General features: G+C 42.0%; 2 protein-coding genes across 3 annotated transcripts in view; both read right to left on the reverse strand.

Moving 5' to 3' along the window:
- Nucleotides 1–2,114: 2,114 nt before the first annotated feature.
- zmat2 (zinc finger, matrin-type 2) lies at nt 2,115–53,368 on the reverse strand. Of its 2 annotated transcripts, none has more exons than XM_073067418.1 (6): nt 53,262–53,368; nt 36,981–37,074; nt 27,091–27,214; nt 21,718–21,791; nt 11,884–12,029; nt 2,115–2,409 (listed from the first exon to the last, which is right to left on the reverse strand). In XM_073067418.1, the coding sequence occupies exons 1-6, from the start codon at nt 53,277–53,279 to the stop codon at nt 2,266–2,268; spliced, it is 600 nt and encodes a 199-aa protein (XP_072923519.1). In that variant the 5' UTR covers nt 53,280–53,368; the 3' UTR covers nt 2,115–2,265. The 2 variants fall into 2 exon arrangements, with proteins under 2 accessions (XP_072923519.1, XP_072923520.1); XM_073067419.1 differs by lacking the exon at nt 53,262–53,368 and adding an exon at nt 52,761–52,782.
- A 16,873-nt stretch (nt 53,369–70,241) lies between these two features.
- LOC140739584 (dead end protein homolog 1-like) overlaps nt 70,242–72,089 on the reverse strand; it is an 11,910-nt gene continuing 10,062 nt past the window's right edge. The window contains exon 3 of the mRNA XM_073067981.1: nt 70,242–70,787. Within this exon, the coding sequence (XP_072924082.1) occupies nt 70,303–70,787 (485 nt within the window). The 3' untranslated portion in view covers nt 70,242–70,302. The remainder of the gene's footprint in view (nt 70,788–72,089) is intronic.

Genomic DNA, 72,089 nt, shown 5'->3' on the forward strand with positions numbered 1-72,089 from the left:
CAAATCTCCCCTCAATCTCGTATGCGCCCAGGAATAAAGTTCTAACCTTTCCCTCAGGTTCTGGCAACATCCTTGGTCTGTTCTAATTGTTCTCTCACTCACTACTCCAAAAACAAACTATTTATTTAAAATAGTTTTAATGCTAGCAATTGTGATCTGGAATGTACTATGCACAAATATGGGCAAAGCACACAGAGAGGCAGATGAATATTTGAGAAGAAAAGCCTGCAGGTCCATGGACAGGAAGTGGGTAGAGATCCATTCACACTGTGGAGCAGGAACCCAGTCTGATTTCCTTCAGCACACACTTGAGGACTGGCCCACTCATTGGGAAGGCATTCATTACCGAGGACCCCCCACCCCCCACCACCCAGGCTAAGCTCCCTTCTCGTTGCTACTATCATGAAAGAGGTACAGGATTCTCTGATCCCACACCACCAAGTTCAGGAACAGATATTGCCCTTCACCACCAGGCTTTTGACCCAGTGTGGATAACTTCACCCACCTCAACACTGATTCCACAATCTATGGACTCCCTTTCAAAGACTCTACAACTCATGTTCTCAATATTATTTATTTACTTATTTATTGTTTGTATTATTGGTTGTTTGTCAGTCTTTGTGTATCTTTTCATTGATTCTATCGTATTACTTCATTCAATGAATGCCCACAAGAAAATGAAACTCAGGGTAGTATTTAGTGACATACGGTATACGTACTTTGATAATAAATATACTTTGAACTTTAAGTCAAAGTTCAGTATACAGATTGTGGAACCATTCATACACCCAGCGACTCACTGGGCCACAAGCAATATTCATTAAAGTAATGAGATGTATTAATTAAAGGCTTGTACATAAAAAGGCGAGAAATAAGTCAAGAGGCCCAAATAAATGCTTGCAGTTCAAAAGGACAATGTTGTGTGTAGTTCTGGCTGTTTAAACCCCTCAGTGACATGCACTCCCCCTCATGATGCACACAACACAGTTCTCAGTCAAAAGAATTTTTCAAGGGCCTGAATTGTCTTTGACAGTCAATCAAAAGATGCTTAATAAAGGATTTGTATTGTACATCTAGATCAGGACCAGAGAAAGTTTAACAAAAATCAAGTATGTGACCATTTTTTAAGCTCTTTATGGTTTACTGGCAGTGTACTGACTCCAGTGATGAGGAACACTCTAGAATCACAACTATTCGACATGCAACAGAACATACTCAGCTACAGGGACATCATGTTCCGCCATGGACAGTCCCCAGCCCGGCTGCGAGAGGAGGAGGGTTGGGCATAGGGCTAGCAACCCCACCCTATAAAAACCCACAGCTACAGAAACACCAACAGAAGCTCTGAAGACCTCATCCCTGGGAGACTGCCCAGAAGACATATGAAGTCATGATGAAAGCAGAAGCCACAGGCTCAGGGTAGAGGAATCTGGCAAGCTGATGTCAGCGACCTATGCCCCAGTAGGGGTGATGGACTTAAGATGACGACAGGGCCATCACAGCTGCTTCTAATACTTTGGACAACTTAAGCAAAAAATGCTACTTAATAAGTATTCATTGGAATCTGCCGTCCAGCATCCTCTTTCACAAAAGAAGCAGAGCCAATTGTAACAACCCCAAACTTGTGCTGATTTTGATCACCAATCCTGGTATGAGGCAGAAATTGAACCAGAGGGTTCCTTCCCTGTAGGCAACAGTTACCAGACTGTTAGGAGCAGAATTAGGCCATTGAGTCTTTTTCACAATTCCATCATGACTGATCTAATTATCCGTCTCAACTCCATTCTCCTTCTCCCCATAACCTTTGATGCCCTGACTAATCAGGAACATATCAATCTCCGTTTTAAATATACCCAAGGACTTGGCGGTCTGTGGCAATGAATTCCACAGATTCATTGCCCTCTGGTCACCATCTCACTTAGGAGAAGGAGAATGGGGAAAGCTGGGGAAACCATTGCAAACTACAGTACTTTAGCACAAAGGGAAAAACCTCCAGGTCAGCCGGGATCTAACTGAATGTTCAAAGAGACAGAAAGATCTCCCCCTGCTTGTGAATAAAACTAAGTGACTGAATCCAAAAGCATCTTTCATTGAAAGGCTGAGGAAGGGATAACTTTTCTTTTTTTAAAAAATCCTTTATTAATAAACACCTTCATTCACACTACACGCAACACCATTTTAAATGGGACTAAGGAGGCAAGGGAGAGAAAGAAAGGGAGGAGGAAAGTCACAGAAAGGATGTCCGATGTCCAAGTGGTGGCTCGGTCAGCTGCTCTTCTTCGATGATCCAAAGCCGGAGAATCCCATCACCGCTGCCATCTCATCATCCTCCTCGAACGTCAGCTCTTCTTCTGCTTTTCGTTTCTTCTCCTTCAGTTTCTCCTTCCTATATGCCTTTGCTTTTTCTTCCTGTAACAACAGAAAACACTTAGTTGCCACTTTATTAGGTATACCTGTACACCCACTCGTGAATGCAAATACAGAAAGGTACCAGAGAAAGGCCAGTAACATCATGTAAAATAGCATCCACCCTGCTCATGTCACACTCCCATCAAGGAGGAGGTTATGTGGCATCCATGCCTAGACCACCAGACTCAAAAGCAGTAGCAAGGCTGATCACCTCCTCTTCCCACTAACCCACTACTTTTTGTCATTTCCTGTCAGACTCACCTTATGTACAGACACTCCTGTGCCTAACGTCACTTTATGGACATACACCAAATCTACATACACAAGTTATCTTACGTATTTATATTTATTGTGTTTTTTAATTACTGTATTGTGTTATCAGGAGTGACACTTATTTTGTTCTCTTTACACTTGTGTACTGGAAATGACATTAAATAATCTGGAATATCTAATCAGCCAACCATGTGGCAGCAACCCAATGCATAAAATCATTCAGTCATGTTCAGACCAAACATCAGAATGGGGAACAAATGTGATCCAAGTGACTGGCTGTGGAATAATTGTTGGTGCCAGACAGGGTGGTTTGAGTATCTCAGAAACTGCTGATCTTATGGGATTTTTACACACAACAGTCTTTAGTGTTTACAGAGAATGGTGTTTAAAAAAAACACTTCTGTGGGGGAAAACATTTTGTTAATAAGAGAGCTCAGAGGAGAATGGCCAGACTGGTTCAAGCTGACAGAAAGGCAACAGGTATGCAGAAGAACATCTCTGAATGGATGTTCAAACATGTCAAACCTTGAACTGCATTTACTACAGCAGCAGAAACCAAGAACATACACTTTATTGGGTACAGGTGACTACTGAGTTTAGTTCCTTTAATGTAATATCCCCCATTCACCGGAGCAGAATTAAATAAAATTTTGACATTAAGGACACAGGAGGAGATATTAAAATCCTGGTTAGACCACATTTGGAATATTGTGTTCAGTTCTGGTTACCTCATTATAGGAAATATGTGGAAGCTTTAGAGAGAGTGCAGAGGAGATTTATCAGGATGCTGCCTGGATAAGAGAGCATATTTTTTGAGGACAGGATGAGAGAGCTAATAATTTTCTTTTTGGAGCGAAGAGGATGAGGTGACAAGAGGCATAGATCGAGTGGTCAGCCAGAGACATTTTCCCAGGGTGGAAATGGCTAATACCGGGGCAGCAATGTTAAGGTGATTAGAGCAAAGTATAGGGTGGATGTCAGAGGTAATATTTTTTAAAAACACTGGTGGATGTGTGGTAGCGGTAGATACATTAGAGACATTTAAGCGACTCTTAGATAGGCACACAGATGAAATGGAGGGTTATGTGGGAGATAAGGGTTAGATTGATCTTGCAGCTGGTGAAATGGTCGGCACAAGATCATGGGCTGAAGGGCCTTCACTATTCTATATTTATTGACTGCAGTATACCATGTTAAATGGAGGACCATCTCACGGTCTGTACTATGCCAGTGCCATAGCCTGGGTTGATTCAATAGCTTTTATGAGGCCTTCCACTGGTCATGGGTGACAATGGATGTTGCGTCCTAACTGTCTATATTATATGCAAGCCAGGGCAGTATGATATGGAGAGCAAGCCCATGCAGCAAGCTCCCCTCTCCACACAGCTGATGAATCCAAAGGAAAGGCAGAGACTGATGCCTTTCAGCATTTGAAGAGTTGCCAGTCAGAGTGAACTCAACATAGGACTGCCTTAGAGACTTCAGTTCTGGATTTTTCCCTTGGAGTTTACTCCCAAAGACTTCCCCATGAGTGGGTATAGCCGCAATCTAGCAGAAGCTTGAGATCAGAGTTTTCCTTCTCCTAGGTGAGCTGCCAACCACGGCTGACTTCCCCAATCTGCCCAAAGCGACTGATTTTAAGGCACCAGTAACCCTCTTTTGTCCCTTCTCCTGTCAGTAGAAACTGTTAGTAGCTAAGCCACACGTGAAGGCCAAGAACTGAACTGGGTTCTCAGAGGCTATTTGAGACACATGCCATTGGGAGCATTCGATAGGTAGTGGGAGCTTATCCCCACCCCCACCCATGGCTATGACAACCTTAAGGATTTAATAGATAATCAAAGCCTCCAACTGAGATGACAAATGAAATAAAAAATGTTTTTGTCTTTACTGAGACAATCACAGCAGCTTCTGTGGGATCAACCAGACGTCTTGGTCTTTTGTAGTAAACATTTTTTTTTACAAACGCAAGAACCTGCTAGACATTAAGCACTTAATGTAATGCAGGTCAACCCTATCAGTGGGTGGAGGAACTGAAGGAACTGGACTTTGTGTGGAACGTGCTACTGCCCACTTCAGAGAAGCATTAGTGTGCAAAGGTGCTGTGCACTCTAACAGCGAGTGATTGTCTTAGTCCCTTTTCTTGTGATCACAAAACCCTGTTGGACATTGTTAATATGGAATGCTGCAAGTCTGATTCACTGATTTATTGGCCGGCGGCAGTGGCCAACAGTGGGAGGAGCTGTGTGGCCTCGGGTACAACGAAGACTAGGCCTCAAGCCATGGTATCACCTGTTTATAGTTGCCCACAAGAGACATGTCGGAGTCTGTGCTGCCCTCCTCCAGTGTTCACTCAGCAGAAGTCAAGCAGACTGCTGTCATGGACTAAGGGTTTGGACTATATTTTTGTGTGACTGTATTTTACTGATATGAGCTTACTATCTTATGCATGCTATATGCGCCTGTGCTGTGTGTGTGTTGCAAATATGCTTTGCACCTTGGCCCTGGAGTAAAGCTGTTTCATTTGGCTGCATTCATGGGTATTAATGTCCAGTTCAATGACAATTAAACTTGAACTTAAACATCAGTGCCAAATAAATTCAGAGCACCATTGAACACACTTACAAGGAGCACAGGAAAGCTGCATCCATCAAGGACCCCCACCACTCAGGCCATGCTCTCTTCTTGCTGCTGCTATCAGGAAGAAGGCACAGGAGTCTCAGGACTCACCACCAGGTTCAGGAACAATTATTACCCCTCAAACATCAGGCTCCTGAACCAGCGGGGATAACTTCACTCAACCTCACTCACTCCATCACTGAACTGTTACCGCAACCCATGTGCTCATTTTCAAGGGCTCTTCATCTCATGTTCTTGATATTTATTGCTTATTTATCATTAATATCTTGTCTTTTTTTCTTTTTGTATTGGAACAGTTTGTCTTTTTGTACATTAGTTGTTTGTCCATCTTCTGTGGTTTTACATCGACCCTGTTGTGAATCTTGCCAGAAAATAAAACTCAGAGGTGATATATACTGTACGTACTTTGACAATAAATTTTATTTGGTACTTTTGAACCTCAGATGTCAGAGTTCACTCATTGATGTAGTGTTGCACATAGTACTCTTGAACCCAAACCCTTGGTACAGAACTGGTGCCAGGGAGTGAATGGAGTTTGTCTATTAGAGACTGAAAAGAATATAGTTCAGAGGAACTCAGGCTAAAGATTCACAATGAAATTGCACTGCACAAGTCTCCTCTCTTCCCATACGAGTATCTCTCGATTCCTATCTCCATCATAATTATTCAGATTTTTTTTCTTTAAAAGCATTTCAACCAATTGTCTCAAACAGTTCCTGAGGGAATGAGTCCCACTGATTCACTGCTCTGGGTAAAAAGATTCCTCCTGAATTCCCTGTTGGGTTTATTAGTGGCTGCCTTGCATTTGACGCCTAGCTTATGTTCCTGCAAGGATAAACTTGCAGTGGATTTTAAAAAAACGAAGGCAAAATTCCACAAGTCTGGAATAAATTCGGCTGGAAATATAGAATAGGTAAACAGAAATGAGAAAGAAAAGTAACTGCTTCACTGGGAATATTTACATATTTAATCGTATATATTTCTACTATATGTTACATATTTCTACTTATTTAATGTTTTTGTTTCTTATTATAACTTATAATTTTTATTAGGAATTGCCATGTACTACTGCCGTAAAACAACAAAAATCAGGACATATAATAAATCTGATTCAGATTCATATTCGGGGATTCTCCATTTGGACACATTAATCCAGCTTTTCTGCAGCAATGTTTGTACATTTTTTCCTCACCCATTTACAGTTTGAAATTTAAAGATTAGCTTTATTTGTCACAGGTACATCTAATCATCAAAACAGAGCGAAATGAGTCATTTGCATCATCGACGAAGACAGTCTGAGGATGTGCTAGAGGCAGCCCCTCCCCCCAAATGTCACTCTGCTTCTGGCGCCGATACAGCTTGCCCGCAGCTCACTAACACACTAACACATATATCTGTAGCATACAGGAAGAAACCACAGCATCCAGATGAAATCCAGGTGCTCACGGGAAGAACGTAAAAACTCCTTAAGAACATATACATAGAATTAGGCATTGAGCAGAATTAGGCCATTCAGCCCATCATGGTTGAGTTATTATCCCTCTGCACCCCATTCTCCTGCCTTCTCCCCAGAACCTTTGACACCCTGAATGATCAAGAAGCTATCAGCCTCTGCCTTAAGTATATACACAGATTTGGCTCCACAGCCACCTATGGCAATGAATTCCATAGATTCACACCACCCTCTGGCTAAAGAAATTCCTCATCTCTATTCTAAAGGGAAATCCTGATATTCTGTTTCTTTCCCTCCTAGTCCTAGACCCCCACCCCCCACCACTATAGGAAATATCCTCTCCACATCCACTCTTTCTAGGCCTTTCAATATTCAATAGGTTTCAATGAGATCCCCCCCCCCCCCATTCTTCTAAACTTCAGCAAGTACAGGCCCAGAGCCATCAGACGTTCCTTGTACGTTAAACCTTCTTTACCGAGAACACCGATCATGATCACAAGATCACTGGTACTTACTGGTATGCCACCATGTCGCCCTCAGAACTTCCGTATAATCGGTGGCAGGATTATTTCATTCAAGTGATGGCAAGCTACCTTCTTGAATGACCAGTGGGCACAGCCTCAAAATAGAGGGATGTCCATTTAGAACAGAGATAAAGAGGAACTTTTTTAGCAAGGGGATGGTGAATCTGTGGAAGCCAGGTCACTGGGTACATTTAAGGCAGGGGTTGATAGGTTCTTAGTTAGCCAGGGCGTGAAAGGTTACGGGGAGAAGGCAGGAAAATGGGTTGAGAGGGAAATGGATCAGCCATGATGAAATGGCGGAGCAGACTTGATGGGCTGAACGGCCTAATTCTGTTCCTATTTCTATGGACTCCAATGCTCTGGTGAAAGTGGTCCACAGGACTGTAGGGGAGTGAATTCCTCAATTTAAAAATCTGTGATGTAAAGAAATGGTAATACATTTCTAAAGCAGGATAATACACAATTTGAAACAGGAATCTGCAAAGGATGGTGTAAAATGCCCTTGTTATTCGAGTGATAAAAAAAACAACCTCAAGACACAAACTCAAACTACTAGGAACAGCTTCTTCCCCACCACCATCAGTTTTCTGAATGGACAATGAAGCAACCCATGAACACTACATCACTATTTTACTCTCTCTTTGCACTACTTACTGAATTGTCTATATTGCTTATCGTAAGTTATAGGTTTTTTATTTACTGCACTGTACTGCTGCTGCAAAAGAACAGATTTCATATAATTTTTTTATTTTTATTTAGAGATGCAGTGCAGAACAGGCCACCCCAGCCCAACAAGACACACACCTAGCAACCCACCAGTTTAACACTAGCTGAATCGCGGGACAATTTACTAAGAGCTATTAACCAGTATGTCTTTGGACTGTGGGAGAAAACTGGATCACTCAGAGGACACCCACATGGTTCACAGGCAGAACATACAAACTCCTTACAGACGGCACCAGAATTGAACTCCGAACCTCAGAATACCCAAAGCTGTAATAGCAACATGTGGCAGAGAATGACATATTTCAGTAATGTTAAACATGATTCTGACAGGGATTGTGGATTGAAGTAGAGTCTCCAAGTAAACGCGGTGCAGATTGTCACTGACTCACAATGCAATCATTGCATGCCAATGATGAAAAGTGGAGGTTTGTCACAGTGCATGGGTACCTATCAAGAGGATTACAGGCCCTCTCCAAGTTATGGCTGGCTTCCATTTCTAAGAATTCTTTGCAAGTTTGCAAGTCAGAAATGCGGCCATGATCCAATATCCCACACAGCAGAATGTGCCAAAAGCCCCACAACTATCCTGAAAATCCCACTCCACCGATTTCCTAAATACTTGCATTTACAGCTGTATGCCGGGCATTCGTAAACCTGAGAGGACCTCCATTTTTCTTTTTATCATGAGTTGCACTCCTTACTTAGAGGTGCAGCACAGTAACCAAACTGGCCCAACAACCAAACACCACCCAATTAACCTGTGACCAATTAACCTACTAACTGATACGTCCTTAGAATGTGGGAGAAAACCCATATGGCCACAATGGAGATGTACAAGGTGGTGGGAATTGAATCCAGGGTGCTGGCACTGTGAAGTGTTACACTAAGCACAAGGTTACCATGTCTCCTGTTCATCCCTCCCATGTTAGCATAGTTTAACACATTAAGCTCTGTAAATGACTATGTCTTCCTTGACTCCAGCATCATCCCAACCACAGATGTTAATCTGAAAGTCCAGTAGTTTTGTGTTTTTTTGCTTCCTACCCATCTTAGATAACAGGGTCACGTTAGCAGTTATTCAGACTGCTCACTCAGAACTTTTTCCAATACCCCATGCAAAAGGGATTGTTAAAGTTCTACCCTTCTATTTGAAACTAGCCCACTGTTGTAGAACATAGAAATCTACATAACATTATAGGCCCTTCAGCCCACAATGTTGTGCCGACCATGTAACCTACTCTAGAAACTGCCTAGAATTTTCCTAGCGCATAGTCCTCTATTTTTTTAAGCTCCGTGTACCTAGCTTAAGAGGCTCTTAAAAGACCCTATTGAATCCGCTTCCAGTACCACTGCCGGCAGTGCATTCCTCGCACCCACCACTCTCGTGTGGAAAAACTTATCCCAACATCTCCTCAGTACCTATTTCCAAGCACCTTAAAACTATGCCCCCTCATCTTAGCCAATTCAGTCCTGGAAAAAGCCTCTGGCTATCACACAATCAATGCCCCTCATCATCTTACACACCTCTATCAGGTCACCTCTCATCCTCTGTCACTCCGAGGAGAAAAGGCCAAGTTCACTCAACCTATTCTCATAAGGTGCACCCTCCAATCCAGGCAATAGCCTTGTAAATCTCCTCTGCACTCTCTCTATAGTATCCACATCCTTCCTGTCGTGAGGTGACTAGAACTGAGCATAGTACTCCAAATGGGATCTGACCAAGGTCTTGTATCGCTGTAACATTACCTCACGGCTCTTGAACTCAGTCCCACAGTTGATGAATGCCAACACACCATACACCTTCTTACAACACTATCAACCTGCACAGTTGCTTTGAGTGTCCTGTGGACTCGGAACCCAAGATCTCTCAGATCCTCCACACTGCCAAGAGTCGAACTATTAATATAATGTTCTGTCTTCAAATTTGACCTACCAAAATGAACCACTTCCCACTTATCTGGGTTGAAGTCCATCTGCCACTTCTCAGCCCAGTTTTGCATCCCATCAATGTCCCGCTGTAACCTCTGACAGCCCTCCACACTATCCACAACACCCCCAACCTTACTTGGGATATCTGCAGTGCCCTCCATTGAGAGAACTGCTGTAAAGAATTGGTTTCAAATTGCCTTCCAGTGCCTTCTTCCCCATTAATTCCCCAGCTTGCCTTTCCAGGTCTCGCACATTTAACATTATCTACTCTCTTTTTATTCACTGATGCCCCTGCTGTTCATTTTCATGTTACTTGCCAGCTAACTCTCGTAATCAGTTTTGTCCTTTTCAATTAGTTTTACAGTTTCCCACTGCTGTTTCCTGAAAAACTCACAGTCTTCTCAAAGCAGCAGCAGAAAATTGTGAACTTAGTCAGCTACATCATGGGCACTAGCCTCCAAAGTATCAAGGACATTTTCAAGGAGCAATGCCTCAAAAAAGTGGCATTCATCATTAAGGGCCCCCAGCCCTTAGGTCACTGTCTTGATCTCATTGGTACCATTAGGGAGTAGGTACAGAGAGTGAAGGCACACACTCAATAATTCAGGAACAACTTCTTCCCCACCACCATCTGATTTCTGAATGGACAATAAACACTACCTCACTACTTTTCTTATTTTAATCATTGCACTACTTTAACTATTACATACTGCATATAATATACATAATACATTTTAATTTTATATATATATATATACACACACACTTACTGTAATTCACATTTTTCTTTACTCTATTGTTATGTATTGCATTGTACTGCTGCCGTAAAGACAAATTTCATGACATATGTGAGAGGTGATAAACCTGATTTTGATATCAGTCTCTATTGTGGACTGACAGTGGGAAGGCGGAAGGGAGAGGGGAATCATGGTTGGAAAAAGGGGAAGGTAAGGAAACGGGAAGCACCAGAGAGACCTTCTCTAATGATCAATAAACCAATTGTTTGGAATCAGATGACCCTGCCTGGTGTCTCAGGGTTGGGTGTGCCTGCACCCGCACAAACCTCCCTCCCCTGGCACTCCACCCTTACCATTTTGCAACGTGCCCTACACCCCTCCCATGGTACTCCACCCTCACCATTGCCAACATCGTTTGTTCCCACCTGATTTTACAAATTCAGTCTCTGCTCCACATTGACAAATACAATTTTATGCAAAAGTCTTGCACAATACTGTATATAAAGAAAGGCGCTGGAAAGGGCCAGCAGCATCATAAAGGATCCACCCACCCTACTCATGTCCCACTCCCATCAGGGAGGAGGCTATGCAGCATCCACACCAGCACCACCAGACTGAAAAACAGTTACTTTCCCCAACAGTAAGGCTGATCAATACCTCCACCCACCAACCCACCCCTCCATACCCACAACCACCACTACTTTATCATTTTCACAGATTCACCACCCTCTAGCTAAAGAAATTCCTTATCATCACTAACATAAACACAAGAGATTCTGCAGATGCTGGAAATCCAGGGTAACACACACAAAATGCTGGAGAAACTCAGCAGGTCAGACAGCATCTATGGAAAGGAATAATCAGTCGAAGTCCTGATGAAGGGGCTGGAACAGAATCATCGACTCTTTCCCCTCTCCTCCACCATCTTATTCTTGCTATTGTCTCCTTCCTTTCTAATCTTGGTCTTGGTTCAAACATCTCTTTATTCCTTTCCACAGATGCTGCCTGACTTGATGACTTTCTCCAGCATTCCATCTCAGTTCTAAAGAGATGTCTTTGTATTCTGAAGCTTGTCCAGGCTTCCATGCTGTTAATACTACATGATATAAACACATTAGGAGCAAACATCGAATCCACACCAAATCAAGCACTCCTATCCCCAACGCCCGTAATTCCTTCTTCCGTAACTCACTTCTTCCCGCAGCTCCTTCATGCGTTCCTCAAAGTCATACTCCTTTTGTTTTTCCTCAATTTTCTTTTTATTGATTTCAAAGCGTTTCTTTACTTGGTCCAATGTTGAGCGCTCCACCTTCATGGACATACCCAGGTTCCTCTGGTCTGTCAAGCAAAACAGAAACATCATTACCCAACTTGTTGCAATAAGAGAATGCCTCTATAAATTGGCATTATTTTTAAAACAACTCATTTTCAAGAACATTGTAACTCGTGTTCTCATATTTATTGCCTATTTATCTTTTCTTTTTGTATTTGCACTGTTTGTAAATCTTTTGAATATTGGTTGTTTGTTTTGCTATGTGTGATCTTTTATTAATTCTATCGTTTCTTTGTATTTACTGTAAATGCCCACAAGAAAATGAATCACAGGATAGTTTACGGTGATAGATACAGTATGTACTTTGATAATAAATTTACTTCGAACCTTGATCATTTACAATCGCAACAAATAAATCATTGAACAGTGGGAAAGGAAGCAAAACAAGGACCCGTTTGACCAGAAGACATAGAATTAGGCCACTCAACCCACTGATTCTCTTCCTTCATTCATCATGGCTGATTTATTATCCCTCTGAACCCCATTCCCCTAGGATACAACTAGCCTCTAACCTGATGGTATGAACACCGATTTCTCTAACTTCTGGTAATCTCTCCCTCCTCCCCTTCTCCCTTTCCCCATACATCAGTCTGGCCACCCTCTCCTCTCCTCACCTGCACATCACATTCTTCTGGTTCTATTCCCACTTGCCTTGCTCTCGTAGTCCACTCTCCCCTCCTATCAGATTCCTCCTTCAGCCCTTCAACTCTTCCACCAATCACCTCCCAGCTTCTTACTTCATCCCTTCTCCCAACCCAACTCCCCCCACTCAGCTGGTCTCACCTATCACCTGGGGGGGAGATGGGGAATGAAGTGAGAAGCTGGCAGGTGATAGGTGGAAAAGTCCAAGGGCAGGATAACAAGAAATCCAGTGGGAGAGGAGAGTCGACCTAGGGAGAAAGTGAAGGGAAAAGGGCACCAGGGGTGGGTGACAGGGAGGTGACGTGATGAGGTAAGAGGTCGGAGTTAGGAATTGAAGAGGGAGGGAGAAGTGTTAAAAATTATCGGAAGTTGGAGAAATCGATGTTCATGCCATCAAGTTGGAGGCTACTGAGATGAAATATGAGGTGTTGCTCCTCCACCCTAAGAGTGGCCTCATCGTGGCAGAAAAGGAGGCCAAGGACCGACATGTTGAAATGGGAATGGGGATAGGAATTAAAACGGTTGGTAACCAGAAATGGAGCACAGGGAAGATCTCTGGAGTTCAGTAGGTTGTGGTGGGGATGGGGGTGGGGGGGAGAATCTCATTGAAAGCTACCCGATTCTGAAAGGCCTGGATACAGTAGAAGTGGAGAGGATATTTCCTTTAATAGAGATGTCTAGGATCTGAGCGTATGGCCTCAATATAAAGGGATCTCTTTTTGCAACTGAGATGAGGGGAAATTTCTTCAGAATACAGTGAACTTGTGGAATCTGTTACCACAAAGAAGGCTGTGTTGGATTAGACTTATTTTCAGTGCAGTTTAACAATTTATGCTTGCTCATGTTTTATATAACTACTTATATACATGTAGCTGTTTAGTATGTTTCCTAGTAGTCACAGTATGTATATGCAGTTGTTCATTGTGCCCACCAGTGGTTACAGTTCTTTGTTATGCTTCTGAAAGCTTCTACGGTGTTGTCTTATTTGAGAAGGGGCTCTCTGATTGGTTAACTTTTATCTACGAATTTGAATGAAATGGTTCTTATCTATGGTATAAAAAGAACTGAACACATAAGCTTACTTTCTTTATTCTTTTTTTTTTGGTCTTTATTTCTTTTTCCCTTCCCCTACCAAGACTACTTTTACTATATCCACTTCCAATTCTCTCTGTTCTATTAGCACTTAATAAAACAATCATGAAGCAATAAGTTTTATGCCTTGTTCTTGACTTCTGAAAGAGCCTTGGATTAAAAACATTAGAATCTGACAGCTGTGACTAAGTCACTTGGTATATTGATTGAATGATGGAGCACACTCCATGAGTCAAATGGCCTAAGCTGCATCTAAATATCAATACAGATGGCCAATAACAAAAACAGAAACTGAAAGAGATTAATCTTGTGGGAGGTTGTGTAAATATGGAGGCACAAAAGACAGCACAGGCTGGAATCAAGAGTAGCAAACAATCTGCTAGAGGAACTTAGCAGGTCGAACAACATCTGTGGGTGGAAAGAAGTTATCAATGTTTCGGGCTGAAACCCTGCATCAGGTACTGCACAAACACTGTATCTTTAACGCTGCATTCTGTTATTGCTTGTTCCTCTGTACTAGCTCAATGTACTACTGTAAAGGAATTATCTGTATGGATGGTATGTTTTTTCCATAGTATCTCAGTTATTACCCTTTAAATCTATATATTAATGCAACACTTATTACCCTTTAGCCATCAGGCTCCTGTACCAGTGTGGATAACTTCACTCACCCTGACACTAAACTGATTCCACTGCCTATAGACTCACTTTCAAAGACTCTACAGCTCTCATCCTAAGTACTATTTACATTTTTTTTATATTTGCACAGTTTGTCTTCTTTTGCACATTGGTTGTTTATCAGAATTTGTGGGTAGATTTTCATTGATTATATTGTATTTCTTTGTTCTACTGTGAATGTGGGTGGTGGGGTGGAGATACATCTCCACCAAAGCAGATGTAAGACACACCTTCCCTCCGCTAGCCTGCCAAGGTGGGCAAGGTGTAGCACCTACTTAGCCTCCCCCCACCCCCCTCCGATCAGGGTCACATGAAGCCATGGGAGTAAGTGGTGGATGGTCATACTGGTGCATATCCTAAGTCCTCGTTATGCAACCACTGACGTCAGGCAGACAGGCTCTGAGGTCACCCATCTTGTAAAGACACTGTCCAAAAGAAGGTAATGGCAAACTACTTCTGTAGAAAAATTTGCCAAGAGCCGTCATGGTCATGGAAAGACCATGATCACCCATGTCATACTACATGGCACATAACAAATGAACATCACAACAGTGGTGTGCAGATCATCTCAAGCCTTAAAGTGGATGGGCTACAGCAGCAGACAAAGTGGACACTGAGTGTATGTCAGTAATTATAAACATGATTCTGCTTTGTCCATCAGCACTAATGTTTGCAAATTGAAACTATTTCTTCAGTGTTTCCTCAGATTCAGTCAACTTATAAGAAAAACTACAGAAGAACAAAGATTTGTTCTTCTATTTAAAATTAAATGGAATATAAATCAGAGCCCAGAGTCTTCAGAACTCTTATTAATTCTTCCATAAATTTTACAAACCTTTTTTTTTAAAACATCTAAGAGCTGAAATGCATGCTGATGCCAGAATGGAAATTGAATTCTGACTAGATGACCTTCCCCTTAAGTTTGTGGTGGTGGGAGTGAATAGGAATTTTTATAAAACCCTTGGCAAAAGGAAATACCAATTATCTCCAAGATTATGATGGGCTTGGGTAGAGCAAATGTACAGAATATGCTTCCACTTGCAGACCAGAACCAAGAGGACCATAAATATTTGATAGTCACTAATAAATTCGATAGAGAATTCAGGGGAAAACCTGTTCTCCGCACTCTGGCCAAGAAAGAAACTCATTACCACATGGAGTCATTGAGGCAAAAAGCGTTGATGCACTTAAAGGAAGCAAGCTAAGCACACAAGGGATAACGGATTGTATATAACGGCTGCATGACTGAACTACTAACGCACAGACAACTTTAAATTCCAAGTGGGTCTATTAATGCAGTTAATTAAATAAAGTCATCACTTATGAGGCTATTAGTAATGGTGAATGCAAAAATACCTAGTTCCCGAAATTCTTAGAAAGAAAATCTACTGTCTATACTAAATCTGACTTTCAAAATTCCAATTATTTTATAGGCATTAGGCTAGCATTGGTGCTTTAGTGGGAGAATTCTCATCTACCACAAACCAGAGGCCGGTTTGATTCAAAATCTTAACAGGAGGCACGGTACTGTATCAGTTAGCACAACACTTTACAGCGCCAGCGACCTGGGTTCAATTCTTGCTGCTGTCTGTAAGGAATCTGTGCAGAAGGTTTTATCCCCATGATAATGTGGGCTTCCTCCAGCTGCTCCGCTTTCCTCCCACATTCTGAAATCGTAGCATTAGCAAATTTCCTCCCACATTCCAAAGGTTCAGGTTAGTAAGTTGCTGTCTTGCTAGGTTGGCTCTGGGAGCATGGTGACACTTGCAGGCTGCCTACAGCACATCGCAGACTGTGTTGGTCATTGACACAAAACAATACATATCATTTTGAGATACATCTGACAAATAAAGCCAATCTCTCAATTCAGAACAAACAGTAACTGAATGCCTTGCCTTGCCTGCATCCCAGAATGAATAAACAAGGTATATAGGAGGATATGTGTATGAAAGTGACGTCACAGGTAAATAGAGTCGTAAAGAAAGCTCTTGGCACAGTGGCCTTCGTAAATCAATGTATTGAGTATAAGAGTTAGGATGTTATGTTAAAATTGTATAAGATGTTGGTGAAGCCTAATTTGGAGTATTGTGTGCAGCTTTGGTCACCTCTCTACAGGAAAGATGCAAATAAAATTGAAAGAGTGCAGAAAAAATTTACAAGGATGTTGTTGGTACCTGAGGACCAGAATCATGAGGAACGGTCAGGACCTTATTCCTGAGAATATAGAAGATTGAGGGGAGATTCAAAATAGAGGTATACAAAATTATGAGGGGTATAGATAGGGTAAGTGCAAGCAGGCTTTTTCCACTGAGGTTGCCAAGTAGAACTAGAGATTAAGGATTAAAAGTGAAAGGTGAAATGTTTAAGGGGAGCATGAGACCAATGGGCCTATGGACATCCTGCTGCCTTACAATCACTCAGAGGGTGGTGAGAATGGAACAAGCTGCCCGCCCAAGTGGTGGATGTGGGTCCAATTTCAAAATTTAAGAGAAATTTGGTTAGGTACATGGATGGGAGAAGAATGGAGGGCTATGGTCCAGGTGCAGGGCGATGGGACTAGGCAGATTAATACATGGGCCGAAAGGCCTTTTTCTGTAATGTAGTATACTACAACTCTATTAGCACTTAACGTGTGATGAGACCTGGGTGATAGACAGGTGTTCAATAGGGCTACGACCTTGGGAGAAGAAGCTATTTCCCATCCTAACAGTTCTTGTCCTAATGCTTTGGTACCTCCTGCCAGATGGTAAGGGGTCAAATAGATTGCTGGACAGATGAAGAGAATGTACGAAGCTCTTACTAACAAGCAGTGGGAATTGAACCCCGATCACCAGCACTGTAAAGCGTTATGCTAATCACTGCAGTACCGTGCCACCTCATATCGCTCACTTTCTAAACTCGAGGTTTGGACACTTTTCTAGTTTTGTAACTATTTCACAAAAGATAATTCAACCCCCACCAACCTCAAACTCAAGAATCATTAACTCCTCAACTTCAAGTTTATTGTCACATGTATACAGCTAAACAAAACGAAGTTCCTGCTGGTTTGTAGACGATCATTTCCTAGCCTATTCTACCATTAATATTACTCACCAGCCGTGCCTGGGTCTTGCTGCATGCAGGGATGAACTGCTTCATTTAAAGTCAGATAAATACAGCACAGCAACTCACTAGAGTCGACTCCACAATGTGAATCATAAAGTGATTATAAGGCAGCAGGATGTCCATTGGCCCATTGGTCTCACGCTGGCTTCGCGTTAAGAGGAATCCAGTCAATATCATTTCCCAGATCCTTTCCGAAAGACTTGCAATTTGTTTTTCAGTATGTTAGGTTCAAAGTTCAAAGAAAAGTTACTATTAAAGTACATTGATGTCATCATACACAAACCCGTGATTCTTTTTTTAAAGGCAATCACACTAAGTACAGGAAACAATAGAATCAATGAAAGACCATGCCCAACAGGATGGACAACAGCCAATATGCAAAGAAAATAAATAATAATAAAAATAAATAAGCAATAAATACTGCAAATATGAGATGAAGAGTCCTTGAAAGTGAGTCCAGTTCAGTGATGGAACAAGTGAAGTTGAGTGAAGTTATCCCTCTGGTTCATGTGCCTGACAGCTGAGTGACAATAACTGTTCCTGAACCTGGTGGTGTGGGTCCTGAGGCTCCTGTACTTTCTTCCTGATGGCAGCAGCCAGAAGAGAGCATGGCCTGGATGGTGGGGCTCCTTAATGATGGATTCTGCTTTCTTGCGACAGAGCAATGTGAACCAGAAGGAATAACTTCAACTACCTAAAACTAAACTGATCCCACAACCTATGGACTCACTTTTAAGGACTCCGTAACACCTTGTGCAGCTGGATTCTAGACTTCCTATCAGATCACCGACAGGTGGTAAGGATAGGCTTCCTCACCTCTCTGCCTCTGACCCTCAACACAGGTACCACCCAGGGTTGTGTTCCGAGTCACCGACTCTACTCCCTTTACACTCACGACTGTGCTGCCACACACAGCTCCGATCTGATCAAATTCGCAAATGACATAACTTTGGCTGGCTTTTTTCTAGTGGTAATGAGACACCTACAGAAGAGAAGTTGACACCCCAACACAGTGGTGCCAAGATAACAACCTCTTCCTCAATGTCCAAAAAACAAAACAGCTGATTATGGATTACTGGAGGAATGGAGACAGGCTCGCCCCAATCAACATCAATGGGCCTGCAGTTGAGAGGGACAGTAGTTTCAAGTTCCTCGGTATACACATCACTGATGATCTCACCTGGACTGTACACACCGGCTTGGTGGTAATAAAAGCACAACAGCATCTCTTCCACATTAGGCAACCGAAGAAGTTTGGCTTGGACCCCCAAATCCTCAAGACTTTCTACAGGGGCACCATTGAGAACATACTGAAAGGCTGTATCAACACCAACCTTGATCACTCGGAAGAGTGGTATGGACAGCCCAACGCATCTGTGGACATAAACTTCCCTCCGTTGAGGACATTTGTAACAGTAGGTGCAGAAAGAAGGTCTGGAAGATCATTGGGGGGACACCAGTCACCCCAAGCATAAACTCTTTCATCTGCTTCCGTCTGGCAAACTGTATCTCCGCATTAAAGCCAGGCCCAACAGGCTACAGAACAGCTTCTTTCTACAAGCCATTACACTTACAAATTCATATGTCTGTATATTGCGACGGAGTCATAACGAAAAAAATTTTACTCCCTCACGTTGTGGGAAGGATGTAAGATTTAAATAAATTCAATTCTAATTCTACTTATTATTTATTATTACTACCATTTTTTGTTTATTTTCGCATTTGCACATTGGCTGTTTGTAATTGTTGCTGTGCAGTTATTCATTTAATCAATTGTATTTCCTGTGAATGCCAGCAAGAAAATGAATCTCAGGGTAGCGTACTGTGACCTAAATGTACTTTGATAATACATTTACTTTGAACTTTGAACAATAAATTCCCTTTTGAAAGCCATGATTGAATTCCCTTTCACTGTCCTTTCAGACAGCAGATTCCAGTTCATAGCTACCTGTTACGAAAAAAGTTTCATCTCATTCTTCTTATGGAGTCAAAGTTGGCCCATTGAGACTGTGCTGATCATCAAGCACTCATTTGTTCTGGTTCGTATTAGTCATTTCCACCTCGGGGAAATGTCTTTAGATGTCCTCTAGATCTATGCCTCTCATTATCTTGTACAGCTCTATTGAGTCACCTCTAGTTGATAGAGGCACAGAGGGATGGTCAAGGTGGATTTCTTCAACTGTCACTTTCCCCTCCATAGATGCTGCCTGACTCTCCAGCAGTTTTTGCTCCAGATTCCAGCATTCATTGTAGGATCTGATATTGAGTCTGGAAAGCTGCAAGTTGCCCAGATGGAATATTGGGTACAGTTCCTCACATTCACAATGGGCTAATACAGCCATAGTGATTGTCTATCATATCTGACAATGACAGGTAAAGCTGTGTGGCAGTTTTAAAAGTGTAAAAGCTGTTGCACTGGGGCAGCTCCACTCTCTGGACCTCGGAAGTCTAGGTCCAGGAATATGAGTAGTCTTCACAAACTGGGGTCTTCCTTGGCAGGACTGGAGGACCTTGACTTTGTCTGTGCCTTGTCACACCTTTCGCGCTCCACTGAGTGGCTAAACCTGGCCATTGGATCTCATCAGTGCAGCCACTGCAACTGACTTCACATGCCAAGACAGGCATGTCCCTAACTCAACAGGGTACGAGGCCAACTGGCTACTCTCACCCTCACCCGTCGAAGTGGTGTACCAGGGCCAACATCACATGCAAACAGCTACCTGGAGCCACAGGTGAGAGCTGAGTGTTTGTTGGGGACCAAAAGTGAATGGGCTCCCCCAGAATGGGCACAACATGCCCTTCGCCAGAGATGCTAACCCTTCCTACTCTTAATCCACTTCCACAAACATGTGCCAGTCAGTGTGCTCAAAGCAGTCTTGAAGAGCAGAGATGGCTCCTGCTGGCCAGGTTTTCACCTGCTTCTGAACTGGTCTGGAGTGCCTGACGAGCGGTCTGTATGCTGGGATTAGCATAACGGAGATGTGGTCTGAGTATCCGAGGTGGGGGCGGGGCTCCGTCCCGTACGCATCGGGGATGTTTGTGTAAACCAGGTGCAACGCATTTTCCTCCTTGTTGCAAACTCTCCCATCTCAGCCACTGAAGCTCGTAACTGCAGAGTTGATATAGTTCTCTTGGTGACCTTCCTCACAAGACCCCTTCTTGCACAGTCATTCAGTTTGAGGTCAGCCTGCTCTAGACAGATTCATAGCTGTGCCATATTATTTCCATTTCATGATGATTGACTTAACTTCTTCAAGGGATATTCAGTGACTTGGAAATTTTCTTGTATCCATCTCTTGACTTATGCTTTTCAATAACCTTTTTGTGGTGTTGCATGGTGCAGTTTTTGCCAGGATACTGACTCACCAGCAGCTGGATCTTCCAGACCTTAACTGCACACAAGTCTCCAAACACAGATCTCCATTTAACTAATTTTGTGACTTCTAAAACCAAATTGGTTGCACCAATGATGATTTAGTGTGTCATATTAAAGGGAGGGAGTGAATATTTATGTAATCAATTATTTTGTGTTTTATATTTGGAATTAATTTAGATCACTTTGTAGAAATACGTTTTCAATTTGACACAAGTCTTTTTCTGTTGATCAGTGTCAAAAAAGCCAAATTAAATCAATTGTGATTCAATGTTGTAAAACAATAAAACATGAATACTTCTTGGGGGGGGGGGGGGGTGGTGAATACTTTTTACAGGTACTACATAATCTAGTTGCATCCACGCCAGGACCACTAGACTCAAAAACAGTTTCTTTCCCCAACCAGTAAGGCTAATCAATACCTCCATGCATAGACCCACACCTCCACATCCCCCACCACCATTTCCTGTCAGTCACCTTATGCACAAACACTCCTGTACCTAGTGTCACTTTATGTATGTAATTACACTCAATCTCTGTATATAAGCTATCCTTTTTTTATTTTTTTTATCATATTGTGTTTTTTTGTATATTGTATATTTTTTGTCATATTGTATTTTTTTATCATATTGTGTTTTTTGTGCTGCATCAGATCTAGTTCTTCTTTGCAATTGTTTACTGGACTGACAATAAACAATCTTGAACAATTTTTTGTCCAACCGTGTAAGGGACAGGTTATACTGAACAGCATCTCACAGTTTTGTATGCATCCCTGCCACTTGCTATCCATTCTGGATACTTACGTTTTTTGCCATTTATATGATCCAGGAAATTGATGGAGTCCTTCACAACACAGTCACAAACATTGCAGTAATATCTGTCGAGAGAAATACAGACAAAGTAAGTCCACTATGATAGGGTTGATATTTTTTTGAATGGAGGAAGATGAGGGGATATTTAACCCAGGTGTCTAAAATTAAAAGCAATCTGGACAAAGTTCAATGTTCAAGATAAAGTTATTATCGAAGCACGTACCCAAATGCTACCCTTTCTTGCAGGCATTCAGTAGGCCACAAGACATAGGAACAGAATTAGGCCATTTGGCCCATCAAGTCTGCTCCGCCATTCAATTATGGCTGATCATTTTTTCCCCTCCTTAGCCCCACTCCCCAGCCTTCTCACCATAACCTTTGATGTTGTGGTCAATCAAGAACCGATCAATCTCCACTTTAAATACACCCAATGACCTGGGCTCCACAGCTGCCTGTGATAACCAATTCTACAATTCACCACCCTCTGGCTAAAAGAAATTGTCCACATCTCTATTTTAAATGGACACCCCTCTCTCCTGAGGCTGTGCTCTCTTGTCCTAGACTCCCCCAGCATGGGAAACATCCTTTTCACATCTACTCTGTCTAGGCCTCTCAACATTCAAGATTTCAATGAGATCCACTTACCCCATTCTAAATTCCAGTGAGTACAGGCCCAGAGCCCTCAATATTCCTCATATGATAAGCCTTTCATTCCCAGAATCGCCCTTGTGAACCGCCTCTGAACCCTCTCCAATGCCAGTACATCTTTTCTTAGATAATGAGCCCAAAACTGTTCACAATACTCAAGGTGAGGCCTCACCAGTGCCTTATAAAGTCACAGCATCACTTCCCTACTCTTGTATTCTAGGCCTCTTGAAAAGAATGCTATTACTGGATTTGCCTTCCTCACCACCGACTCTACCTACAAGTTAACTTTTAGGGTGGTCTGCACAATGACTGCTAAGTCCCTTTGCATTTCAGATATTTATATTTTCTCCCAAGTTAGAAAATAGTCTGCACATTTATTTCTTCTACTGAAGTGCATGACCATGCATTTTCCAACATTGTATTTCATTCATTCTCCTAAGTCCTGTCTAAGTCCTTCTGCAGCCTACCTGCTTCCTCAACACGACCTGCCCCTCCACCAATCTTTGTATCATCTGCAAACTTGGCGACAAAGCCACCTATTCCATCATCTAAATCATAGATATACAACATAAAAAGAAACGGTTCCAACACCCTGCTGAACACCATTAGTCACTGGCACAGAAATATAACAGAATCTACGAAAAACTATACACAAAGACTGACAAACAACCAATGTGTAAAAGACAACAACTGTGCAGATACAAGATAGATAATAGATAGGTAGAGGTAGATACAGGTAGAGAGATAAAACTGAGAATATGAGTTATAGAATCCCTGAAAGTAAGTCCGTATATTGTGGAATCAGTTCAACATTGAGATGAGTGAAGTTATCCATGCTAGTTGAGAAGCCTGATGTTTGAAAGGTAATAACCTGATGATTTAAGTCCTAATGTTCCTGTACCTTCTTCCCAATGGCAGAAGCAAGAAAAGAGCATGGCCTGGATGGTGGTGGTCTTTGATGATGGATGCAACTTTCTTGTGGCAGTACTCCTTGTAAATGTACTCAGGTGGGGAGGGCTTTTCCTGTGATGGACTGGGCCATACCTCTGTAGGCTGTTCAAGATAAACAGGATACAACAATTCCTCTAGTATACAGTCTAATGACTCAGAAACACGGACTACATTCAGGAAAACATTTTCAACCCGAGTTTGGAATTACGTGAGACAGTGGTGAAAGTAAACACCCTCACAACATTTAAAACACGTACCCAGGTAAACTCTTGATGTGTCATAACCAACGAGGTCAAGCACCTTTCAAAGTCAAGGCACAACAGCACCTCTGCTTTCTTAGAAGTTTGTGAAGATTCAGGGTGTCAATTAAAACCTTGACAAACTTCTATAGATGTGTAGTGGAGAGCATCCTAATTGGTTGCATCAGGGCCTGGTATGGAAACACCAATGCCCATAAATGGAAAGGCCTTTAAAAAGTAGTGGATACAGCCCATTCCATCACAGGTAAAGTCCTCCCCACCACTGAAACATTCACAGAAAAGCAACATCAATTGAGGACCCCCATCACCCAGGCCATGCTCTTTTCCATGCTATCATCAGGAAGGAGGTATAGGAGCCTCAGGATCCACACTACTAGGTTCACAAACAGTTATTATCCCTCAGCCATCAGGCTATTGAAGCAAATGAGATAACTTCACTCAACCCAGCACTGAACTGTTCCCACAATCTATGGACTCACTTTCAAGAACTCTTTAACTCATGTTCTCGATATTTATTGCTTGCTTTTTTGGGAAGGGAGGGCTTAAATTTCTTTTTGTATTGGCAGTTTGCTGTCTTTTGTACATTGGCTGTTTGTCAATTTTCTGTGTGTGGTTTTTCATTGATTCTGTGGTGTTTCAATGTATTTACTGTGAATGCCAGCAAGAAAATAAACTTCAAGGCTGTTAATGGTGACATATATGTACAAACGTTTGTACTTTGATAATAAACTTACTTTGAATAAGTAACTATTAAACAGGATCAGCCACATTGCTCTTTGTTCATCTTGCATGCTATATGTTTCAGTAATTCTACAGAGAATAAAAAGTGAATGGGAATAGATCACTCCTTCAGCGAAATGCTTTAGATGTGGTAGCGTCACAGTTAGTGTAACACTATTTTAATGCCAGCGACCCCGGTTCAATTTCCACCGGCGTCTGTAAAGGATTTATTATGTTCTCCCCATAACTTGCGTGGTTTTCGTCCGGTTTCCTCACACATTCCAAAGACATATGGGTTAGTAGGTTAATTGGTCATGTTAATGTAATTGGGCGGCGCGGGCTCATTACACTGGAAGGGCCTATTACCACGCGGTATCTCAAAATAAAACTTTTTATTATCATAGTTATACAGCATGAAAACAGGCCCTTCAGCCCAAATGGTCTGTACCATCCAAACTAGCCCAAATTGACAGCATTTGGTGAATGACCTTCTAATCCAATAATGCATTTACTTGTCCAACCTCACCTCCTTAGTCTGTCTATTTTTCTTGCTTATTCGGGAAAACAGGAAACAGAATCAAAGACTCCTTTCATCCCAGTCACTCTGCTCCGACAGAAGTTTGAAAATACACACTACCAGGGTTAAGGACAGCCTCTATCTCGCCATATAAGTTATTATACATTAACTCTGTAAGTTCTAGAACATTACAGGACAGGAACAGGCCCTTTGGCCACAATGCTATGCCGATCCAACTAAATTAGTAATCAAATGTGCAACCCAGTTAATCCCCTCTACCTACACGATGTCCATATCCTTCTATTTCCCTCACTTCCTGTGCCAATCTTTTATATTTTATAAAATATTTTATTTTATTTATTGTTATTATATTTTTTCTCTGCTAGATTATGTATTGCATTGAACTGCTGCTGCTAAGTTAACAATTTCATGTCACATGACTGTGATAATAAACTTGATTCTGACATTCCAAACACCCACAACTCTGTAATAAAACTTGTCACTCACATCTCTTCTGAACTTGCCCCCTTTCACCTTCAATGCAAGCCCTCTGGTATTAGACATTTCAACCCTGGGAAAAATATATTGCCTACTCGGTCTATGTCTCTCATAATCCTATAAACTTCTCATCAGATCTCCTCTCAACCTTCGCTCTAGAGAAAACAACTCAAGTTTGTCTAATCTTTTATTATTACACCTGCACCCTAATCCAGGCTGCACTCCACAATAAAAATGAACCCTTGATCTCCCTGCCTGCCTCACTGTAGCCTTTGCATCTTATTTGTCTGCTACACAATGCATTTTCTCTATAACAGTGACATTATTCTGTATTCTGTTATAACTTTAACCTTTGTACTACCTCTAAGTACTTGTGTTTTTCAATAATCTGTGTGGGTGACATGTAAAACAAAGATTTTGTCTGTATCTTGGTACAGTACATGTGACAATAATAAACCGATTATAAGTCTACAACTTGTGTTCTCAATATTAATTGCTTATTTACTTATTATTATTTTTCTCTTTGTATTTGTACAGCTTGTCTTTTGCACATTGGTTGTTTGTCCACCTGTCTTGTGCATTTTTTGCATTTATTCTATTGTGCTTCATTTTATTTACTATCAATACCCACAAGAAAATAAACCTCAGGGTTGTATATGGTGACATCCACAATTGTACTTTGATAATAAATTTACTTGAGTTACTGATTTTAACCAATTATTGAGTTGAGAGTGTCGTCCATACAGTCAATAATTAACCTGAGCCAACGTGATAGTTTCCACTCTACAAGTTAGGATGGCACAATAGTGTAGTGGTTAGCATAATGCTTCTATAGCACCAGCAACCTGGGTTCAATTCCACCACTGCCTGAAAGATGTTTGTACATTCCTCATGTACTGCATGAGTTTCCTCCGGATGCTCCTGTTTCCTCCTACATTCCAAAGAAGTACAGGTTGGTAAGAGTTCATATGCTGTGAACAGGGGTTGGCACCAGAAGTGTGGCAACATTCACAGACTGCCCCATCACATCCTTGGACTGTGTTAATCGTTGACACAAGCAACGCATTTCACTGTATGTTTTGATGCTTCAATATACATGTGTCATGCAAAACTATTCCAATCTTTAAGTTAATAAAACAACAACTACAACAGGATAAATGAGACAATATGACTACTACACTTACAAACCTGCAAGTGAATCACAACCACCCGCAATGAGTATCATGTCAAACTGGCAGCGTTATAGGACAGGCTGGCATGAGTTAAACTAAAGGTCATAGGAACAGAATTAGGCTGTTCGGCCTATCGAGTCTGCTCCGCCATTCCATTGCGGCTGTTTTATTATCCCTCTCAACCCCACTCGCCTGCCCTCTCCCCATAAGCTTTGACACCCTGACAAATCAAGAACCCATCAACCTCTGTTTTAAATATACCCAATGGCTTGGCCTCCACAGCCATCTGTGGCAATGAATTTCACAGATTCACTACCCTCTGACTGAAGATATTCTCCTGCATTTCCGTTTTAAATGGATGTCCTTCTATTCTGAGGCTGTGCCTTCTGGTCCAAGACTCCCCCACTATAGAAAACATCTTCTCCACATCCACTCTATCGAGGCCTTTCAATATGATCCCCTCCCTCATTTCTTCTAAATTCCAGTGAGTACAGGCTCAGAGTCATCAAACACCGAGTTGGCCAGTTATTCAGCTGGGTAGAGAAAACATGTCTGGGAGGAGCAAAAGAAACCTGAAAGAGAGAAACACTACACTCACCCTCCCATTTCAGACTGGGGGGTTGTCTTTGTGATAACGATCGTTTTCCCCAACTTCGATTCCAAATCCACTTTATAGTCTCTGTGACGCAGGAGTTCCCGCTTGATTGGTACTGGTGGCTTTGCTAAAGAAAAACATCAAGATGTAAATTAAGACAATTTGGACAACAATAAAGCTGATACAATGACAGGTGGCATTTTTTAAATGGTAAGGGAAATACAAATCGTATTTTACCATTCAATACAAATTTCTTAACGTGAAATAGTTGGACTGTTAAAAAAAATGCACTCAACATTCTTCAATGAAAGTCATTCTTATAATAAGCTCTGAATTTATCCACAGCACTGAAGTAAGGGATTGGAACTTCACAATGATAATTAATTTGATGACAACAGGATGAAAATTGACTTCATCAATTTCAAGTAAACTCCTCGCTCTCAGTCCCTTTGTTGAGGTGGAGAGCATTGAGTCTTAAGTTCCTATCGGTCACTTGATTAACTGATTTATTTGGTTTGGCAGAACACTGTGGGCCCAAGGGCCTGTTCCTGTTCTATGAGTGAACATCACCCATAGCCTTTTCTGATCTAACCACTTTGACGGTGTGACCAAGAAAGTTCACTAACGCCTCTACTTCCTCAGGAACCTGAAGAAATTCAGATCGACCCCATCAACCCAAAACAATTTTTATCAATTCAACATAGAAAGCTGCATGGTAATGTAATGGATAATGTAACACTTTATAGAGCCAGGAACCCAGATGCAATTCCCACCGCTGTCTGTAAGGAGCTTGTACATTCTCCCCAAGACCATGTGGGTTTCCTGCTCGTGCTCCGGTTTCCTCCCACATTCACAAATCATACAGGTTAGAGTAAAGCAGTTGTGGACACGTAATGTTGGCACTGAGACACTTGCAGGCTGTCTCAAACACATCCTTGGACTGTGTTGGTCGTAACCGATGCATTTCACTGTATTTCGATTCTTTTATGTCGGTACACGTGATAAATAAAGCTAATCTTTATATTTTTAATCTTAATCTTGAATTCTGGGATTCTCCGGAATTCTCCCTCAATCACCACCTCTCTGCTTCACTCTTTGAAACTTCTGATATAACTTTGATCAGCTGTTCTAATATCTTATTTAGCTCAATATCATGTTTAGTTTGATTAGTCAGAGATGCTTTGTAAAATATCAAATATAATGGACCATAGCTTTAAGGCAAGAGGAGGAAGAGTTTAAGGGAGATGTGTAGGAAAAGTTTTTTTTACATGGAGTGGAAGGTGCTTGGAACGCATGGCCAGGGGTGATGGTAGAGCAGACACAATAGTGATTAAGAACCACTTGGACAGACATGCATATGAAGGGATATGGTTTATGTGCAGGCAGATGCAATTAATTTCATTTGGCATCATGGTTGGGATAGATATTGTGGGTGAAAGGCCTGCACTGTATTATATACGCCAAGTTAAAGGCACTACTTAAAACAGAGAGAGAATAGCATAGCTGGGAGGCATCATTAATGGAAGTACAAGCAAACTTCAGTAATAAGACTATTATAGCCTCACATTCCTGGCTATAAGTCACCACAACCCACAGTACTACATGGATCCAAAATCTTTACTTGCTGGCCCCACCCCCTCTCCCCCCACATGCTCTCCCATGGCAGCAAATTAGAAGCAGGAACGCTGAACCAACTTTCCTCTGCTGGGCAGTCAAAGGGTCATTGAATCAAAAAGCAGCAAATCCACTTACTGATGGAGTACCTGACCACACTGTCTGTAACAGCCCATCAAGTCTGCTCTGTCATTCCATCATAGCTGATTTATCTCTCTCAACCCCATTCTCCTACCTTCTCCCCATAACCTTTGACACCCTAACTAATCAAGATCCTATTAACCTCTGCTTTAAATATACCCAATGATTTGGCCTTCACAGCCATCAGTGGCAATGAATTCAACAGATTCACCACCATCCAGCTGAAGAAATTCCTGATGAAGGGTCTCAGCTCAAAACATCATCTGCCTGAGCTGCTGAGTTCCTCCAGTATGCTGTGTGTGTTCCTCCTCATCTCTGTCTAAAGGGACATCCTTCTGAGGCTGTGCCCTCAGGACCTAGACTCCCCACTTTTGGAAAAACCCTCTCCACATCCACTCTATTTAGGCCTATTTATCCAGAACAAACCTCAAAAAATTGGACATATACCTGCTCTAAATCATTATCTCTGATAAGGACTCCCAAGGATACTAGTTACAAAATAATTACTTGACAATAAATCCTAACCAGTGGTTTATTGGCTGAGTTTTAAATCTTGTTTTAATCATACACGCTGTTGTATTCTTTTGCCGCAAGTTAACCCATCAACAGGTATACTACCCCTGCATTGAGTAATGATCTTATTTTGAAATTCTGTCACTTTTCCCAACCTCTTCGGTTTTCTCACCATCAGCGCTCAGCAATCAATCATTAAAATGTAGTTTTGCCCACACAGTAAGCTTTCAGTTCCCATTCAATCACAGAACTGCTTGCTTCAGGGGAGTCTGCAAAACACTGCCTCGATCACCTTGTCCACACCCGCTTCAACTCCACATTATCCCACACCCTGCAGTCATCAAGTTCAAATTTAATTGTTGTTCAACCATACACATGAATACAGCCAAACAAAACAGCATTCCTCTAGGGCCAAGATGCAAAACACAGTTCCAACAGTCACACAGCACATATAGCCAGAGAAACACAGTCACACAAAAAAAAATAGTCCAAGTCCCTTAGTGTCATGGCCTGTAGATTGATGGTGCATGGGATGTTGTCCTGGAGCCATGCTTCTGCAAGAACAACTCATTATGAGCTAATGAATGGTTCACTGCCTCTGAGGCCCATATTGTCCAAACATCCTAATGAAGGAACTGGGGAATATATATATAAAAAATTGGGACTTTGAAAACTTGAAGAGAATAAACAGAGAAAAACAATGTTCAAGATGTTGAAACATCTTAAAAGTTTCATAGATAAATATGCCAAATGCTACTGCAGTACGCTGCAAAGACCATGTCTCCATTAAATCTACCCAGTCCATCCCAAGTTCAGACAGGGTAAATGTGTGCAGGATTTTGTGAGTGACTAAAACTAGAGGTCATGGGTTAAAGGTGAATTTATTTTACTTGATTTAGAAATAGAGTATGGAACAGGCAGTTCCGAACCAAGAAGTGGCAATGTCCTGCAACCCACCTACTTAACCCTACTTAATCACAGGACAATTTACAATGACCAATTAACCAAGTAACCAGTACATCTTTGGACTGTGGCAGAAAACCAATGCATTCACGGAGAAGACATACAAACTCCTTACAGGTGGAATTGAAAATCAGATCTCCAACAGCTGAAGCTGTAATAGCATCATGCTAACCGCTACACTACCATTAGACCCGTGAAAGGTGAAAGGGGAACCTAAAGGGAACTTCTTCACTCAGTGGATGGTGAGAGTGTGAAATGAGCTGCTAGTGGAAGTGGTAGATGCGGATTCAATTGCAACATTATTTTTTTTAAACATCTCTTTATTGTTTTTACTGAATAAAAAGAAAAAAAACAATATATATCATAAGTTGAAAATATAACAAAGTTGAAGGGAAAAAAATCAGAAAACAAAAGAAAAAAAATATATTAAAAAAACACAACCATCCCACCGTGAATAAAAAAGCAGTCAATTCAGTTCATTACTTTCAACATCTTGAACATTATTCTCCAGGAACGTGTAAAAAATGTTCCATATTTCTCGAAATTTGTCAAGTTTGTTTTTTGTAATGTAGTTTATCTTTTCCAGAGCAAGATAAGAAGTCATTCCTTTCAACCATTGTGAGAGTCCACTGGTTGTTGGTTTCTTCCATGAATAGGCTATGCAGCATTTAGCTTCCAAAAAACAAATGTTAAGCAAAGACCTTACATTTTTGGAGGTTACAAAATCATTTGGATAAATATTCAGAATACATAATTTAAGATTGAGGGGCACCTTTTTCCCAATAATCTGACTAATCAAATCCAGCACCTTCTTCCAGAAACAAATTATCCGGGGGCACTCCCACATACAATGAAACAGAGATCCCTTTTAATGGTTATATTTAATGCAAGTGTCTGGAATGTTGGGGTTAAAATGATGCAATCTGACTGGAGTAATGTACCGTCTGGTTATCCATTTATATTGTAATAATTTAGAGTGAGTGTTCACTGATTGGGTTTGAGCTAAGGAACAAGCTTCTTTTTGAGATAGATTCTCATTCAAATCAATTCTCCATGCTTGGAGTATGTTGTTTGATGACTCTTTGCATTTGCTTGCAAATAAATTGTATAGTACAGAAACATGTCCCCTAGCTTCAGATAAGTTCAGAGTGATGTCTTCTAGGGCAAATAAAGGAGGGAGTTTCAAACTGTTGCCTTGCCTGGATATAATAAAACTTCGCAACTGAAGGTATTTAAAAAAGTGTTTTGTTGGAATTCCATATGTGGCCTTGAGTTCTTCAAACAATATAAATGTATCACCCTTATAAAGATCAGACACCTTTGCTTTGCCTGGGGTCACCCAAAGTTTTGAAACCAGGGTCTGCTCTGCCGGGCCTAAAGCCATCATTACCAAAGATGGGGGTAAACTGGGATAATTGTGATGTCTCTCCCAAATATGCAACAGCATCATGCCAAATCATCATTGTATTTTTTTAAAAAGGATTTTTAGTTTGTTTAATCAGTTTTTTCTTATCTGCTGAATACAAATAAAGATCTAGAGGGATATTGATCGACTGGGATTCCATTGAGATCCAAGTAGGGGGGTGATCCTTAACAAAGTAGAACATTCCTGCTCTAATTTGGGCCACCCAAAAATACCATATGAGATTTGGTAGCTGTAGGTCGCCTCTATCATACGGCAAATATAATAGAGAAAGCCTGAGTCTTGGACGTCTATTATTCCAGATAAAGTTAGAAAAAACTTTCTTTAATAAATAAAAGAAAGATGATGGAGGAGAAAGTGGGATAGATTGAAAAAGATACAGAAACTTCGGTAAAATTGACATTTTTAGAATGTTTATGCGTCCAATCAGAGATATAGGCAATTTCAACCATCTGTTTATAAGTTGAATAACTGAGTCTGTGAGGGGATTATAATTAGTTGGGATAATTTCATCAATAGTAGGAGTTATTTTAACACCCAAATAAGTAAAACCCTGTACTGACACCATGAATGGAGTTTGAAATGAGGGATTAAGTCTCATCTTTATCCATGAATAATATTACAGATTTATTGTTGTTTATTTTATAGCCTGCAAAAGTAACAAAAGTACTTATCAGGTCAGTTAAGGCAGGTAATGTTTGTTTCAAGTTAGAACAAAACAAAACTACGTCATCCGCGTACAGGGCTATGCGATGTTCTATATCTCCTATAGTTATTCCTGCTATGGTAGCCTCTTTTCGAATTGCCATAGCAAGCGGCTCAATGGCCAGGATAAACAGGAGGGGAGATAGGGGACAGCCCTGTCTTGTTCCCCTTTGGAGTTTGAAAGGCGCCGAAAAAAGCCCATTAGTTAAAATTTCAGCCTGTGGGTTAGAATAAAGAAGCTGTATCCATCATAAAAATTTCCCCCCATACCGAATCTTTCTAAAACTTTAAACAAATATTGCCATTCCACTCTATCAAAAGCTTTCTCGGCATCCAGTGACACTATCAGAGCTTCCAGACTTTTCGTAGAGTATATTAAGCACTCTTCGGATGTTGTGGAAGCCCTGTCTTCCCTTAACAAAACCATTTTGGTCAGGGTGGACCATCTTTGGCAAGAGTGGCTCCAGCCTCCTGGTTAATACCTTACAAAGAATTTTGAGATCATTATTCAGAAGGGAAATTGGTCTATAAGATCCACATAGGGACGGTGATTTTCCAGGTTTTTGTAGTAGTGTAATTACTGCCATATTAAGAGAGGGGGGAAGGGATCCAGTATCAAATGACTCCTGATGCATATCAAGCAAAGGTGGGATTAATTTAGTTTTAAAGATTTTATATATTTCAATCGAAATGCCATCAGGCCCAGGACTTTTCCCTCCCTTCATATTAGTTATGGCTTCAGACAATTCTTTATCCTCTAAGTTATACTCCAGCAAGGTCAAGGACGTTTCATCCAGGTGTGCAAATTCTAGAAAATCCAGAAATTCCTTTTGTATTTTTGGAGTTGAATCCGAATATTCTGATGTATACAAGTTTTGCTAAAATCTCAAAAAGATATTATTTATTTCTTTTGGGTCAGCAGTTGTCACCCCCTCATCTGATTGTAGGGAGTTTATTGTCCTTTCTGTTTGTATCTGTTTGATACGCCAGGCCAAGAGTTTACTAGCCTTTTCACCCTGTTCATAATAGGATTGCTTCAATCTCATCAAACTTTTTGTTGCCTTATCAATGGACAATACATTATCTCTTGTTCGTTAAGTTCTGCAAATAGCTGCTGAGAGGGATTTTGAAAAATTTCAGATTCAGAATCTTTTATTCTTTTCTCGAGCTGTTCTATTTCAAATCTAAAAGATTTCTGCTTAAAGCTGGTGAAGCTAATCATCTGACCTCTTAGAAAAGCTTTAAAGGCTTCCCATCTTATAGCCGCAGATGTCTGGTCTGTATTAATTCCAAAATAGTAGTCTATCTGTTCTCCAATAAAGTTTATAAATTCTGGATCCCTAAGCCAAATATTTTGAAGCCGCCACCTTGGGGAGTAATGTAAAGCGTTGGGCTGGTTCCAAGTAAATGAAACTGGAGCATGATCCGAAATTAATATGCTGTCATACCAGCAGCTTGAAATTGTAGATTTTAAGGTAGCTGAAACTAAGTAATAATCAATTCTGGAAAAGGTCTGGCAAGTGCTAGAATAGCAAGAAAACGCTAATTTATCCGGGTATTTCCTTCTCCACACATCAACGAAATTAAAGTCTTTAACACACTGCAATAACTCTTTTCTTGTTTGATTGTGAGAGGTATTTTTCCCCTTAGATCTGTCTAGTTCAAGTTGAAGTGCACAATTAAAATCACCACCTATAATAAGGTAGCCCAGCAGAGCAGCTAATGATAAAAACAGGTGTCTGAAAAAAGCTGGATTGTCATCATTTGTCCCATACACATTGACCAAATTGAACCTGGTTGAGAAAATTTCACATTGAATAATAAGGTATCTGCCAGATAGAGCTTCAGTAACATTAACAAGGTGAAAAGGCACCAACTTTTGTATAAGGGTAATTACCCCCCTTCGAGTGGGAGTTAAAAGATGCTGAAAAAACCTGTCCCGGCCATCTCTTCCTTACTCTAACTATATCTTCAGGGGGTTAAGTGGGTCTCCTGCAGAAAAACTATTTTGGCTTTTAACTGTCTTATCCTACTCATTACTTGCTTTAACTTGACAAGTTTATTTAATCCTCTTACATTCCAAGAGGTAAACTGAAGTCCGCAGGACATAGACTATTAGTTATAATTTCAATCATGTTGAGCTGAATTGATTTAGAATGACTGCTAACTAGGATAACAACGTGACAAAAAAAGAAAAATAGATTAAAAACCGTGAAAAGTAAATAGAAAAATGTGAACATAACTGAGTGTATTTCCCAAACTGAAATACACCCACCCACCCCATAATGAAAGCTTCCTGACGGCCCCGAAGGAGGGCCTAATTATGGAGCTTAACTGGTCCTCCCATGTTATCATGTTGAGGAACGGCATAGCCAGCAACCAGGTCAGAGCCCCTACGTTATCAGTAGTAGAAAATCTTACAACTATATTATACCAAGAGACTTTATCAGATTTAACCTAATCGTAGTTACATTGCCACTGTAGAAGGTGAGAACCGATGCAAATTCATTAGCCTAAATAATGCATTGATAAACACACCGCTAACATTCGTTAGCTTTCATTTACGTCCCTTAGGCACTATGAACATGCCTATTTAAGCAAAAAGTTAAAGAGAAACCTGCTGCATTGTCTTATTTGTCCGCAGCCTCCAAATTATAGTTCTTCAACTCCTGCAGAAATTTCTCCGCTGCCGGTGCATTGTCAAAGGTGTAGCGTTTTCTTTTATGAGTTACCAGCAGTGTAGCAGGATAAATTAGACCATATCGTAAGTCCAAGATCAAGAACGAGGCCAACTCTTTCTTCACCGAATCGAATACACGCCTTCACTTAAGTAATTCGGCAGAGACGTCGGGGAAAAACCTGATTCTTTGATTATCGAAAAGTACAGATTCTTTCAGTCTGGCTGCCTTCATAACCCGAATTTTATCTGCATAGCTTAAAAACTTCATTATCACTACCCTGGGTCGCTTGGCTGACTTTGTTTCAGTTTCGTTTGCCCTGCCTATTCTGTGTGCTCTCTCAATTAGCAAGGGCCCAGGGAAGTTTTCAGCACCCAGAACCTCAGGAATCCATTTTTCCAAAAAATAGACCATATCCGGCCCTTCCACCCTCTCTGGAAATCCCACCAAGTGAAGGTTTGAGCGGCGGCTACGGTTTTCCAAATTGTCCAGTTTAAGCACTAACGCCTCCAAAGCTGCTTTCAAAGTAGTATTCTGAGTACGTAAAGAGGCGATATCGTCCTGATTGGTGTTAATTCTCCCTTCAGCTTCTGAAATGCGCGCTGTAACAGCTTTCAAATCCGCTTGTATTCCTTGTATTGCGCTCAGTAGCGCTTCAAATCTCGACACAAAGTCATCCTTCATTACTTGAATGGCGTTTAGGATTTGGCTTTGACCTGTTAAAGCCTCCTCCTCACCGATACTGTCGATGGTCTGCACCGCGTAGCTACAAGAGGAGCCCAATTTCGGAGACTTTTGCGTCTGCTTTGTTGCCTTCGGTGGCATTTTGGCTTTCCTTCGATTTCCAATCAGATCAAACTGGAACTGTTCAGGTGTTTCAAAGTTGTTTAGTTGCGTAATTTCAAAACTTTTCGTAGGGGCTCTGACACACGTCCGCTCAGCACGATGCCATAACCGGAAGTCCCAATTGCAACATTTAAGATAATGTCTTATGAAGCGTCAGAATTGCATCTACATGACTTCGAGGGGCGGAGCGAAGTGGTGATGGCGCTAAACGGCAACTCCTTTGCTTGCATCTTCGGAAACAGCTCTATTTCCATCTTTAATATCTCTGTTTTCCCCTTTCAGGATTTTTTTGAAGACCCTGAGCTGGAGTTACACACTGACTACAGTTCTTTGCGGGAATGGGACCCGCTCTCAGGGTTTCACAACTGGCTGTTGTTCAGCATGCCAAGGGCTCAGTTTAAGAGTATGGCTCGACTTTGGAGCCCTGAGATCCCAGGGCTCTGGAGACGGGCGGGATCGATGGTTGGTGTCCCGGACTGGTGTGTTGTGAGAGCTGGAACATCTTTGGCTGTGTGCCCAGAGACCTGAAATCTTTGGGCACAAAGCTCAAAAAAAGCGATGCAGCGGATTTTTAACATCATAAACCAGTGAGTTGTTTGTTATGTCTCCCCTCTTGCTGTGAAACGGAGACACCTCTTTCTCCCTTATTAGGGAGAGAGAGAGAGCCTGTGGTATGCTGAATGTCGAGTGAACAATGTAGTCTTTGGAGTACTGCAAGTCTGTGTCTTTGCTGTTGCCTTGCTCACGCTTGAGTGGGAGGGGATCATTGTTCCTTGCTGTCGCTTACGCGCAGGAGGGAGGGGAGCTGGGGGGGGAGACTTTGGTGGTTCTAACATTTAACTGCCGTTCATTCTTTGGGGCAGTCCTCTGTTTTTGTTGATGGTTGCGAAGTAAAAGCATTTCGGGATGTATATTGTATATACTTCTCTGACATTAAATGTACCTTTGAAACCCTTGAAACCTTTGATTTTAAAGGAAGAGAAATTCTCTATTCAACAACATCCACTCACCATCTCGTTTCTCCCTTTCTTCCTGTAACCGTTTCTGTGCCAATTTCTCATACTCATCCTTGTCCCACTTCTTGCGGAAGTCCATACTTTTCATCTGCAGGATAAACAAAATAATGATTAAAAGGAGAAACTGGAGCACCTGCTGCCCACAGATATACCTGTGTCTCCACATTGTCACATCCAAGTGAGTGTACAAGAGGGAGCTCAATTTTCAACCTTAGATGACACCAAAGTTCTTTAACTTCAGTTAAGTTCTATTATGCATGCAGAACTTACTGTGATATGGAAATATGGAAGCCAGTCTGCACACATAAATGGCAATGGCACAACCATTACCTGCTAGCTTCTGGTAATTTCTCCCAAGTAATTACTTCTTCTTCCATTCTCCATTTGGGTTCTCTTCGCCCCCTTCTCTACTCCTCACTTGCCCAACTCCTCCCTCTGGTTCCCCTCCTCCTTGCCTTTCTCCACTCGTCCATTATTCTACTTCATCCCTTTACCACAAGACATAGAAGCAGAATTAGGCCATTTGGCCCATTGAGTCCGCTCCACCATTCAATCATGGCTGATCCCTGTTTTCCCTCCTCAGCCCCATTCACCAGCCTTCCCCCTGTAACCTTTGATGTCATGTCCAATCAAGAACCAGTCAAGCTCTGCCTAAAATACACCCAATGACCTGGCCTCCACAGCTGCCTGTGGGAATAAATACCAGAAATTCACCACCCTTTGGCTAAAGAAATTTCTCCACACCTCTATTTTAAATGGACACTCCTCAATCCTGAAGTTGTGCCCTCTTGTCCAAGACTCCACCACCATGGGAAACATACTTTTCACATCTACTCTATCTTTCAACATTCGAAAGGTTTCAATGAGATCCCCCCAACCCCCATCCTTTTAAATTCCAGTGAGTACAGACCCAGAGCCATGTCCCTCGAACAATAACCCTTTCATTCCTGGAATCTTACTCTGAACCCACTCCAATGCCAGCACATCCTTTCTTAGATGAGAATCCCATAAAGCCACAAAGGCCTTACAAAGCCACAGCATCAAATTCCTGCTCTTGTATTCTAGACCTCTTGAAATGAATGCTAACACTACATTTGCCTTCCTCACCACCAACTTTACATGCAAGTAAACTTTAGGGTGTTGTACACGAGGACTCCCAAGTCCCTTTGCATCTCAGATTTTTGGATTTTCTCCGCATTTAGAAAAGAGACTGCACATTTATTTCTTCTAACAAAGTGCATTTTACAACATTATATTTCACTGGCCACCATCTTACCCATTCTCCTAATTGAAGTCCTTCTACAGCCTACTTCTTGCACCCATCAAGTCCCAGCTTCTCACTTCATTCCCCCTCACCCATCCACCTTCCCTCTCACTTGGTCACACATATCACTTTCTAGCTTGTACTCCTCCCCCTCCTCCCACTTACTCATTCTGGCTGCTGCCCCCCCCTCCTTTCTAGTCCTGATAAAGGGTCTCAGCCTGAAACGTCAACTGTTTATTTCTGTCCACAGATGCTGCCTGAAATGCTGAGCTCCTCCAGCACTTTTGTGTGTTTCTAGTCTGTACTTCCCTGTACTTCTTAAAAATGGCACCATGGCATCATACACCAGACCCCCAATGACCCTCTGGTTTCAGTCTCTGAGACAAACATTGAAAACATCTTCAGGAAGGTGAACCCATGGAAAGTATTCAGCCCAGATGGGGTACCTGGCTGAGTACTAAAGACCTGTGCTGATTAACTGGCTGGTATCGCACTGATATCTTTAACCTATTGCCTCAGCAATCTGAGGTACCCACTTGCTTCAAGCAGGCTTCAATTGTACTGGTGACTGAGCAGAACATGGCAACCTGCCTCAATGACTACCATCCAGTAGCACCTACATCCACTGTAATGAAGAGCTTAGCGCGCTTGGTAATGAAACATACCAGCTCCTGTCTGAGAAGCAACTTGGATCTGCTCCAATTTGCTAACTGTCACAACAAGTCAACAGCAGAAGCCAATTCCTTACTCAACACTGGAACATTTGGATAGTGAAGATGCATACAACAGGATACTCTTCATTGAGTACAGATCTGCATTCAATAATATCATCCCCTCAAAATAATTAATGTTTTCAAGTCCTAGGCCTCAATACCTTCCGTTAACTGTTTGTTAAAGTTGAAATATTTGTAAATATACTTCCACTTTAAGTTTATGCTGGTGTAAGTCCCATTATTTCCTGGCAAAGGATAACTTTTGCACGGGACAGTATTTAAACAGCATTCACCATAACATTCGTTCCGTTAATGGAACATTCCAATTTTCCCGATTTGTGATGAACCCGAATCATATCGACCCTAGACACATTGCTTATTGGAAATGGCTGGCTCACTATTACCCAAGCATTGTTGAGTCGCATGGCTGTTAGTCAGAGCCTAATTTGTTATGAACCATGGTGAGAGGGTTACGCATGTTCTATATCCAAGGCTCTGTGTGAGACAACCAATTTGTACATGCCATTACAAAGAAATTTGAGTAGATCTGCCAAGTCATCAAAAACTTTGACAAACTTCTATGGTGCACAGTGGAAAGCATCTTAACTGGTTGCATCACAGCCTAGGATAGAAACATCAATATGCAAGAATAGAAATGCCTACAAAAAATGGTGAAAATGATCCAGCCCATTCCCCACCACCGAGCACATTTAAATGGTGCACTGCTCCAGGAAAGCAGCATCCATCGTAGATGACCTGAGGAGCATTGCTTTGTTTAGATGTACAGTATATGTGTACAGTTGAATGACAACAAACTTGAACTAGGCAATGCACTCTTCTCCCTGAGGTTGGGTGGGACTACAACTAGAAGTCATGGGTTAAGGGTGAAAGGTGAGAAGTTTGAAGGGAACATGAGGAGAAACATTTTCACTGAGTTCATGAGCATGTGGAATGAGCTGCCAGTGCAAGTGGCACATGCCAGCTTGATTTCAATGTTTAAGAGAAGTTTGGATAGGTACATGGATAGTAGGGATATGGAGAGCTAGGGTCCCAGTAGAGGTTGATGGGAGTGGGCAGCTTAAATGGTTTTGGCGTGGACTAGATTGGCCTAAGGGCCTGGGTCTGTGCTGTACTTCTCTCTGACTCTATGAAAATTGCAAGATGGTGCCAACAACTAATGGCAACGTCCTACAGATGGCTCACAAAACTATTTCTTCTTTCAAATATTGTTCTACTACAAATCTGGATGCAATTGGAGCTTGTAAATTACATTTTGATAATGTGGTTTTGAACCTACTGAGTGATCTGGCGCCTTTGCTGTGTCTAAGGACAAACTCGTGGTTGCAGAACTGTATACGTACTTTGATAATAAATGTACTTAAAATCTTTGATAAACCTGATTATCTCTTATATGATTATAACCCTGATAATTATATATTAGTGATAACCCTGACACACACACACACACACACACACACAAGAGGGAGAGAGATACATACACACACACTTATAAGATAAGCTATAGGCACACAATTAGGCCATTTGGCCCATCAAGTATGCTCCACCATCTCATCAAGGCTGATCCATTTCCCTCTTAGCCCCAATCTCCCGTTTATTCTTTATTGTAATTTATAGTTTTTTTTTTAATCTATTACACTGTACTGCTGCCACAAAACAACACAATTCTCAACATACACTCAGTGATATTAAACCTGATTGAGATTCTGAACATTTGAGGCTGATGGTCATTCTGATAAAGAATTATTAATCTGGAATATTGATTGTTTCTCTCTCCACAGATAATGACTTAACTGCTCAGTATTATGAACACACTGTTTTTATTTCAGAATTATCCCACTTGAAGCCCAAAAATAATTTTATAAATCCCAATTATCTATGCGCTCGGCTTCTCTGTTCCAATGAGACCAACTCCAGCATACTCAACGTTTCCTGTACTACCGACTTACATTGCAATGCAGTACAGAACCTTCGGCCCACGTTCTCCCCACCTTTAAACCTACCCAAAGATCAATCTTAAAGCTTCCCTCCTGCCTAGCCGTCCATATTCCTTTCAGTCTGGAGCTCCTGTACCTTCTTCTATTAGAAGCATTAACAGTCAGAGATAAAAATAAAAGAGTAGCTTTATTTGTCACATGTATAGCATTAATCATCAGGGACCCCACCACCGAGGATATGCTCTCTTCTTGCTACTGCCATCAGGAAGAAGGACTCACACCACCTGGTTCAGGAACAGTTATTAACCCTCAACTCTTGGCTCTTGAACCAAAAAGGAAAACTTCGCTCAACTTCTCTTACTCCGACACTGAACTGTTCCCATAAACTATGGACGCTGTATCTCATGTTCTGGATATTTGTTGTTTATTTGTTCTCAATATTTATAGCTTATTTATATTATTTATTCATTTTAGTACTTGCAATTTTGTTGGCTTTGACACACTGGTTGAATGCCCAAGCTGGTGCGGTTTTTCCACTGATTCTGTTATGGTTATTATTCTATGGATTTATTGAGTATGCCTGCAAGACAATGAATCTCAGGACTGTATATGGTGACAAAGGCTCTACAATCTGAAATTTTATTTATTTTTTAAATCTTCTTTAGCAATACAGCATGAAACAAAACAAGACCACTCAGCAACCCACCTACTTAAGACCAGATCACAGGTCAATTTACAATGACCAGTTAACCTAATTTTGGACTGAGGGGAAAAAACTGGAGCACCCAGAAGAAACCCATGCACTCATGAGGAGTACATGGAGTACCCATGCACTCATGGGTACACACCCATGCACCCAATTTCCCTCGGGATCAATAAAGTATGTCTGTCTGTCAGTCTGAGAATGTACAAACTCCTTAAAGAGAGTGCCGCAACTGAACTCCGAAATGCCACGAACTTTAATAGCATCACTCTAACCACTATACTACCGTGGCACACAATAATATTAATCTTTTCTTATTCTATAGATGCAAATAGAGGTGGATTAGTATACCACCCTCTGTCTCTTATATTCTACGCCCTGGTAAATAAAGAAAAGCATCCTCTGAGCCTTTTCAACACTTCATAGAGTCATAGAAAAGTACAGCACAAAAACAGGCCCTTTGACCCATCTAGTCCATACTGAATTGTTTAAAATGACTACTCCCATCAACCTGCAGTGGGACCATATCCTTCCAAAGCCCATACATGTATCTATCCAATATTGATGTGTCCCACTCCCTTTAAGGATCAGGGGACATACACAAGGTACCTGTTCCTTCACTGCATCCTACCGTTTACCATATATTCCTCCCACTTTATTTTGCCTCTCTAACTAAAACACCTCATTTCTCTGGATTAAATTCCACTTGCCATTTTCCTGCACAAACGACAAGACTTAACCAATCCTGTGGCCTGTCAAATTTAATTTCCTCTGCAGACATCTTCAAATATAGGTGGAAAAAAACCCATTAATATATTTTACAAAATGCAAGCGGCCAGGCCTTGTGAAACATCCTTCTGGTCACAATATCACCTGCCAATCTTGACACCATTCTTCCTCGCAGTTAACTTTGGAGCCAGCTTGTCATTTTTGCCTGCATCTTTACATATCTTACCAGCCTGTCAAGCAGAATCTCATTAAAACAACCTTAAGGATGTCAGAGGTAGGTTTAAAGAGAATGGTGGGTGTGTGGAAAGCACTGCCAGGGGTGTTGAAGACAGCATTGCATTAGAATGCAGAATCGTTGTTTTTCTTACATTTACCTTGTAGTTTATTTATTTAGAGACACTGCTCAGAATACGGCCTTTCTACCCTTCAAACTACATCGCCCCTGTTACCCCCAACAACACCGATTTAACCCTAACCTAATCATGGGACAATTTACAATTTAACCTACCTGGTATGTCTTTGGATTGTGGGAGAAAACTAGAGCACTGCGAGAAAACACACACATTCTATCAGGAGTATTCCTTCAACACCTCGAACTGTAATAGTGTTATGCTAACTGCTAAGCTACCGTGGCCTGAAGTTTAAATTCACTATGCTTGCTTGTACAGTGGATTCTAGTTAATTGACACATCAGGGCCAGTACATTTTGGCCCTACTAAGCAGCTGCTCCAGTTCCGAAGTTTCATGGAAATAGTTGAAAAGGTGTAAAAAATATAAACTATTGTTTAACTGAGTAACAAATCATGTATTTAAATGAAATACAAAACAAATTAGAACACCAATACTACTACAGTACTATAAAACTGTGTATTATTTCCTAATGGTAATCAGAGGAATTCATCCAGTGTACACTGACGTGTTTTGATTGACTGTAAATGAACAAAATCAATTTCGATGTTAGCATACTCCAAATCTTCATTTTCATTGTAACATGCAAGACGACTGTCGATACCTTCACATTATTCTTAGTTCCTAACATGTTTAAGTAGTGAATTTGCTCCATTTTCACTCCCGGCCATTTCTGGCATCTCCAAGCCTGAATGCTTGAAATTGCAGTGAGCAAAAGTTTTGAATTGTCTTGCTGCTTATTTCTCACCAACTATCAGTGACAAAAACCACTGCTTTTTGAACACAAACATACGCAACTGACGCTATTTGAAAACTGTTCCCTCTAAGCATGGTTTAGTGTCTAATAAAGGCAAAATGATGTGCACACAACTGACACTAGTAAGAAACTGTTCAGCAACCATATCACGTCCTAATTAAAAGGCATAATGTCCCAAATAAATTAAGGGAATCCTCAATTCTCAATTAGTTTTTGTTATTTTTAAGAGTTGTCCTAAGTAAGTGGTGGCCCCATTTAACCAATGGCCCAAATAACTGATATCCACTGTGCTTTTATATAATCATCTATACACATGTAATTGTTCAGTGAAGTAATTACAGTACAATTGCTTCTGTATTTTTTTAGAAACTTTTAAGTTTTCAGAAACAGGTGTCACACCACTTGAATCTGGCTTTTTTATAGATTAATTGTTATCACTGGAATTTTGTTATTTCCTGTCTCTCTCCTTGTTTTTGTTCTCTCAGCTCCTCTTTCTTTGGTCATTCTTGCAACACTTAATAAGATAGCTGAACAATAAGTTTTATGGTTTATTCTTGACTTCCAAAGAACCTCTGGATCACAAAAGTATCAGGATCAGCAGATACGTTATGGATATTTAAGAGACTTCAATAGGCACATTGGTGAAAGAAAAATGGAGTGCTATGTGGGAGGGGAGGGTTAGATTGATCTTTGAACTTTGAAAGTTCAAAGCAAACGTATTATCAAAGTACAACACAAACAAAATGCTGGTAGAACACAGCAGGCTAGGCAGCATCTGTAGGGAGAAGCGATGTCGACGTTTCGGGCCGAGACCCTTCGTCAGGACTAACCAAAAGGAAAGATAGTAAGAGATTTGAAAGTAGAGGGGGGAGGGGGAAATGCGAAATGATAGGAGTAGACCGGAGGGGGTGGGATGAAGCTAAGAGCTGGAAAGGTGATTGGCGAAAGTGATACAGAGCTGGAGAAGGGAAAGGATCATGGGACGGGAGGCCTCAGGAGAAAGAAAGGAGGTGGGGGAGCACCAGAGGGAGATGGAGAACAGGCAAACAACTAAATATGTCAGGGATGGGGTAAGAAGGGGAGGAGGGGCATTAACGGAAGTTAGAGAAGTCAATGTTCATGCCATCAGGTTGGAGGTATATAAGGTGTTGTTCCTCCAACCTGAATTTGGATTCATTTTGACAATAGAGGAGACCATGGATAGACATATCAGAATGGGAATGGGACGTGGAATTAAAATGTGTGGCCACTGGGAGATCCTGCTTTTTCTGGCGGACCGAGCGTAGGTGTTCAGCGAAACGGTCTCCCAGTCTGCGTTGGGTCTCGCCAATATATAAAAGGCCACACCGGGAGCACCGGACGCAGTATACAACACCAGCCGACTCACAGGTGTAGTGTCGCCTCACCTGGAAGGACTGTCTGGGGCCCTGAATGGTGGTGAGGGAGGAAGTGTAAGGGCAGGTGTAGCACTTGTTCCGTTTACAAGGATAAGTGCCAGGAGGGAGATTGGTGGGAAGGGATGGGGGGGACGAGTGTATTATCAAAGTATGTAGGTGTCACCAAAATGCTACCCCAAGATTCACAGTAGAACAAAGAAATACAACAACTCAGATCCTCAAGTCCTTATAAATTTTCTCTGTGCTCTTTCAATCCTATTTACATCTTTTCTCGAGATAGGTGACAAAAATTGCACACAATACTCCAAATAAGGCGTCACCAATGTCTTATCTAGCTTCAACAGAACTTCCCAATCCCTGTACTCAATACATTGATTTATGAAGGCCAGTGAGCCAAAAGCTTTCTTTATGATTCTATCTAACTGTGATACCATTTTTAAGGAATTAAGGATCTGTATTCCCTGATTTCTCTGTTCCACCACACTCTTCAGTGCCTGACCATTCACTGTGTAAGTCCTATCCTGGTGTGTCCTCCCAAAGTGCAACACCTCACACTTGTCTGCATTAAATTCCATCTGCCATTTTTCAGCCCATTTTTTCAACTGGTCCAGATCACACTACAAACTTTAATAATCTACCTCACTGTCCACTGCACTCGCAAACTGTTGCCATCTGCAAACTTTTTGGTCACCTACAGGAAAAATGTAAATAAGGTTGAAAGAGTACAGAGAAAATCTGCAAGAATGTTGCCGGGTCTGAAGGACACTAGTTATGAGTAAAGTTTGAATAGGTTAGGACTTTACTCCTTGGAACGTAGAAGATTGCAAGGAGATTTGAAAGGATTGACAATATTCTAAATGGAGAACAAATACAAAAAACTGAGGATTTGGGAGTCCTTGTGCAGGATTCCCTGAAGGTTAATTTGCAGGTTGAGTCTGTGGTGAGGAAGGCAAATGCAATGTTAGTATTCATTTCAAGAGGACAAGAATATAAAAGCAAGGATATAATGTTGAAACTTTATTAAGCACTGGTGAGACCTTACTTGCAGTATTCTGAGCAGGTTTGGGCCCCTTATCTTCGAAAGGATGTGCTCCTGAGAGTTCAAAGGAGGTTAATGAAAATGATTCCAGGATTGAATGGCTTGTCATATGAAGAACACGTGATGGCTCTAGGCCTGTATTACCCAGAATTCAGAAGAATGAGGGGTGACCTCACTGCAATATATCGAATGATGAAAGGCCATGATAGAGTGGATATGAAGAGGATGTTTCCTATGGTGGGAGTGTCTAAGACAAGAGGACATAGCCTCAGAATAGAGGAGTGTCCTTTTATAAGAGATGAGGAAGAATTTCTTAAGCCAGAGGGTGATGAATCTGTGGAATTCTTTACCACAGGCAGCTGTGGAGGCCAAGCCTTTATACTTAAGGTAGAGATTGATAGATTCTTGATTGATCAGGGCATGAAGGGATATGGGGAGAAGGCAAAAGAATGGGGCTGAAAGGAAAAAAGGATCTGCCATGATGAAATGGCAGAGCAAGCTCAAGAGGCCAAATAGCTTAATTCTGCTCCTATATCTTATGGTCCTATGGATATTTGATGAATGTATACAAAATTATAAGGGGTATAGATAGGGTAAGTGCAAGCAGGTTTTTTCCACTAGAGGTCATGGGTTAAGGGTGAAAGCTGAAAAGTTTAAGGGGAACATGAAGGGAAACTTCTTTAATCAGAGGGACATGAGAGTGTAGAACAAGCTGCAGCACAAGTGGTACAAGCAAGCTTGATTTCAATATTTAAAGAGAAGTTTGGATAGGCACATGGATGGTGGGGCAACAAAGGGTTATGGTCCCAGTGCAGGTCAATAAGAGTAGGCTGCCTGAATGGTTCAGCACGGACTAGATGGGCCTAAGGACCTATTTCTGTGCTGTACTTTTCTATGACTTTATAATTCTATGATTCTAATTTGCTGATCTAGTTTATCACATTAGCCTCCAGATCGTTGATATAGGTGACGAACAAAAACCGACTCAGCACCGATCCCTGCAACACACTAGTCACAGAGGCAACCATCTACTACCACTTTCGGGCTTCAATGTCTAATCCAATTTACTACCTTATCTTGAATGCCAAGCAAATAGACCATCTTGACCAGCCTCCCATGCAGGACCTTTTGTCAAAGGCTTTGCTAAAGTCCATGGCGACAACATCCACTGCCTTACCTTCATCAACTTTCCTGATAAATTGCTTGAGAATCTCTGCAAGACTGGTTAGCATTGTCTACCACAAGCAAAGACATGTCGACTATCCCTAATCAGTACTTGAATGTCCAAATACTTATAAATCCAGTCCCTTAGAATTCCTTTGAATAAATTTCCAACTTCTGATGTCAGGTTCAATGGCCTATAATTTGCTGGCTTATTTTTAGAGCCTTTCTTAAACATTTTCTTAAACATTAGCTATCCTCCAGCACCTCACCTATGGGCAAGGATGCTTTGAATATCTGTTAGGGCCCCTACAATTTTTGCACTAGCCTCCCACAGGGTCCAAGGAAACATCCTGTCAGGCCCTGGGAATTTATCTACCCTAAATTGCTTCAAGAGAGCAAACACCTCCTCCTCACGTAATCCGTATAGAGTTCATGACATCGGGCTAAAACAAGCAAAGTAAGTTTTCCATTGTACCTCAGAAGATGTGACACTAATAAACCAAATTACCAAGTTAATCAGCCATGACCTTCCCTTTAGATATATATGATTTTTTTGATTAATCAAAATTAATCCTGAAATTAGGTTTATACTGCTCCTGAGTTGACTCCTGAATCTGCCTCGCACAAGTTGAAATCATCAATCAGCCTGTGGTTTCCAAGTTTACCATGCCCCCACTTTCCAAATAATGGTCATACAGCACTTTTCCCCATAAACAGGCCCTTCAGCCCATCTAGTCCATGCCAAACTGTTACTCTGCCTCATCTCCTCGAATCTTACCTGAAGCATAGCTCTCCAAACCCCTCCTATCCAAGTACTTACAGAAACTTCTCTTAAATGTTTCAATTGAACCCGTATCCACCACTTCCACTGGCAACTCGTTCCACACTCGCACCACGTTCTGAGTGAACAACTTCCCAATCAGGATTCCCTTAAATTTTTCACTGTTCACCCTTAACCTATGACCTCTAGTTCAAGCCTCACCCAACCCCAGTAAAAAAGGCCTGCTTCCATTTACCATATCTATACCTCTCATGATTAGGTTCAGTTCTATCAATTTCCCCTCATTCTCGACACTCCAGGGAAAAATAAGTCCTAGCTTATTCAATCTTCCCCAGTAACTCAGGTCCTCAAATCCTGCCAATATCCCTGTAAAACTCCTCTGCACTCTTTCAATCCTATTGATATCTTTCTTATAGGTAGGTGACCACAAGTGCACACAATACTCCAAATTTGGTCTCACTAATCTCTGATACAATTTCAATATAACATACCGATTTTTAAACTCAATAACATTTAAAGATAAACTGTCCTTCAATCCTTGTGCTAACCTTATAGCTGCTTCCATGATTGCCCTGTCTGTGCTTCCTGCCACTATTATACCCATCTGCCTCTCACCTTCCCTTCCCGTCTTTCCATTTTCCATCCCCTATACCCCGAGATCTCCTGCTCTTCACTGTTTTCTCCCTCCTCCCACTGCTCCCCCAGTTACCTCAATGTCCCATTACCACACCTGCTTCCCCCTCCTTGCTATGTCCTTGAACTCCCTTCATTTCTCACTCCTTCCCCCTCTGTATTTGCTCTAAAACCCCTCCATGACCCTTGGCCCTGTCCCTTTCCTGATTGCTCCCACCCCTCCGCTGTAAATCCTCACAACCATCCCAGTGACCCCACATGCCTGCCACCTCCCTATATACCCCAAAACCCCTTGTGACCTCTAACCCTTTCCTATATAGTTCAACCATTCGCCTGTGACCCTCACCTTTACCCCTATTTGCCCTGAACGTCCCCTCTGGGGACCTCTGACCCATGCCATTTCCCTATATGCCCCTCGCCACCCTCCTTGTGACTACTATTTTCTCTGTGACAGCTTCATCCCCACTCTCAGTCCAGCCACCACACTGTCTATGTACCCCATGAGTTGTTACCCCAGCCTGGCCCCGACCCCTCTGCCCATACATATGCCCAGGCAGCCACCTCTTCTTACTTTTAATGGCAGTTGTGGATTATCACCACCACTGGACTGAAGTGTGGTGTAGAGAATAAAACCCCTACTAGTTCTTTATCAAATGAAAACTAGATTACCCCAAAGAGCCCTGAAAGACAATATTGTGAATTAAATTAAAATCACTTCCATTACTGAGTAAAGTTTTTAAATAAAAACTATCAACCCCCAAAGCTAGCAGTGCAGCCTGCATTTGCTTTCTTTCAACCTTGTATGCTTCACATTGTAAAAGAATGTCTTCATCTGTTTCATAATGATGACAAAAACCTACAGACACCAAGAGTAACACGAGTGAATCTGCAGATGCTGGAAATAAATAAAAAACACAAAATGCTGGCAGAACTCAGCAGGCCAGACAGCATCTATGGGAGCAGGTAATACGATGTTTCGGGCCGAAACCCTTAAAAACCCGAAACACGAATACCTCCTCCCATAGATGCTGTCTGGCCTGCTGAGTTCTGCCAGCATTTTGTGTTTTTTATTTAGACACCAAGAGTGTTGTTTTCCAACAAGATACAAGGAATAATTAAGCATAGTATGCCCAATTCCAAGTCAAGTCAATATATCATCAACGCTGCCCTCAGACAGATAGACAGACAGACATACTTTATTGATCCCGAGGGAAATTGGGTTTCATTACAGCCGCATCAAGAATAGTGAAGAAATATAGCAATATAAAACCATAAATAATTCATTGATGTTTGGGGCCGAAATGTCGACTGTCCTTTTTTCCATAGATGCTGCCTAGCTTGCTGAGTTCCTCCAGCACTTTGGAATGAGAAGTGGAACTAAAATGGATGGCCACTGGGAGATCCTGCTTGTTCTGGTGGACAGAGCGTCAACCGCATCTCTTCCATTTCATGCACGCCTGCTCTTACCCCATCCTCCCGCCACACTACCAGTGATAGGATTCTCCTTGTCCTCACCTACCACTCCAACAGCGTCCATGTCCAGCACATAATTCTCTGAAACTTTCACCACCTCCAACAAAATCCCACCACCAAACACATCTTTCCCTGCCCCTCCCATCTTTCTGCTTTTTGTAGGGATCACTCCCTACGCAACTCCCTTGCCATTTGTCCCTCCCCACTGATCTCCCTCCTGCCACTTATCCTTACAAGTGGAACAACTTCTACACTTCCTCCTCATTAAGGGCCCTAAACAGTCCTTCCAGGTGAGGTGACACTTCACCTTGTGAGTCTGTTGGGGTCACCTACTGTGTCTAGTTCTTCCAGCGTGTCCTCCTGTATATTGATGAGACGTGATGCAGATTGGGAGACCGATTCGCCGAGCACCTACGCTCCGTCCACCAGAACAAGCGGGATCTCCCAGTGCCCATCCATTTTAGTTCCACTTCTCATTCCAAAATGCTGGAGGAACTCAGCAAGCCAGGCAGCATCTATGGGAAAAAAGGACAGTCGACATTTCGGCCTCAAACGTCAACTGTCCTTTTCTCCTGTTATAGATGCTGCCAGGCCTGCAGAGTTCCTCCAGCATTCTGCATGCACTGCTCTAATTTCCAGCATCTGCAGATTTTCTCTTGTTTCCAATATATCCATCCATGGGCTCCTCCACTGTCATGATGAGGCCACACTTAGGCTGGAGGAACAACATCTTGTATTCCGTTTGGTTAGCCTCTAACCTGATGGCATGAACATCAATTTCTCAAACTTCCAGAAATGCCACCCCCCTTTCACCATTTCCCATCCCCTTTTCCCTCTCTCACCTTATCTCCTTACCCATCCATCGCCTCCTTCTGGTGCTCCTCCCTCCTTTTCTTTCTTCCATGGCCTGCTATCTCTTTCACCAATCAACTTCCCAGCTCTTTACTTCATCCTTCTCCCTCCAGGTTTCATCTGTCACCTTGTTTCTCTCTCTTCCCCTCTCCCCACCTTTTAAATCTACCCTTCATCTTTTTTTCTCCAGTCCTGCCAAAGGGTTTTTCCCAGATGCTGCTTAGCCTGCTGAGTTCCTCCAGCATTTTGTGTGTTGCTCATAACTCTTTCCCTTCTTGTTTTACCCCCTTCTCCCATTAATCCAATAGTTTTATGTATTCTGTAAAGGTTCTCCCCTTATGCCTATTATCCCGCAAGTCTTGCCATAACCCCCTAATTCTTAACCCTGCCAACATCATAGCTTCTTAATTGCTAAGTGAAGGCTCTTTATTCAAACGTAAACTTCTAATAGTTTTTTAGCAATCAACCCGCTCATTCCCATCGACACCTATGTACAGGGACCCATAAGAAGAAAACATGCAAACCAATACTTTGAATGATATAAATCTGAAGGGTTTCTAACACTAAATATGACCTACTGCTAGAATGACCTGCTTTAAGACTCATCAAAACCAAAGAAGAATCAGAACAGATTACCACTTTGCAAGGACAATTTCATCCACCCACAGTATGCCCAAAATGATGGCAACCAATTCTGCTGTATATACTGTTAAATGGTTAATAAGATGTTTCTTTATTGTTACCTGTAATTCAGGCACAAAAGCAGCCGCACCCACATATCCAGTTAAATTATCTTTTGATCCATCAGTAAAAATGGTTAACACATTACAATTTTTTTTAAACATACTGATGAACCAACAGACCCTCAGGCATATCAGGATCCTCGGACTTCATCAAATCATGCAACCTAAAATCACTGGGAAAAACCAAGGTGGGGGTTACCGAGAAAGCTACAGTGGGACATATTGCATAATCCAGCAAACCCATGGTAAGAACCCAGACACCCCAAACTAAAAACATTCTTCTTGTGATGTTCCCAACAGTCCTCCGACACACCTTAAACAATCATTTCTTTGCCCCCTGAAATTAACTTCAACCTCTGCAATTGTAAGAGTAATTGTCCCATTTCAACCAGTAAAGCTCAAGACAGTCCTAATGCACCACAACACAGTCTTAAAGCCTGTGCTTGTATCTCATCCAAATATTTAAATGTGAAGATGAAGCTGATCCAGAAGCCATACAGCCATAATCAAGCAAAGATCTAATCAAACAAATAGAAATGGTCAAATATGTTTCTGAATACCCACATAGACACCTTAGAGAACTTCATTTCCCTTTACATTTGTATATTATTTCACTGTTATGGCGCTTTCAAGGCAGCTTATTATCCAGCCACATGCCAAGAAATCTTATCACTGACACTTCTTTAAAAGTTTAACCATATCATTCCAAATCAAGTGTAGGTCTATTGACCCTCTTCGTAAAACACATAACTTGAGGTTTAGCTACTGAAAGTTTAAATCCTCATCTATTTGTCCACTGTTCAACCTTATTGCTAACTGCATCCTATATACAGTAAAATTGATATTTCTACCTCTAATCCATAAAGTTCCATCATCTGCATATAGTGATTTACACACTCCAGCACCCTATCTCAGAGAAAATACAATTAATCATAATATTAAACAATAAAGGGCTACAAATACGGCCTTGTGGGGTCCCATTCTCTATCGCATAGAAGCCCAAATATACTTTACCAACTTTACTTGCATAGGCCGTCCAAATAAAAGAAATTATACAGTCTTCCCTCACTCCTACTTTCCATAATTTAATCAAATGACCTTCCTTCCATAACATATCACGTCTTTTCAATATCAAAAAGTTCTGCTATTACAACTTCACTTACCTGTGCCTTCCTAATATCATCTTCCAAATGTTAAAATTAATGCAATATCTTTCTACTCTTCCAAAATCCGCTCTGATAAAACGCTATGGCACCTCTTTCTTCCAAAATGTAATTCAAAAGCTCTATTACCATACGTTTCGTAACTTTACACAAATGGGACGTTAATGATATTGGTCTATAACTAAAAGGATCCAACGGGGGTCTCCAGGTTTTAGAATACGCACTACTACTGCTATTTTCCATGAGGAAGGAAGATGGCCTAACCTCCAAATGCGGTTCAATAATTTTAATAATTCCTTGAGAGAGTTGTCAGTCATACGCTTAAACATACAATAGCATTAATCATCCTTTCTTGGAGATGTCTGATGACCTACACTAACAATAGCCTTCCTAAATTCACACAAAGGAAACTCTACATCACTAACACTATCACTACCACAGCTGTCTCATCAGGGTATTCACTTTAGACCTTGTCCCTACATTGTCGCTGCCGCCACTCACCCCGCTCCCCGACGCCATCCTGGCTCCACCACCTCGCCGACCTGCCGTAAAACCGTCGCGCCGCGCCAGCCCTTCCGCCGTAAAGCGACGAAAGGGAGAGGGCGGTAGACGGGGTGGCGCAGCGCCACCTGCAGGAGCGGCAGACTCTGCTCTCGACCCCGCCGTCAATCAAAGCGCAACCGCTACGCCTGCGGCAGTTTGCATATATTATTTATATTTATTTTGAGATACAATGCCTAAATCATATACACGTCGTGGCATCGGGCACCTTGGAAATGGATCTCTGGATACTGAAATTATCTCAAGGCATGCAGTGTGTGGTCAATGACTTTGCAAAGAAACAATCGATTCAGCCTCGAAAGTTATTTATACTCCATTTGAGCCTTGTCCCATTGTCTCTACACTCCTTTCTTGCGCCACGATCTCGGCCCGAAACGTCGACTGTACTTCTTTCCAAAGTTGCTGCCTGGCCTGCTGAGTTCCTCCAGCATTATGTGTGTGTTACTCCTTTCTTCTGCATTCTTTTCCCTTGCTGACATCCTCTGTTACTGAGGCGACACTTCACCTGTGAGTCTGTTGGGGTCATCTACTGCGCCCGGAGATCCCAGTGTGGCCTCCGGTATATCGGTGATCCGATTGGGAGACCGTTTCGCCGAGCACCTGAAGAAGCAGGATCTCCCATTTTAATTCCACTTCCCATTCCCATATGTCCATCCACGGTGTCCTCCACTGTCGTGATGAGGCCACACTCAGGTTGGAGGAACAACTCCGGTAATGCCCCCCTTCACCATTCCCCATCCCCTTTTCCCTCTCTACCTTACCTCCTTGCTTGCTCATCGCCTCCCTCTGGTGCTCCTCCCCCTTTTCTTTCTTCCATGGCTTTCTGTCCTTTCCTATTAGCTCCCCCTTCTCCAGCACTGTATCTCTTTCACCAACTTCACAGCTCTTTACTTCACCCCCCTCCCTCCCAGTTTCACGTATCACCTTGTGTTTCTCCCTCCAACCCCCAACCCCACCTTTCAAATTTACTCAGCTTTTTTTTCTCCAGACCTGCTGAAGGGTTTCGGCCTTAAATGTTGACTAGTTTTTTCCATGGATGCTGCCTGACCTGCTGAGTTCCTCCAGCATTTTGTATATGATGCTCTGGATTTCCAGCATATACAGATTTTCTTTCGTTTGTGATTAGATTCCCTGCTCTTTACTTCACCTGTCACCCCTCCCAGTTTCAGCTATCACCTGGCAACTTCTTGTTCTTCCATATACAGTAAACCCCAAGATTAATTTTCACGTGGGTACACTCAGCAAATCTTTTGAATAGTAACTATAACAGGATCGGTGAAAGATCAGAGTGCAGAATACAACAAACTGTAAATGCAAATATAAATAAATACAAGAATGAAATAAGGGTCCTTAAAGTGAGATCATTGGTTGCGGAAACATCTCAATGGATGGGCAAGTGGTTATAGTTATCCCCTTTTGTTCAAGAGCCTGACGGATGATGGTTGAGAACCTGGTGGTTCAAGTCCTGAGGCTCGTGTACTTTCTACCTGATGGCATCGGAGAAATAAGAGCACGGCCTGGGTGGTGGGGATCTCTGATGATGGGTGCTATGAAAGCATTTCACATTCCATGCAAATCCATTTGTGTCATTCACTGTATCCTGTGCAGCCTTCTCTACATCAGTGAGACCTACTTCAGATAAGGGGCGGTTTCATCAAACGCCTTCACCCCCATCTGCCACCACAGCCAGGATCTCATGATGGCCAACCATCTTAATACCACTTCCCATTCCCACACTGACATGCCTGCCCATGGCCTCCTCTACTGTCTGGTTAAGGCCGGACCCAGTTTGGAGGATCCACCCTTTATATTCATTCTTGGTAGTTTCTAATCTAATGGTATGAAGATTGGTTTTCTAATCACCAAGCGGTGCTACTGTACGGTCGTGCAGTAGCTGAAATGCTTCTGCGCACATCGCTTTTGCTGTCACGCAGCCGGAAGTTTCTTATATAGAGTACTGTGTGTGCAAAAGTCTTAGGCACATCTATATAGCTAGGGTGCCTAAGATTTTTGCACAGTATTGTACTCATTTTACAAAAAAATTACAACATAGGTGAGTGATGATAAACCTAATTCTGATATGGGTGTCTATTGTGGACTGAGAGTGGGAAGGGGGGCAGGAAGAGGGGAATCAAGGTTGGGAAAAGAGGAAGGGAGAGGGGAGGGAGTAGGTAGCACCAGAGAGACATTCTGTAATGATCAATAAACCAATTGCTTGGAATCAAGCAACACACACAAAACGCTGGTGGAACACAGCAGGCCAGGCAGCATCTACAGGGAGAAGCGCTGTCGACGTTTTGGGCCGAGACCCTTCGTCAGCCTCGTGTTTGCTTGGAATCAAATAACCTTGCCTGGTGTCTTGGGTGTGTCTAAACCCGCTCCACACACCGCCTCTGGCACTCCTTCTCTGCCACTTGTTCCACACCCCTCCTGTGGCTCTCCACCCTCACACTTCTCAACATCCTTTGCTTCCACCAGATTTACAAACTCGCTCTCCGCTCCACATTGACAAATACTGTGCCAAAGTCTTAGAAACTCCCTCTATATGTGCCTAAGAATTTTGAAAAGTACTGTAACTTTTAAACTCATTATATTTTGGAAAATTTAATTACAATCTAGAATGCAATAAAAAAGATCGCACCAATAATGAGTAATTAAATTGCAAAATTCTGCATTAAAAATTCATCTTGTTTATTCACCTCTTATGTGAGAAATACAAGGACATTAGATACTCCCTTGATGCTCTGAGAATATTTCAGTCAGCAAAATCTCAAAGCAGGATAAGGCGGTTAGACATTTAAAATACAAACTAGGAGAAAATTCCTCTCTGATGTTTGGCAGCTTTGAGGAATTTCCATACCAAGACAGCAGAGGACCTGAGTCAAAATCAGAATCAGATTTAGTATGGCAACACGAGTGAATCTGCAGATGCTGGAAATAAATTAAAAAACACGAAATGCTGGCAGAACTCAGCAGGCCAGACAGCATCTATGGGAGGAGGTAATAACGACGTTTTGGGCCGAAACCCTTCATCAGGAGTAAAGTGACATGGGATGGTCGAGGGGGGAGGTATAGAGAGCTGGGAAGTGATAGGCTGGAGGGAAATGGGCTAGGGGAAGGTGGAGAATTATGGGAAATAAAAGAGAAAGAAATGTAGGGCTTGGGGGAGAGATTATAGTGGTGGGGGACGAAACAAAGTCAAAAAAACGACGATTGCATGCATGAAACCGTCAAAGGATGAAATAGCGGGTGGGTCCATGACACACGGCGAAGAAGGTGGGATCTCTCCCCCCAGCCCTACCTTTCTTTCTCTTTTATTTCCCATAATTCTCCACCTTCCCCCTAGCCCATTTCCCTCCAGCCTATCACTTCCCAGCTCTCTACTTTATCCCTCCCCCCACTTCTTATCCCCCCTCGATCATCCCATGTTACTTCACTCCTGATGAAGGGTCTCGGCCTGAAACATCGTTAGTACCTCCTCCCATAGATGCTGTCTGGCCTGCTGAGTTCTGCCAGCATTTTGTGTTTTTTTAATCAGATTTAGTATCACTGATGTACACTCAGTGGCAGCTTTTCAGAAATCTCCTCTGTCTAATAAAGTGGCCACTGGTACATGTTCATGGTCTTCATCCACTTCAAGGTTCGATATGTTGTGCCTTCAGAGATCCTCTTCCCACACCACTGTTGTAACACATGGTGTTAATTCTGTCAATTCTGGCCATTCTCCTCTGCCCTCTCATTAACAAGGAGTTTTTGCCTACAGAACTACCGATCACTGTTTTTCGTACCATTGTAGACTGCTGTTCATGAAAATCGAGGAGTTCAGCAGTTTTTGAGATACTCAAACCACCCCATCTGGAACCAGCAATCATTCCACGGTCAAAGTCACTTGGTTCACATTTCCTCCATATTCCGATGCTTGTTCTGAACAACAGCTGAATCTCCTGACCATGTCTGCATGGTTTTATGCACTGAGTTGCCACATCATGATTGACTGATTAATGAGCAAGTACACCTAATAAAGTGGCCACTATATTACCACTGGAGACAGTGTAGGACTGATGGTCTTTAGGGCATAACCCTAATGCCCATTCTCCCAATCTGTCCAAGTCCTTCTGCAGACTCCCTGCTCCCTCAACGCTACCTGTCCCTCCACTCATCTCCACAAACCTGGCCACAAAATCATCAATTTTGTCATACAAATTGTTGACATGTACCGTGAAAAGAAATGGTCCCAATACGGACCCCTGCAGAACACCACTTCACTGGCAGCCAACCAGAAAAGGCTCTCTTTATTCCCCATCTTTGCCCCCTGCCAATCAGCTAAACTATCCATGTTAGTATCTTTCCTATAATACCATGGACTCTTACCTTGTTACGCAGCCTCATGTGCAGCACCTTGTCAAAGACCTTCTAAAAATCCAAGTACATAACATCCACCAATTCTCCTTTGTCAATCCTGCCTGTTATTTCCTCAAATAATTCCAACAGAACTGTCAGGAGAGATTTCCTGTGTTTGAAACATGCTGATTTTGGTCCATTTTACTATGTACCTCCAAGTACCCTGAAACCTCATCCTTAATAATGGACTCCCAATATTTTCCCAACCACTGAAGTCAGAGGCTAATTAGCCTACAATTTCTTTCCTCTGCCTCCCTTCCTCCTTAAAGAGTGGACTGACATTTGCAATGTTCCAGTCGTCCAGAATCTAGCAATTCTTGAATGGTCATTACCAATGCCTCCACCATCTCTTCAGCTATCTCTTTCATGACTCTGGGGTGTAGTCCATCTCTTCCAGGTGACTCATCTACCTTCAGACCTTTCAGCTTCCCAAGCACCTTCTCATTACTAATAGCAGCTACACTCACTTCTGCCCTGACAATCATGTATTTCTGGCATACTATTAATATCTCCCACAGTAAAGACTGATGCAAAATATTTATTAAGTTTGTCCCCCATTACTACCTCTCTAGCAGCATGTTCCAGTGGTAAGTTATCTATTCTTGCCTCTCTTTTACTCTTTATTAATCTGTAAATACTTCTGGTATCCTGATGTTTTTTGCTTATTTACCTTCATATTTCATCTTTTCTCCCCTTATGTTTTTGTTCAGTTGCTTCTGTTGGTTTTTTAAAATCTTCCTAATCCTTTCCATTAATTTTTGCTATATTATAAGCCCTCTCCTTTGCTTTTATGTTGGCTTTGTCTTCCCTTGTCGAACACCTTTGTATCATCCTGGCTTTAGAATACTTTTTCATCTTTGGAACCTATCTATCCTGCACCTTCCTAATTGACCCCAGAAATTCCTGCCAGTGTTCCCTTCCAATCAACTTTGGCCAGCTCTTCTCTCATGCCTCTGTAATTCCCTTTACTCCACCTTAATACTAATACATCTGACTTTATCAGCATGAATTCTAAAGTATTATGATCACCTTCTACCAAGGGTTCCTTTATCTTAAGCTTCCTAATAAAATCTGGTTCATTACACATCATCCAAAACAGAGTTGCCTTTCCCATAGTGGGTTTAACCAGTTGCTGTAAAACCCATTTTGTAGGAATTCTACTGTAACACCCTGGTTAAGATTTTTACTGCTGTGCTCTAGGTATTTCATTTTAGCAGTTCTGTAAGAGCAGTCTGCTCTGCTTTCAGCTTATTTGGATTTGAGCTGAGATAAGGGGCTTTGTTGTTCAATTTAGGAATGTGGTGTCAGCCAATCCGGATGGTAGAATTGGGAGAAGGTTCTAGAGAACACTAGGCGGAGAGGTCTTCATTGGCAGGAGCCGGGAGAGGACAGGAGGGAAGATGGTGGAGGATGCTGCCCCTGTCACACAAGGTGCTCAATGTGCAGATGAATGGCTTTGAGGAGAAAGGACCAATACTCCTGTGGGAGACCCATTTGTTTGAGATAGATTTTGAGGAACCTTTCAGAAGGTGGTGCATGCTTTCACACAGACAGAAGGTCCAGTGCATGAGTTACAGGCAAGTTCAAGATTTGAGCTCCACCATGTGACTGCTTAAGTATAATGGGTCCTTCTTGTTTTTTTCTTTCCTTAAATAACCATTTGCTTAAGTTAACATTCTTAAATATATTTCTGATTAATTGTATGCAGTGTACGATCTGTTAGTTCTTGCTAATGGGCAATTACCGGGGGCAGTAAATCACACAGTATTCACACAGACTGGGCTTTGGGTGGGTGAGGCATGCCAACCTCACAGATTTGGTGGGACCAAAGTCATATACACTCTAGACATATTAAGCCTGAGAAAAGTGGGTTTCTCGCCATGGAGTCCAGTGGCAGTTAGCGAGGGCTAATGAGCCACATTTCCAGAGATGCCCAGTAAAAGGGGGTTTCACTACCAATTCGCTGTCTTGTGATCCACCACCAGTTTGATTTTCCCCAATCTACCTGCATATTGAAATCTCCCATGACGATTGTAACATTGCCCATATTACATGCCTTTTCGCTCTCCCATTGAAATTTGTATTCCACATCCTGGCATATAATTCCCATCAAAACCTTTTTACCCTTGCAGTTAGTTAACTCTACCTACAAGGGTTCTACTTTCTCCAACCCTTTGTCAATTCTTTCTCAGGATCTGAATTCATTTTTTTAAACAACAAAGCCACCCCACCCCCTCTGTCTATCTGCCTGTCCTTTAGACGCAAGGTGTATCCTTGGATGTAAAGCTTCCAACTATGATGTTCTTTCAGCCACGTCTCAGTGGTGCCCAGTGTCATACCTACAATCTCTAATTGTGCTACAAGACCATCTACCTTACTCCATATAAGGCATGCATTGAAATATAACTCTTTCAATCCTGTATTCATCACCCTTTTCAATTTTACCCCATGTTGCACTTCACCTCATTCCACTGTCAGCAATTTTTCCCTGTCATCTGCCTATCCCATTCCTGAGAGTCAATATCTCTGAGGATCTACCCTGGGCCCAATATATTAATGCAGCTACAAAGAAGACATGACAGCAGCTATACTTGATTAAGAGTTTGAGGAGATTAGGTATATCAGAATCAGATTCAGAATGAGGTCTATTATCACCGGCATGTGACGTGAAATTTGTTAACTTAGTTAATTTGTTATCACCAAAGGCACTCGCAAATTTCTGCAGATGTAGAAATGTTAAGATACTGTTTATTAACTATACAGTAGCTCAGCATTTAACACCATCATCCCTACAGTCCTGATCGAAAAGCTACAGATCCAGGGCCTCTGTACATCTCTCTGCAACTGGAGCATCGACTTTCTAACCGGAAGACCACAATCAGTGCGGATTGGTAATAACATCTCCACCTTGCTGACTATCAACACTGATGCACCTCAGGGGTGTGTGCTTAGCCCACTGATCTACTCTCTCTATACCCATGACTGTGTGGCTATGCACAGCTCAAATACCAACTATAAATTTGCTGCTGATACAACCATTGTTGGTAGAATCTCAGGTGGTGGTGAGAGTGCATGCAGGAGCGAGATACACCAGCTCGTTGAGTGGTATTACAGCAACAACCTTGCACTCAACGTCAGTTAGACCAAAGAACTAATTGTGGACTTCAGGAAGAGCAAGATGAAGGAACACATACCAATCCTCAGAGGGATCAGAAGTGGAGAGAGTGAGCAACTTCAATTTCCTGGGTGTCAAGATCTCTGAGGATCTAACCTGGTCCCAACATATCGATGCAGCTGTAAAATTTTATTGGGAGTTTGAGGAGATTTAGTTTGTCACCAAAAACACTTTAAAATGCCTCCAGATATACCATGAAGAGCAATCTGACAGGCTGAATCACCATCTGGTATGGGGGGGGGGGGGGGGGGTGGAGCTACTGCACAGGATCAAAGTAAACTGCAGAAAGAGGTAAAATTAGTCAGCTTCATCATGGACATTAGCCTCCATAGTATCCAGGACATCTTCAAGGAGCAATGCCTCAAAAGGGTGGCATCTATCATTAAGGACCCCCATTTCCCAGGACATGCCCTCTTCTCATTGCTACCATCAGGGAGGAGGTACAGGAGTCTGAAGACACACACTCAACGATTCAGGAACTGCTTCTTCCCCTCTGCAATTCCCATCCAATATCTGAATGGACATTGAACCCGCGAACACTACCTCACTAAGTTTTTATTTTGCACTACTTAATTATCTATTTAATATATACTTACTGTAATTCACATTTTTTCTAATATGTATTGTATGATATTGCAGCTGCAAAGACAACAAATTTCATGACATATGCCAGTGATACTAAACCCGATTTTGATTCTGTCCATCCTCACAGTCTCACTACACACTGCATCCTCTTGTATACCGATTGCCCTATCCTCAGCCCTATCACTCTGGCTCCCATTCCCCTGCCAATTTAGTCTAAACCCTCCCCAACAGCTCTAGCAAAACCTGCCTACTCCCAGATCCCCCCCCTCCAGATTCTTTGGAGGCAAATGAGGGATTCACGTTTTTGCATTATTTAGATTCCCTTCTGGCCTAGAGGCGACCTACACAAGAGCGTTTGATGGCTCTGGACCCATACTCACTGGGGTGGGAGATCACATTGAAACCTATTGCATTTTGAAAGGCCTAGATAGAATGCATGTGGAGAGGGCGTTTCCTATAGTGGGGGAGTCCAGGACAAGAGGGCACAATCTCAGAATACAAGGACGTCCCTTTGGAACAGAGATGAGGAGGAATTTCTTTAGCCAGAGGGTGGTGAATCTGTGGAATTCATTGCCACAGAAGGCTGTGAAGGCCAAGTTATTGGGCATATTTAACAAGGAGGTAGATAGGTTCTTGACTGGTCAGGATGTCAAAGGGTACAGGGATAAGGCAGGAGGATGGGGTTGAGAGGGATAATAAATCAGCCAAGATGGAATGGCGGAGCAAACTCGAGAGTCCGAACACTCCAGTTCTGTACTTATGCTTTACGGTCAAATTTAGGAGGCAACTGAAGATGGGACAAAAATTGTGAGAACCGAGAGACTGAGGGTGACAATACTGAGCCACCACGCTGGCTACTCTGCTATCTTCTCCATTTCCTCTTAATTTATAGACACTAATACACAATCTCCTGCTGGTACAAGAACACAAGAGACTCAAGCGGACACACACGTACCAAACCCATCACCTCTGAAACATTATTTTAATAAATTAAAAGGAAACATTCTTCCAAACAAGATTTCACAAAAGAAAAAAAATTAACTAGAACATTCAAACCTCAATCTTCACCTTATAGCATTGCAAATAAAGACAATACCAAAAATATGGTAAAAAAACAGGAAAATGGAATTTGCAAATAAAATCAACACACAGTTTCACAAAGCTGGAAAGAACTAGAGCGGCAACTAATTGGGATGACGTCCAATACATTTTGTGCATGCCATGTATTAAATGTATTAAGATGTAGAGGTGTTGGTCAAATGATAAAGAACTCACTTGCCTGCTGAATTTTCTCAGCCCAACAAGTGGTTTCTATGTGGGAACAGAATTGGGTCATTAACAGGAGAAACAGGATTGGCACACGGGACAGAATAACATGCAGATGTCCAGAGGAAGAGCATAGAAACAAGGCTGCAGAGTCTGGGTGTTGGTGAGGGCAGGGAAATCTGAGCATTTACTCAGCAAGAAATCCTGAAAGGCAAATGCATGTTGCGACTGCAAACCATTGCCTCTCGGTTGCAAAGGTCTAAACAACAGAAGAGATTATCAAACTGTGGGAGAATTGGCAAAGGCTGGTGGGCAGTTATTTGTTGTATCTAGAGATACAGCACGGAGGAGGCTATTCAGACCCTTCGAGCCACACCAGCCCAGCAATCCCCAATTTAACACCAGCCAAATAACAGCACAACTTACCAGCCAAGTAAGCTACCAACCCGTACATCTTTGGACTGTGGGAGGAAACCAGAGCACCTGAGGAAACTCATACATTCCACTGGGGAGGTTTGTACAGACTAACTATAAATGACATTGGAACTGAATTGCAAATCCCGACACTGAATTGTAATAACCTCTATGCTACTGTGGCACTCAGATATCAAATCTTCACAGGCAACTCTTTTACCCCAATGTAATTACCTCGGTCGGGCTGGAGTATAAAGTGGTTCAACAAAATACTAACCAGACATTCTCTCTCCTGACTTGAAAGTCTATCATATCAAACTATTGATTAGCAAGATGGGAGCTAACAGATTAATTATGACTCTAACAAGACCAGTATTTTCCTGCATGGTGCCACAGTTTCCGTCGAAACCGAATGTCCCAATTCTGCTCCTGTGTGTGCCTTCATTGCCAATTCCATATCTGTGTCAATGTTTGGATATCCAAGAGAACTTGCAGTTGGAACATTTAGCAAGTTGCCTGGTTTCACAAAAATCATCCAAAAAAAACTTCTAACTTTCAATAAAGTAACAATACTAAAAACAAAGACAACATACACAACGCTGGGACTCAGCAGATCAGGCAGCAGCTATGGAGAGAAATGGACAGTCGCGATTTTTCCATCAGTATTTGCACCTTTGACCTTTTTATACTGGCCATCTCCCTTCCTTGTCCTGATGACGGGTCTCGGTCTTAAACACCAACTCTCCATTTTCCTCCATAGATGCTGCCCAGTCTGCTGAGTTCCTCGAGCATTTGGTGTGTTTCTACAGAACTCCAGCATTTTGGCTCTTCAGGAATTATTAATTCAACAATGTTCATATAAACTGTAATTAAGCATTTTGCATGTTGGGGGAGACATTCCAAGTCATTGTAAGTTCTTGAAAGTCATTACCCTTGCCAAAGTTGTACAATTAGGTACATACAAACAGTTTAATTTAGATCTGAAGGCTTCAATGAGAAATTCTTCAAAAAAGATCCTACTCAAACATTTTCTTTAAAATCATTGCCTAAACTATTGAACTCTTAACTCTGGCTGAACGTTTTCTATGACTTCACAATGTAAAACTGTAGATAGACACAGAGATCAATTCAGAGGCTAGTATAAAGAGCCTCAAAAAACGTAAATTGAAAAAGTTTACTAACTTCTGCTTAAGTGTTTAAAACAAAAAGCAACTTCGAGAAAACTAACTGTAACTAAACTTAAAATCTTTAAATTACTTTTTTTAAACAGTGATAAATAAACTTGTGCAAAAAAACTTTAAAACAAAAGTTTGCATTCAGGGAATATATAGCTCAGAGAAACCAGTCATTCAGGTTCAGCTCTCTCGAGTATTGGGGGGGGATTAAAGCCATCAAAACCCTGTAACAAAAATGAAAAACATGTTAGCAGTATGAAGCATACTCAATGTATTCTGTCCCAAGTGCATGAGGCTTAAAAGATACAACTATTGTTGACCCAAATCCATACAAATGGGTTATGCTGAAACTTAAGAGGAAAATGTAACTGTTCCCTGGATAAAACAGCCCCATTATAAGCAGCCCCAAGGATTTAAATGCAACTAGGTCTAAAAGCTTTTAGACAAATGCAAGGAACAGCTAAAGTCAAGCTAACTGGGGAACAAAAGCAACAAAGAGAGAAAAAAATCAGAAGGGAAAATGATGAGCATGGATAGCAAAAGCCTAGAGTATAAAAGCTTCAAGAAAAGATTGAAAGAGATGGCAGAGAGAGGGAATGTGACCCCATTAACAACAGATGCAGAGGCAGAGAAAGATGTGAAAGCCTACCCGCCATCAAGGACATACATACAGAAAGGTGACGGAAAAGGGCCAGTAACAGCCTGAAGGATCCCACCCACCCCTATCAGGGAGGAGGCTACATAGCATCCACCCCAGGATCACCAGATTCAAAAACAGTTACCTTCCCCAAGCAATAAGGTCAATCAACACCTTCACCCACTAACCCACCCCTCCACACCCCCAACCACCACTACTTCCATTTCCTGTCGGAGTCACCTTATGTACAATCAATCTGCAGACAAAAGCTATCTTTTGTATTTATATTTATAGCATGTTTTTATTATTACTGTGTTATTTTCTTAACTAGTTATTTAACATATATATAAATAATTCATAATCTTTATTATGTATTGCAATATACTGTGGCCACATAACAACAAATTTCATAGCATATGCAGGTGATATTAAACCTGATACCGATTGTGATTTTTTTGTGCAGCATCGGAGGATCCAGAGTACCAATTACTTCATTCCCCTTTACACTTGTGTACTGGAAATGACATTAAACTGTCTTGAATATTAAACAATCTTGAAATGGTGCATACAGTAACAACAGCAGCTGATCTATTTTAACAGAAAAGTTGCCATACCAGAAAACCTATAAAAAGCACTGTGGTGATTATTCGATCCAATAAATCATAAGTAATGTAACTAATACTGAATGGTTAACTTGCCACTGTAAATTCCCCAGTGTCGAGGTAAATGGTGGATTCTGGAGAGAATTAAAGGGAAGTGGAGTTAATGTAGGGTTAGTTAGTAAGGAGCCAAAGGACCCACTTGTGCTGTTTTTCACTATTGGGGTGGCACACTAGATTAGCAGTTAGCGTAACGTTACTGCACCAGTCACTCGCGTTCATTCCCACTACTGTAGGTAAGGAGTTTGGACGTTCTCCTCGTGACCGCTTGGGTTTCCTCCCACATCCAACAGACATACAGCTTAGTAGGTTAATTGGTCACATTGAGCGGAGTGAGCTCGTTGGCCCGGAAAGGGCCTGTTATAGTAGCTCCAAAATAAGTAACAATAAAATAAAAAGTCTCTAGATTATATAAAGAACTAGTTAAATAAGAAACTAAGAAAATATTACAGGATGGTACTATGCCTGTGTATAGAACACAGAATATTACCCAATGTTGCACACAATGTTGGGATGACTTTTCAACCTACTCTAAGGTCAATCTAACCCTTCCCCTCCCACATAACCGTACACTTTTCTATCATCCATGTACCTATCTAAGAGTCTCTTAAATGTCCCTAATGTATCTGCCTCTACCACCACCCCTAACAGCATGTTCCATGAAAGTGTAGAGTCCTTCAAAGTGGGTCTATAGGTTGTGGAATCAGTTTAGAGTTGTGAGTAAAGATGTCCGTGCTGGTTCAGGAACCTGAAGGTTGAGAGGTAATAAGGAAGAGGGTTATACTTTATGGACAGAACCACAGGAAGGTTTGAGGAGTTTTGCTAAGAATGGGGATGTGATAGACTCAGCATTAACATTGGCATTTGTGCAGCCACATTACTACATTAATGTGCAGGTGTCAAAGTTCATTTATTATCAAAGTACTATATACTACCTTGAGATTTATTACCCCTATGTATCTGCTTCTACCACCACCCCGGCAGCACATTCCACACACACCATTCTGTATATTAAAAAAAACAACTTCTGACTTCTCCCCTATACTTTCCTCAAATCACTTTAAAATTATACCCTTTGGATTAGCCATTCCTACCACTGAGAAAAAGTTTCTGCTGTCCACTTAATCTATGCCCCTAATCATCGATGACTTGGCCTCCACAGCCACCAGTGGCCACAGTCTCACCACCCTCTAGCTAAAGAAATTCCTTATCATCTCTGTTCTAAATGGGCATCCTAATTTGAGGCTGTGCCCTCGGGTCCTAGACACCATTTCTATAGGAAATATCCTTTCCTCATCCACTCTATCTAGGCCTTTCAATATTTGACATACAACTAGTCTCGGACAATAAATCTCTCCAGTGGGGAAAGTCAAGAAGGAGTAGAGTTTAAAACTGGGGTCAGGAAATTCTGTATTGAGATCTGACACACTGCTCTTCCATACAGAGAGTATCAGAAATCTATCCATTATAGACTTCGGATGGTATAAAACCTGCAATCTGGTGAGACAGGTAGAGTGATAGAGACAACATCATTATTACACAGTGTATTGAGCTCATTGTAGAGTGCTATAGCACAGAAACAGGCTCTTCAGAACTTCTCTTAAATTTTCCAATCAAACTCACAGCCACCACCTCCACACACTCAACATCCTCTGAAGTAGATCCCCCTCAGGTTCCACTTAAATATTTCACTTTTCACCCTTTACCTATGACCTCTGGTTTCTAGTCTCACCCAACCTCAGTGGAAAAAGCCTGTTGCGTTTATCCTTATAATTTTGAATACCTCTATCAAATCTCCCCTCAATCTCCTAAACTCTAGGGAATAAAGTCCTAACCTATCCAACCTTTGGCTCAAGTCCCAGCAACATCCTTGCAAATTTTCAATGCACTATTTCAATTTTATTTACATCAAACCTATAAGAGGTGACCAGAACTGCACACAATACTCCAAATTTAGCCTCACCAAGATCTTATACAACTTCAACAGAACTTCCCAAATCTTGTACTCAATGGCAGATCAGACTCAATGGGCCAAATGGCCCAATTCTGATCCTATGGTCTTATGGTCTATGTCTTATGAAGGCCAATGTGCTAAAAGCTCTCTTTACGACACTATCTACCTGTGATGCCACTTTCACAAAATTATGGTCCAGAATTCCAGATATCTCTGTTGTCCGGTACTCCGCAGTGCCCTGTCATTCACTCAGACGAAGAAGACTGCAGATAGAACTTGGAAGAGTCCAGCACTAGAAAAGGCCTTTCAGCCCACAATGTTTTTGTCAAACCAGTTAAAAAGCAAGTCAAACACCTAAATACCAATCCCTCCTACCTAGACCGTGTCTATATCCCTCCCTCTTCCTTACACACGTGTGCCTATCTAAACATCTCTTAAAAGCCTCTAGCGTATCTGCCTCTACCACCATAACAGGCAGTGAATTGCAGGCATCCACCACTCTCTGAGTAAAAACTTACCCCTCACATCCTCCTTAAAGCTACCTGGCCTCACCTTCAATGTATGCCCTCTGATATTAGACATTTCTACCCTGGGAAAGACACCCTCTGTCTACTTTATCTATCCCTTTCATAATCTTATAAACTATCAGATCTCCCCTCAGCCTCCACTGCTCCAAAGAAAACAACCCAAGTTTGTCTAACCTCTCCTTACAGCACGTGCCCTCTAAGCCAGACAGCTTCCTGATGAACCTCTCCTGCACCCTCTCCAAAGCCTCAACATCCTTCCTATAATGGAGTGACCAGAACTATACGTAATACTCCAGATGTGGCCTAACCAGAAATTTATAAAGTTGTAACATCACTCACCCAAGAACATCAGGACCTGGCGGGCAGCCTCTTCCCTAAGGACATCCTGGGCCAAGGCCCGATCTCCTGGGGTGAGCATCACTGTCCAACTGAAATGGGCATCAAGACCTGGCAAGAAGACCTTAACCAAGAAGCAATGCTCATCCAATCCCAGAGGCTGCACATGATATTTTGGGACCCCCAGCTGCTTCTTTGCGCAGTAGGCGTTTAGGAGGCTGACGAGACCACAGCCCTCATTCAGTGGAGCCGAGCTTTCCTCTGACTCTGGTTGCTGGGGCAACCTACCCCTCTTAACTGTGGAAGCGGAAGGGCTGGGTGCACAACACATTGGCGGCAAGCAAAGCTCACCAGCCATCCCTGGCAACACGGGCAGCGAGAGGCTGGGTGATGGGTCGGGCAGACGCTTGTGCATTCTATCTGGTTTCACCCAATTAACTTCAATGGGTTGACCCCAGAGTTCAATACAGTCTGGAAGGGAAAAAAAAACACACACTGAATAAGTTCAAAGCTGAAAGTAAATTTATTGTCAAAGTACATATACATCACCGTATACTACCCGAGATTCATGTTCTTGCAGGCACTCAAGAGTGGATATAAAAAACACAATCGAATCAATGAAAACTACACACAAAGACAGTCAAACTACCAAGATGCAAAAGATGAGAAATACAGTAAATGTGCAAAAGTCTTAGGCACACACACACACATATATATATATATATATATATATATATATATATATATATATATATATATATATATAGGGTGCCTAAGACTTTTGCACAGTACTGTAGTAACTTTATGTATTGCAGTGTTTTGCTGCCACACACAAAAAAAAACAAATTCCATGATATATGTGAGTGATGACAAACCAGATTCTGATATGGGTTTCTGTTATGGACTGAGAGTGGGAAGGGGATAGGGAGAGGGGAATCATGGTTGAGAAACTGGGAAGAGAGAGGAGGGAGCAGGAAGCACCAGAGGCATTTTGTACTAATCAATAAACCAACTGTTTGGAATCAAACAACCTTGCCTGGTGGTCTGGTGTCTCAGGGTGTGCCAACAACATCACATGCACAAACAATCTACAAGCAATGACACTCAGGGACTTAGCCTATATTATTATATGTTTTGTGTTTTTTTTTGTTTGCCTATATGTTTACTGCTGGCTTACGTGCTATATGTGCCTGTGCTGTGTATAACTGCTGGTATTCTGGTTTGCACCTTGGCCCTGGAATAATGTCATTTTGTTTGGCTGTATTCATGGGTATTCATGTATGGTGCAATGATCTTGAAGTAATCAACATCAAGGATATGAGTTGTAAAGTCCTTGACAGTGAGTCTGTAGGTTGTGGAATCAGTTCAGTGTTGAGGTGAGTGAAGTTATCCACAGCGATTCAAGGGCCTGATGGTTGAGGGGCAAGTTTCTTTGTTCTACATTATTTGTCTCATTGGTCAACTTGATACTGCAGTATTGAAATATGTACTTTCTAATTGGTTGTCTCTCATCCGCAAATTTGATTGGGATTTTTCTTGTCTGTAGTATAAAAATAGCTGTTCTATGTTAGGGACTGTGTGTCTCTGTGTGTGGATGTGTGGCGCGATGTGTGTGTGTCTCAGTGTGTGTCACACACACACACACACACACACACACACACACACACACACACACACACACACACACACACACACACACACACACACACACACACACACACACACACACACACACACACACACCGATATCACCATTCTGTTCCTATTACCTTTGTTCTATCAACTCTTAGTAAAATAATTGTGAAGTGACAAGTTTTGTCCCTCTTTCCTAAAAGAACCTTGGATTAAAACATCAGGATCCAACAGTACCTTCTACCAGTTTCTTCTTCGCCAACGCTGCGGCCCGGTGACTCTCATACTTGACCACGGCAAACTTGGTCATCTCCTTCTTCCGATCTGTGCTCAGGTGCAGTGATAAATCCGACACTCCCTCGGTCAGCTCCCTCAGCACGCCCAGCACCTCCTCCCTGTTCCTGCACAACGGAATGCCTCCAACGCAAAGCTGGTCCTTCTCGGTGCTCCAGCACACCAGGATGGGACGGCCGTCCCTAATCCGGTAACCGTTGAACATGGCGATGGCGCACTGGGCATAGCAGCGGTTGGCGTACTTGGCGTAGGCAAAGCCACGGTTCTCCCCACTGAACGTCATCATGAGGCGGAACTCGTAGAGTTTGCCGGCAGACTGAAACAGCGGAATCAGTGTGTCCTCGTACAGATCCTGGGGTAACTTTCCAATGAACACTTCAGTGCCACTCAGGGGTGGGGGTCCCGTCCAACCTGCAGAACGAAAGAACAGCTCCAGCCAAAATCACTCGGAAAAGCAAGAAACACAAGAGGTTCTGCAGAAGCCGGAAGTCTTGAGCAACATAGAGAACTTGGATTTGGCCCAGTACATCACTGGCCAAGCCCCCTAACCATTGTGCACATAGACATGAAATGCTGTTGTAAAAGAACAGCATCAAAGATTCTCACCACCCAGGCCATGTTCTTTTCTTGCTTCTACCATGAGGTACAAGGCACAAGAGCCTCAGGACTCACAGCACAGGTTCAAGAACATTTACTATGCCTCAACGATCACAAGAGGTTAACCACACTCATCTATTAAGATGTTCCCACAATCAATAATCTCACTTTATTGACTCCTTATCTTGTTATTTCATGCCCTTGCTATTTATTTATATTTGCATTTGCAGTTTGTTGTCTTCCATGCTCTACTTGATCTTTCACTGATCCTGTTTACAGTTACTATTTTATAGATTTGCTGAGTATGCACGCAGGAGAAATAATCTCAGGGTTGTATGCAGTGACGTGTATATACTCTGATAATAAATTCCACTTTGAAAATTCAGAAAATGTTGGAGGAACTTATCGGGTTAGGAGGGAAATAAACTGTCAGCATTTTGGGCCAAAACTTTTCATCAGGACTAAGATGAAAGGGAGAAGAAGCCAGGAAAAGACAGGGAGGAGGGGAGAAATGCTGGAGGAACTCGGGTAGCATCTATACCAGGGCTTCTGAACCTGATATCCACAGACCCTTTGCTTAATGGTATTGGTGTATGGCATTAAAAAGGTTGGGAACCCCTGATCTATGGAGAGGAATAAACAGTTGATGTCTCAGGCTGGAGACCCTACATCAGGGCTGGAAAGGAAGGGGGGGGGGAGATGCCAGAATATGAAAGAGGGGGACAGTGGGGAAGGAGTACAATCTGGCAGGTGATAGGTGAGACCACATAAGGGGCAAAGTGGGTGGATGAGCGGGGGGAGGTTAGACACTGGGAGGGGATAGGTGGAAGAAGTAAGTGGCTGAAGAAGGAATCTGATAGAAGAGGACAGTGGACCATGGAAGTAAGCAGAGGCGGGGAACCAGAGGGTGGAGATAGGCAGGTGAGAAGAAGAGAAGAGGCAAGAGGGAAACCAGAATGGCAAGTGGAAAAAGAAAAGTGGAGGGGGGAGAAATTACTGGAAGTTAAGAGAAATCAATGTTCAGGGGATCATCAACCTGAGGCCAAATGCAGGTTTAGAGGAGAAACATCTCATCTTGAAGGGAAAATCTCACAAAAAGTAGTGGAGACAGCCCAG

Source organism: Hemitrygon akajei, chromosome 15 (assembly GCF_048418815.1).
Source record: "Hemitrygon akajei chromosome 15, sHemAka1.3, whole genome shotgun sequence".
NCBI lineage: Eukaryota > Metazoa > Chordata > Chondrichthyes > Myliobatiformes > Dasyatidae > Hemitrygon > Hemitrygon akajei.

Coding starts and splice junctions, on each gene's coding strand:
- zmat2 (XM_073067418.1), bottom strand. Junction 21,792..27,090: donor CCCCAGTCTGAAATGGGAGG/GTGAGTGTAGTG, acceptor TTCTCTCGACAG/ATATTACTGCAATGTTTGTG. Junction 12,030..21,717: donor TCATATAAATGGCAAAAAAC/GTAAGTATCCAG, acceptor TTTGCTTGACAG/ACCAGAGGAACCTGGGTATG.